Source organism: Dermacentor albipictus, chromosome 2 (genome assembly GCF_038994185.2).
Source record: "Dermacentor albipictus isolate Rhodes 1998 colony chromosome 2, USDA_Dalb.pri_finalv2, whole genome shotgun sequence".
Taxonomy (NCBI): Eukaryota; Metazoa; Arthropoda; class Arachnida; order Ixodida; family Ixodidae; genus Dermacentor; species Dermacentor albipictus.
In genome coordinates, this window is record NC_091822.1 from 121,864,087 (window position 1) to 121,936,175 (window position 72,089).

Below are 72,089 nucleotides of genomic sequence, written 5' to 3' on the forward strand. Positions count from 1 at the left end.
CAAAAGTGCTCATTGAAGGTCCTTTCGGAGCACTTGAGATGGAGGCGGCAGTGTCATCTATGCTGCCCCCCCCCCCCCAGTACCCGTACCTATTTTCGAACAGGTCCGATCACCTCCTGCGCGAGAAGGGGCTTTTGTTTGGTGAGGCTAGCGTTCAGGCCTTAACCAGATCGAAGGTTCGGGAGCTCTCTGCAAAGGCGGTAGTTGCGGGGCCGACGTTGTCGAACGATGAGAAAGGGTCAGAGGCGCAGCAAGCTGATATTCAGAGCACGCCCGAACTGAATAAAATTGAGCCTGTAGCGTTAAAGGCACCAGATACTGGAGAAGAAATTCCCGATGCGGGAAAGTTAGAAGAGCTATCTGCAGATTTGCTCGTTGCGCCTACGTCAGACGGACTTAATAGGTTGCTAAAAGTCAGCCGGTCGGCTTTGATAGCCGAGCAAAAGAAGGATGGCAGCCTGGAAAACATACGCTGCATTGTCAAGGAAGGTGTCGCCAAGAAAAATGCTCGCTTTGTGGAAAGAGGTGGGGTCCTGTACCGGAAGTGTATAGACCGCAGGGGAGTGGAGTTCGATCAGCTGATCGTGCCTCAGTGCTATCGTCAGGATCTGTTGCGCTTGTCGCATGGGGGTTCGTGGTCCGGACACCTAGGAGTTAAGAAAACTAAGGACCGTCTCTTGCAAGAGTACTATTGGCCAGGGTGTTTTCGGGACGCAGACCACTTTGTGAAGACATGCGACACCTGTCAGCGGGTGGGCAAACCAGGGGACAAATCGAGGGCGCCGTTGAAGTTGGTACCTATCATTACGGAGCCTTTTAGACGGCTCGTTATTGATACAGTGGGACCTCTGCCGGTAACAGCCACGGGGTACAGACACATTTTGACTGTGATCTGCCCAGCGACAAAGTTCCCTGAAGCAGTGCCGCTTAAAGAACTCAGCTCAGTTGAGATAGTCAATGCACTACTGTCCATATTTGCGCGAGTTGGTTTTTCTGCGGAAATCCAATCAGATCAGGGCACAGTGTTTACTAGCGCTTTGACGACAGCCTTTCTCGAAAGGTGCGGGGTAAAGCTGCTACACAGCTCAGTGCACCACCCCCAGTCGAATTCCGTTGAGAAGCTCCACTCTGTCATGAAGCGCGTGTTGAGAGCATTGTGTTTTGAACATCAAACTGACTGGGAGCTGTGTCTGCCTGGGGCGATGTTTTCATTACGGACCGCGCCGCATGCGGCTACGGGGTTTTCGCCAGCTGAGCTCGTGTACGGTCGCTCGCTGCGATCTCCGCTTCGCATGCTTCGAAACGGATCACTGCCCTCTCCAATGGCTGCAGACCATCTCTTTCACAAATGGCCGCCTCCTGCGCTGGAGCCTCGCTTTGCAACAATATTCCTTTGAGGTGCGTTACAAAAGGGAATCTCAACGGTAACGCCGATGGCTTAAGTCGAAGCCCCTAACGTGGGAATCAGCCTCAAAATTGTTTGTTATTGATGTTTTTCTTCCTGAGACAGGATTTTTAACATATTGCTTTTGTGTAGTGTTTCAAAGTGATGATGTGCTTTCTAGTGCAATTTTCCAATTTGTGGACGCGTTCTGAGTGCTGCTATAGACTACTGTAAGGAACTAGGCAGTAGTATAAAAGGGGAAAGAGCCTGGCATGGCTTAGTGAGGATTGTGCCGTGCTTGCTGACTGAGCGGCTGTGTTTCGGCGTAGTTCTAACGCTTGCTGGGAACGAGAGAAAAATGGCAACTCTCTCGAAGTCACTTTGTAGTGTCCTGTGTGAACCTGAACGTGAGAACGAGGCCTTCTCGGTGCGCTGCGCTCAAGAAACGCCGAGGGACGACCGACTTCGGTAATGAGCATCATCGAGCGACATCCCTCCGGACAGCGGATGCAGTCCCCTGACCATCGGGATCTCCTTCCCCCGGCGGGGCGGTCTGTTACGTTTCGCCTATGACGCGCGCTGTAGCCGGCGCGGATTCAACGGACGCCGGGGCTTCGTTCGGGGCGGCGGACATTTTGGCCCGTTCGGAGCGGCCGCGACGCATCCCCGCCGAGCGCGTCCCGGCATGTTCAGTGCCACGTGTCTTCGTGTGTGCGTGTGTGTGTGTGTGCCCACGCTTGTCAAAGCGCGGCAGCTGGGGAGAGGAGCTCCCCCAGTGTGAAGCGAGGAGGTCTGACCGGCGCCGGCCCGGCTGATGCGTCACCTCCTTGTCTCTACATGTCTCTCAGTCCGTCCGTGCCTTGCTGTCACGTGGTGTCATCTCGTGACCTTCCTTCTTGCCCGCGACGCCAAGAGTATAAGAGCAGCTGCCCCCGGACGCCAGGAGAGAGGCTCCGATTTCTTCTGTTGAGTAAAGTGCTCTCCCGTCTCTCTACTTCGGTCGACCTGACCGCCCGCTCTTTGCGATGCTAGAATAAACAAGTTGTTCTGTTAGCAGTCGCCTCATGCTTTGCTGGGACCTTCGGATGCTTCCAGTGTGCCCCAGGCCGCCAGGCCAACGCTACCCTTGGGGCTTGCGACCCATTTGCAACAACGGGTGTCAGCACTGAGGTTCCAACAGCCGGTGGCAGCGCTGAGATTTCAACAGCCGGTGCCATCGGTGCGGTTCAAACAGTAAGCTCTGTGTAATAAGATAGTGCACGCACTTCATTGCCTTTGCACTATGTGCACACAAATTTAATACGGATAAATTAGGCGTGAGAGAACGTCGCCGGCGCTTACCTCGAACTCGATGTCATACGACGCTCGCGTGCTGCGATTCGAATGGCAGTGCGCCGAAACACCCGAAACTTGCCTGAGAGCGTAGTGCGCCTCGCTAAGTCTCCGCCCATTTTTATAGTTCGGCAGCGGGAAAGAAGAGTTCCAGACGCATAACGCTGTCAGAACCGTGGCACAACACAAGCGAAAGTGACGGATGTTTGGCGGACGGGAGACGAATGTTTCATAAACTGCAGTTATTGTACCGCTTCCAAAGGACCTTTATTTAAAATAGAAAGTATGTCCTAAAATGTACCGCAGTGCGGGCAGCCTATTTGTACCAATCAAATATCGCTGCTGCTGCTCAAGTTCACGTAGAGAGATCATCCCATGAATAAATTTTATCTACCAGTATGACCAGAAGAATACACACGTCACAAATTGGCTGTCAACACACTAACATTTATTAAGCATTAGATTTTCCCCCTGCAATTCAAATTCAAAAGAACAGCATTAGAACTAACTGTGAATACATTAAAATGATTTGTCGCCCCTTGCAAAGCTTTAAAAATTGCTTCATTTGGTCCAATGGGCCGAGTGTTGTCTTTTCAGTCGAGAAAAGCAGGAACTAGATAACACTAGGTTTTAACCTTAAGGATGGCAGTAAGTGGTTCGTTCCTTTTGCCTGCTGTATTTGTGCACATTTTGCGTGATAATTGCTTTATCCGGAATAAAGAATAAAAAAAAGACAATGAATTTGGTACAGCACTTCCTTAGTGCTTCTTGTTCGATCTGCGTCCGTATCCCACAGCATCAAGCAGGCCACCGATGGGGCAGGTTCTGCGCTACACTCACTGCTTTTTTCCGTGGATATGAAAGTGTCCGTGTGGGATTCCATTCGGTAACGAGTAAGCATGCAGTTCGGACGCTCATCACCACGTTTGCTTATTCAGCTGTGCACCTTCCGAGGGAGCAAAAACGGAGGCCACGTGTTGGAATGCATGGCTGACAGAACTACCTTTATGAGCCTCTATCAACAGTCCGGCTTGTTACTTGGGAGCCTTTTCAAAGCTAGCACAGGCGATTGCCATACCAGTTTAAGCAAAAATATATTAGTGCTGCGTGTACGTCGCCGATATATTTACTGCCTGCTGGTAATGGTACATTTTCATCGCTCACAGGCAATAAATATGTGGTATAAAAGAATCCGCAAGTAGGCTTCCTGTGAAGTGTTGAACGCTGCCCGTAGTTCTTCCACTGTTTATGACTCACCGTATGGACAAAGGCGAAGTGTCCGAGCCGCTCTGCTTTGCCTTACTCATTCTTAGTGCACCAAGTACAGCGGCCTCCTTACGTTGAGCCCAAGCTCCACCATGCTAACGGCGCCGTTCCAACTGTACGCGGAAATCCACTTGCGAAGTGTTTCCGCCGAGTCCCGTGAAATCAGCGAACACCGTCGGCGAGTAGCCGTTGTCGTGGAGCACATCCACGGTCGCGCAGCAGCCGCTTGTGATTATACGCAGTGCGAAAACCGGGCGTTGAAAGTTGAGAGAGGCGCCATCTTGTCCGGCTTTGTAAGTTCACGCGCGCAAATGAGAATGCGCGCGCAATCTGTCGTTTTCTTGCACAGGGCTAATGGGTGCCCGTCTGCAGCGGTCATAAGCTTTACCAGTGTCGCACTATTCCTGCAGAATCCCTCCGGCTAATGAGTGCCAGAGAAGTACCGGATTGCGCCGCGGTGCCGACTGAAGCCGTCGCCGAGTCGTTTGGCGAGGGAGTCGCGGCTCCTCTTAAGCGGATTGCCACGTGCTGCAACGACGGCGGCGGAAGTCTGCTCTCTTCTGGTGTGTTTTCGTGTTGTTGTTGTTATATGGGTGAGCTTGCTCTGAAAGAGAAGCCTCGCTGCCTTCAGTGGCAGCTATTAAATCGAGTGAAGATTTTCTGTAATAATAAAGTAGGACGATACAAGTTTTTTTGGTGCTGATGCTTACACCGATAGCTGTAGCGAGACGACGCTGATGGCGGCAGTGTAGACTCCCTGCTTCATTTGTAGCCGTATGTCTTTCACCGCTGGTGGGCACAAAACTTGCTCAGTAATGTCACAAGGCTGACAAGAAAGTGACAGATATAAGGGCACACACAGTGCAAGTATCGTTTCAGTATAGGCAGGTAACATACCGTGGACGCAGGTACGCACACACATACACGCACAGCGAAATAAAGAGGGAACAAATTTATTGGAAGTAGGACTGCGTCCCGTTTACCGGAGAACAGAGAACAGCCAAGAAGTTTAATGTCGGACTTCACCTACCATAGCTATAATAATTGGCAAGTCTCTACATAAAATGTAAAGAGCGAGAAACATCAGTTAATTCTATATAGGCTATTTTATCGTCATTCACAACCATACGAAGCAGGGAGAATGAAGCCAGAAAAGGCACAGAGAAATTAATTGATTGGTTCACTTCCAAATAACCACAATAATTAATTTGCATTCTTTGCTTGGGTTCAGTGTTTGCTACACCGCATGGTTGTGACTAGAATGTTCACAGAATGTTCCCAAGTTGTCCGAGTGGTGGTTAGCACATATTTCACCCCCACACGAAATAGCAGGCGGCTGCGATTCCTCTATAGCGATAAACGTATTTGCTGAGCCAACAACAGGCTTTAAAAGTGGACAGCTTCATACTCTGAAGAACCATTTCTTTGCGTTGGCCACAGCCACGTTTTTGTCGTCTGCAGTGCTTTCTCGTGGCCACGAAATATACGTACAGACAGCCCCACTCTGGAGCGCCTTTTCTAAAGCAGACAATTTTTCACAACTCACCAATCGCGACTCTAACACGATTACAAAATGGTTATGCACCTTCGGTGCCCAGTTGGCACCTGCTTGAGTGTTGCGTGAAGTCGAATCCAAGTGGCGGTGAGGAGGTGGTCCCCTGATGTCGACACCATAATGACAAAAGTTGTCATTGCCAGGTGGACAGGTCAATCGACAAAGCCAACTCCATTTCGTGCTTTCTGTTGCTCTCGCAGAAATATTTCACGCGAAATATTTAGGGCTCATTCACATCGGTGACTAACAGCGGTCGCGTGACCAAGTTGGTATTCGAAGTAACCAGTTGCAAATGACGGCAACTGGTCGCTTTTCTCGAAAAGCGACTACTCTGGGCCAGTCGCACGCTGCTCGATTTTTCAGTCACAACACCGTGGCCGCAAAACAGCTAAAAAAATCAGCGGCGCGCCGAAAGTTTTGTTAACAAGCGTTTTCAACCGGCGTCCTGCTGCGATGCACCCATTAGAAGGTCCATGCCGCCATGGCAGACTGCAGGAATTTAATTTCAAAGTACACAACACCATGAAAGACTGCAGGAATCCAACTGTTTTCTTGCCTCGTGATGCTGGAGCGCAGCAGTGCCAGTGACGTGTCGATAGTACCCCGTAGCACTCGCAGGAAACTAAACAGCTGCAAAAGAAAGCACAAAGTTATGCCCCAATTCCTACGCAACAAGAACTAGAATTTATAACTTGCTCTCCATATTACTCCTCGTGATGCGTGCGGAGTTTAGGTAGGAGGCGGCTTGCATGGCAGCCGCTTATTACAAACAGCGGCACGTACGCACCCGATGATGATGATGAAGGCTTCATGTTATGGCTCATACCCACACTGGGGGACTGGCCAAGAATTGCGCTCCCACTAGCGTCCCTTCTTCTTCGGATTCTTCCGCGCTGCCACAGCTGACATCACGCACGGCACAGCACATCAACACAGTTACGACGTCTTCCTCTTAACTCAAATCAAAATCCATGGCTGTTGCTGGAAAGCGAAACCAGCGAAAACAGCTACAACCGACAGCAGCAGGTTCAACTGTGGCGATACCGCAGCCAGTGAGTGCGCCTTTAAGAAGGTCAACGCTCCAGGGAAGACTCCCTCAATGCCTTACTTATGGCGAGAACTTTACTCAGTGCTACTGATAAGTGGTTAAGTGTGTTAGTTGTGCATATACGTGATTTGTTAATGTTTACTGAGAGGGGTAGATGCATCGTGCGTTTGTGATAACAACAGCTAGCGTGTCAGTTATGCAACGTTCCTATCTTCGCAGGGTATGCCCGGTGTGCCTGTTCTCTTTTCGTTAGCACTGTACCCTCTCCTAATGTAGACCCTAAAGCTGGCCACAAATAAACCCCATAGTCCTTTTCGTCACAAGCCTGGCTTGACTATATGCATCGGTCGCGCCAACAAGAAACAGAAGGTGCCACGGCTACTACGATTCAGTATCAGCTGTATCCGCAAATCCTTTAGCGATATTATATTTTACACCAATGCAACGCCCTGGACATAGTTACTAGCCCTAACAAGACGAACAAAAAAAAACGGTGGGACAGGACAGAGCGTTAGACTTCAACTTACAAGCTTTATTCAGCAAAACATGTAAAGAGGCCGCCGTCTGCTCAAGACAACCTGAGAGCTACTCTTGTGAAATCTTGTGTGCACGAGGTTTCCTGCACCAATTTCAGCAACAAGCGAGCCGTTTACGCAGGGCCGGTACCCCGATGACACTTTGATGTCGCTCACTGAGATCCTTATTAAAGGGGTAAAAGCTGACCCGGAAACCACTCGGTGCAGTTACGCACGTCCCAGTGGGCGCCTTGTGGCTGGGCCATGCGTACACGTGGTGTCCCACCGCCTAAATATGATGGCGAACAAGCGCGCACCGCTAAAACACCCAAGCGCTAAAAAGCGCTAAAACTCTCAGTGCCACTAAAACTCACAGGCCTGTGCAGGTTGGTAAACACTACCGGCGCGCCAGATACATGCACTAAGGAGCATGTCACCCGCTTTGTTGCCTGCGATGTGAGGGTAGTATACAAGATTTCCCGTTCCTGTGGAAAGTGCTATATTGTACAAATAGGCAGGTGACTGAATGACCGGCTTAGGGAGCATCAGAACGCTGTAAACACCCTAGCAGGTGGCGGCTGCTTGGCTGACCGCTTGGTTGACCACTGCTGAAGATATACTCATAAATGTTCCCCATGTTTTCATAACACGCAAGTGCTCAGACGGTTCGTCAGGCAGTTAAATAGGGAAATATTACAGGCGTTTTGTATTTCAAACGCTGCTGATTAATGCGTAAGCGCTCCATCACTGGCAATCACTGATAAAGAAGGGTTGTAACTTGAGAAGCTTAGAGTTTTTTTTAGGATACACTAGAGGGAAGTCTGGCGCTGCAAACCTTGAGCCACCATAGGAATGATGCGAAGTACATGGATTCCTTTGATCTTCATGCTTGTGGATTCAGACGCTCTTGTGAATTTGGTTATTAGGCTTTGTATGCCTTGAGTGCCGTAAATTTCAGAGTAACCTATACTTTCGTCAGTGCAGAAGACGCTGCGAATACGAACAACCGCTATTGATTGCAACGCTTCAGCTCGTCGAGGTGGCCAAATCGGAACGCGCCAACCGTCTCACGGCACTGGCTTGCCCGCGATAAATTCATAAGGGCGTTATATGTAGCTTGTCGATGCATGCGTCCGTGTTATAATTGTTTTATTATCGGGCGTCTGTGCTAGAGGTCCTATGTTCGAATCCTGCCGTCGGATAATTGCAATGAGAGAGAGATGAAGAGAAAAGGCAGGGAGGTTAACCAGATATCAGTCTCCGGTTTGCTACCCTACACTGGAGATGGGAGATATGGGTTAGAAAGAGAACAGAGAAGAAAGCGTTAAAAAAACACGCACACACGGAGACACACGCTGAAAAGGCGTTCCAGTTAGCGACGGTCACAAAGGCCAGTAGATCGTAAAAAGCGCAATAGCGCTGGTACGGCCTTCTTCTGGGACGTTAGGTCTTTTCGATGGTGCAGAATTCCTTTTTTCCGATAGTGGTTGGTCGTCCAGCTGGTCATGTTCGTGGCGAAGGCATTTCCTCAGTGGACTGTACTCCGGGCAGGCGCACGAAATATGGCCAATCGATTCTTCAAAGCCGCAGTGGCCACAGGTTGCGGTGTCGGTAATCCCTATGCGGAACGCATAGACTTTGGTAAAGGCAACGTCCAACAACAGTCGATACAAAAGCGTGGCGTCTCCACGGCGAAACTTTGATGGGGCTCGAAGACGGAGTGTGGGATAAAGGGAGTACAGTTGAGGAGTTCTTAAATGCGGCTCATTCCATTGCGACGTGTTGCACTGCCGAGCAAGCAGCCTGAGCTTCCGTGCTGCGTCAGTTCTAGAAAGTGGGATTGGTACGTGGTGGTCCTAAGTATGGGCTGAACGGGCAGTTTGATCGGCCCGGTCATTGCCGGTAATACCGCAGTGACTTGAAAGCCATTGGAAAGTTACTTTATGGCCTGCATCACATTTATCGTTTAACGTCTCCATAATGTGAAATATTAGCTGTTCTTACGGTCCACGTCGTAATGATGACAGTAGAGACTGCAGTGCGGCTTTTGAATCGCAGAATATCGTCCACTTGTGTGGCAGTTCATCCCCATTGTAATGAAGCGTACTGAAGAGCGCAGCGGGCTCTGCAGACGTCGATGTTGTCACGTGAGTCGACTTAAATTTGATGGTTGTAACTTTCGCTGGCATCACGATTGCCGCCGCTGAGCTGTTCGGCAGGACAGATCTATCAGTGTAGACATAGGCAGAGTCACGGTAGCTCTCGTACAAAAGAAGTAACTGGAGCTGTTTAAGGGCTGATGATGATAGATAAGCTTTTTTCGTGATGCCAGGTATTGTGTGGTTGATCTTTAGCTGTGTGAAGCACCATGGAGGAATCGAAAATCTCGCAGCCAGAGCGAAACAAGCTGGCAATGATTCACCATGTGCGGTTATCGTTTGGCTTAAAGATGTGCGTGTTCTGTCCACTGGTAGAGAAGCTAAGTTGTGACGAGGTGTCCTGGCAAGATGCCTTATATGGATCCTGAGCACTTGAATTTCCATGTGGGTGTTGATAAGGTGGTCTCTAGGGATTGCTATCGTAGCCACGATGATTCACTCTGAGGCAGGCCTAGGCAGATCTGGAGCGCTTGAGCCTAAACACTTTGTATTGTGCGTAAGTGAGTGAAAAATTATTTGGTACACTATAGATTGTGCGTAATTTTTTTAGCTAGGCTGGTCATTAGCTAGGCTGGTCAGTCACAAAAAGCTTAGAAAAAGCACCCTGCGCAGTTATAACATGGCACTTGACATTCCCGAAGTCCTGCCAGTGAACAGGTGGCAGATGCCTGTCAACCGCTTTTTCACGTATGATACTTGAGGGCTCCATGACAAGTCCCTGTCGATTATGACACTTAGAAACTTGTACGATCTTACATGTGGTATTGTTGGGCCATTTATTATTATGCTGTAGTTTTTCATGGGTTTGCACATAAATGGCACTAGCGTGCACTTCTCGCGGAGGAAATTTCCAGGCCTCGATTACGGAGGTAGATAGCAGTTCGGGCGGCTCTCTGAATTCTCGCTCGCAACTGTAGGCGTGTTACTGCAGACGTCCACATACAGATGTCATCCGCGTGCATTGATAGCCTGACTGGGCTTGTCACGTGCTCGTAACGAGCAATTGGGGTTAGAGTAAATAACACTGAGCTAAGGACACCACCCTGTGGGACGCCGCGGTAGCTATAATGTAGTGAAGTACGGGCTTCCTTGGTGCTTACAAAAAAGAATCATATGGAGAGATATCTATTGAAACATCCTACCACCCACTCCTCCCTCGGCGAGAGCAGAGAGAATTGCTTCATGCGTAACATTGTCATACCCCCTATTGACGTGGAGGAACAAGGAAACGCAGAGACGCCAACGGCATTTCTCATGCTGAATGCAGGCGACCAGGTCGACGACGTTATCGATCGATGATCGACCAAGTCGAAAGCCCGCCATGGCATCCGGGTAAGTGTTGTGGTACTCCAAGTACCACTGCAGGTGTCCTAGTACCATCCTCTCCAGTACTTTGCCCACACATTTGCCAAAGTGATCGGGTGATATGATGAGAGTTCCAACGGTGACTTGCCAGGCTTCAGCAGTGGAACAAGGCGACTTGTCTTCCAGCTTGTTGGTAGCGTGACATCTCTCCTAGATTTATTGTACAGCTCAAGGAGGACACCTCTCGTTCGCTCACCCAGGTGACACAGAGCTCGGTAGTAAATACCATCAGGACCTGGCGCTGATGCACGGCCACAAAAGCTAATTATCGTGGACTGAGAATGGCAGATCCATGCGGTGATCACGTGGTGGCAGACAACTATTCGAAGGCGATGGAATGTTGGGAGCTATGAGGTGGCCGCTTAATCTGGCACAGAAAGCCTCTGTCACGTCAATCTCCGATCTCTTTCGAGAGAGGGCAAGAGCCTTGAATGGTAGCCGCTGTGCGGGGAGTATCCGGAGACTGCGCACCGTTCTCCATAGTTGCGATAAAGGCTTGCGCGCATCTAGCGACTCACAGAAGGCAGTCCAACGTTGCGATTCGAGCTTGTCTAACCAGCGCTGGCTCTTCTTTTGCGTGCGCCTGGCGGTCCGTAAACTGTCTATTGTTCTTGTTGATATCTTTGTTCAGCATTTCGTCGCATTGTTCGAAGTCGTTCTAGTTCCACATCAAATTCAGTCAGTATCGAAGAGCATGTGAGAGCACGCATAGTGTCTTGCACGCTACTCTTTATTGCCTCTTCCAAGTCCAAAGATGGATTGGCTTCGCAGTGCTATTCCATGATAGACTGAAATTTAGACCAGTCCACTGTTTGGATCGTATCCCGTATTTTGGAAGCGGACAATCCTCTGATCTTGACGTACGTGGGTGCGCGGTGACTTCCGTGCGTCCGTATGTCCGAAAACCACCCAGAACGTCTGACAAGGCTTCGTGAGGCAAAAGCCAAGTCAAGACAGCTGCTGTGTGTGGGGCCACGTAGAAACGTACGACTTCCATCATTGAGTAGCCAAAGTTAATTACTGGAGGCTAAAGATACTAGAGCTCTGCCTCTCGCGTTGATCTTCGAACTTCCCCAAAGTGCATGATGGGTGTTGAAATCTCCAATAATGTCCCAGGGATCGGGAGTCGAGGAAAGGATGTCTCGTAGTCTTTTGTGACCAAATCGACTTGACGGAGATAGGTAGATGCCCACAAACGTAAAGGTGGAATTCTTTTTCTGTACTGTTAGGCATACACATTGATTACCGTTATTAGGTGGCACAGGCTGATGAATGTGAGGTCACGGCGAATAAACACCAAAACCTTACAGTTTTCACCAACAGTTGACGAAATAAAGAATTCACATCCAGAAAGCCTGATCGTGTTCGATAAGTTCGGCTCGCAAATGACTATAATGGGAAACATATTGGCATATACGAAGCGACGGAAATTCGAAGCGCGCGCTCTGAGTCCACGAGCATTCCACTCAAAAATATCTGCTTGTCGGACCTCATCCCTGAAAGACAGTGGCTGGGGAGCCATGATATACTCAAGGGTTGGCAGCACCGGACTCCGTGCGCCCAGAACTTGAAGCACACTTCTGGCAGATGGTGTGTGCATGTTGTTTAGCAACATACGAATGGCATTCATTTAAGGGCCAATAACAGCTATCACTTGCTTATCCGTTTTCGGTGACTCCTCGGATACAGCACCCTGCTGTAATGGTGGCGACTTCTGCGGCTCTTCTGCCGGTAGTGTAGACCGAAGTGGGAGTCATACCTTTGTATAGAGAGATCTGGCAGTTTTCTGCCTTCCAACGTCGGTGTTTGGAGTGCTGGAAACTTCCTCTGATGGTGCTGCTTGGTGAGTTATCTTTTCTTGAAAAGTTTATATTTTCCGTCGTGGAATCCTTCGACGGTGACGTCGTCTTCGCCGCACTTTCACAGCGGCCGATTTGTGGGTAGAGTTGTCTCTCACCATTTGTTTAAGTATGATGATCTCTATCTTGATTTGGGGACAGTCTTTGGAAGAGGCACAGTAATTACCCTGACAGTTAGGAAACTTCAACGTGGTTGTGCTGCAGTTGTCTTCTGAGTGGGGTTGGGCGCATCGAGGGCACACGGCGGAATTTCTGCAAACCCCCTTCACATTGCCAATTGTCTGACAGTTGAAACAATGCATTAGTCTTGCAATAAATGGTCAAACCTAATGGCCAGATTAGCCAACCTTCACGTAGGATGGAAAGCACTCACATTTGAACGTTATCCTCACACAACGTGTGTTACCGAGGCGACCAACATGCACAATGGCGTTGTGTTCACTTGCTGGATTTATTAGAACTGGGAGGTCTACGTTAGGTATCTCATTCTCAATGTCACAGATGACTTCTGTTATTGTGGCACCATTTGCTGGTACGATGGAGCGGACTTTGATGTTACCCAGCTGCGTTACATGTTGTAGTATGTTCAGCGCGCTCGGGTTCATCACATGGATTGCCAGGATGTTTCGCCTAGTGTTTATCCTGACAACCATGGTCTCGTTGGGCACGGTGTTTTCTAGATATATGGATAGTGCTTGCCTGCTGAGGACGTGTAAGCTGTCATTAGCGTTCTGTGGCACACATCGTCGAGGCACAGTTTTCACGGTGTTCGAGCTCGACGCCAAAGATGCGTTGAGAATTTTTTGTTTGGCCTTGTGGTACTGGACAAGTAGAAAGCTGTCTTCCGAGGACTCGTCATCTGATGTGGAGTACAGCTCTTTGTCCTCGCTATCACTCGATGTATTTCCTCACTTCCTTGAAGCGATGTCCGCGGTTGAACGGGAACCGTGACGTTCTTCGGGGTGTTGTACATTCATCACCGCGATTTAGGGGGCGGTAGGCCCCACAAGTGCAGTTAGAAGTCCAGAAAAGCACAGACATGGGCGATATGTGCTCCACAAGAGAAGCATTTCGTCTTCTTCCTGCATAATTGTAGTCATGCTTCTTCAATAATATATTACGCAGGATGTTGCTAAAAATGACGATTACAAAGTCACGAAGCAGGTTGACGGTAGCAGGACAAAATTTAGGCAAATCCATGTACTTTCCCATAATTCCCATGTTGGCTCAGCCGCCTCCATGCATTGCAACTCCCGTAGACACCATTGCCAGAGTTCCCTCTAGTAATTATTGTTTGGGACCTTATGCTCAGAAGGACGTGGTGAATGCCTTGTAATGGCACGGACGCTGGACAAAACAAACAAAAAAAGATGGGCGGCCTGCCTCGTCCACGGGCTGCAATGGGAGCGCGAATGTCTGAGCCGTAGCTGCATTCTCGGCCGCTTAGCTAGTCCATACGGCGCTAGCGGTTGGCTACGAGGCGCGATGGTTTCCGCTCACGACAGCGTTCGGAGAGCGTTCCTCATACATCATCTCTGCCGATCCCAGATAACATTCCCCGACTTATGGCGCCGCGGCAGATGACAGCCCCTTCGATGCACGCGTCAGGCCACACTTTTTTTTTTTATCCAACGGCCGTGGTAATGACTTGTCGTTGGCGCTTATTGACTTCGTAGCGCTTTTGGTTGCCTCATATGTGGGAAATTCGACTATGCGTCTGTCTGCGCGTTTATTTCAGCATACGGTTGCCTCTGCTTGTTTTTTCTGAATAAAGATTGTCAGTTGAAGTACAGCGCTCTGTCCTGTCCCACCAATGCTTCCTCTAGCCTTGTTCGCGTTGGTAACTATGTCACAGCAACTGAATCAACACCAACTAGCCCAAGTTTCTTTGTTAATTACGGTGCAATACGATATCGCAGTAAGCTACGGCATCCAACCGCGCGAAGCGTGCGAGTGAAGCAAACCAATACAAAGACTAAGTAAATTCCGGAGCTATGAGGCGGAGATTCTTTAAGCTCGTGGAAAGCTTATGGATAAAATATGGCGGCACTGGAGGAATTCATGCGTTAGGCCGTAAGGCGTATCGTGCATCCTCTATTGCGGCTCATTTCATACCTTAACACGTCATCGTAATGTTAGTGGGCGTAATTAGGGCGCTTGATATGGTGTCACCATGTCCTAATTACGCAACCATTAGGGTGCTGAGCACTATATAAGATTGTCGTAAATTGACTCATCTGGCTGAGAACATTATTTATTTATTTATTTATTTATTCATTCATTTACTTATTTATTTACTTACTTATTTATTTTTTTATTTATTTATTTATCCATGCACTTTATGGGCCATACTCCATTACAGAAGGGAATTGTAGTACAAAAATTCACCAAACATATAAACAGAACACAGGGAGTCTCGTTATTACACAATCAGATTGCTCTTATTTATCCAACGTCAACTAAGGCTGCGCGAAAATGTTTATTGTTAGAGACAGTTATAATTTCTGCAGTAAAGTGGTTCCAATCCGGGGTGTGCGCGGAATAAGAAACTGAAAGAAAATTGCGACTGCATGGCTTAATTCTGACTTTGTGCTGGCGATAGATGAGGTGTGACACGTCTTGTGCACGATTAATTAGGGCATCATGCCGGGTGGTACGATGGTAAAGCATATGAAATAAGCATAATCATGCAACGTTGAGGCGATATGCTAGTGAAGAAAGGGCGAGTTTATGTTCCATGGAAGTGATACTAGCGGATCGGTTATACTTAACGAAAATAAAAGAAAATGAATTGTCTTGCACTAATTCCAGTGACGTCCTCGGGTTTTCGTTGAGAGGGTTCCAAATGGCTGACGCAAATTCCAGTTAGGAACGAACTAGTGTATTGTAGAGCAATAATATGATAGATGATTGGGCATAGCCAAAGTTGCGTAGTAAGTAGCCGAGCATGTGGTTAGCATTTTTATTAATATGTTCTGTATGCCTAGATCAAATGAGGTCGGAGGTGATGTGAATGTCTAGATACCAATACGAAGTAACAGCGTCCAAAGGTGTGCTACTGAAGTAGTATATACAGGAGTTGGCATTGGTTCGAGATACGGGCATTTCTTTACATTTTTTTAATATTCAACTCTATTATATAGTCAGCTGTTACACCATTCAGATACTGCATTGAAATAAGTCTAAAAGGCCAGTAATGTCAGTCTAATGTTGAATTTCGCAAAATGTAACACTATCTTCAGCGAACAAGTAGATGTTAGAAGACAACGAGGAGGAAATGTCATTATTATAAATCAAGTATAAAAGCGGTCCGGGAACGGATCCTTGCGGTACCTCCGATTCTACACTGATCAGCGGCGACTTACAGCCATCACCAATGACAAATTTTACAAGGTTAGTAAGAAAAAAGTTCACCGACGATTACGACACTCCCTAATGCGAAACTTGAGCGTAGCCCTATTGGTGTTTTCATTTCGAGATATATTGGCTAGGGTGGACAATCTTTATCGTGATTGAACTAGTAGAGGCAAGGCGCAGAAGACCAGGACTCAAGAAGAACAACGCAAATGACAGGACCGGCGCCGGTCCTGTCATTCTTCTTCTTGGGTCCTGGTCCTCTGCGCCTTGCCTTTACTACTTCAAGCATGAACCAACTAGCCCAAGCAAGAGCTTTACTTGAACCTGAGGAACGTTCCAAACGGAATGAAATGTGGTGCGACTGCCTCGCTAATCGGGAGATGGCGAGAGATAGCGCGTGGGGAAGCATGAATGCGATTCACAGCAGCCACCGCAAACAGACCTCCGCCAATGTAGCGCTTTGTTTTCACATATAGTACCGTTGGACGCGCTCGCCGCATGACTACGGTGAACAGACGACGCTCGCTACGCTGGCGCCATCTTGCAGCCATCGTCATCGTAGAGCGGCACTAAGCTTTTCTTCTCACACTTTCGCCATACCCTCCTCCTCTACTTTCCGCCTCATGTTTTCACGCCGGCACTGAGGCACGCCGATGCTCAATGCAGGAACGGGCGCTTAAGAACGGTGTTCTAAAAAGTGAATCCGTTTTTGAACGTTGCAGTCGAGTTTTAGTGGACAGCTTTGCAGAAGTTGCAAAACAACGTCTGCTGGTTGTACAAGCCCCGTTCTGTGAAACCTTTGCTGCCTTACAATTCGGGACACAGAAAATTGGTAAAAAATGGTATCGCCCTGTCCGGCTTCCGTTCCGCCATAACAAAGTCTTGCCAGCACCGCTTGCTGGAAGGGGCTATGGATCAAATCAACAGGCTAATCATCGCTGGTTACCCTGAACACGCAATCAGGACGATAGCCCAATAAACTGGCGATATGGTTTAAAAGCAGAGAAAGAGCTAGCGATGGAAATGACATCGGTAATCGCAAAAGGCCAGCAGTTATTCCTTATGTACAAGGCTGGCACATGGCCTCAAAAACACCGCGAACCATTATGATGTTAGAGCTGCTTTTTCTTGTCCAAAAAATTATCCAGACTGTTGCAAGCCCATTTTTGAACGCACACGCATAAGCTGTACAAACAAAAATGAAAAAGCCCGCCTCATTTAAGAGGCCTACCTAATCAATAAATGGGGATGACAGGTGCGTAAGCCAGGCACCACTCGCACTACACAACAAAGAAAAAGCTTTTTCAGACACATCTAATCGGTAAAAGTATCAGAATTACTGCTTTATCGCTGCATTTCATGCTTTGCTTTTGGTTTGGGGAACGTTGGTGCGGGGGTGTACGCATGTGTGAGTTTCCCTAAATATAGCTGTTGAAACACAATAAACTTTTAGTCGTGAGTCAGCGCTCGTGTTTGTCTCTTCTTCGTCGGTGTTTTTTAGTGTGCGCTGTGTGTAATAGTTATGAAGATGTACCGACTCGCCCAGCTAGCTACCGTATTACAGAAGTAGTGTAAAGCCTAGCTCTTGCTAAAAGCTAAGAATATTCGGTTAGAACGAGATAACCAGTAAAGAAAAAAATGCAAGTGGTGATTAAAAATAACTCGTTGCGTATCGCATGAGAACGTTTTCCTAAGACCATGTTCGGCTGTTGTGAAAAATGGAGCTTGCTTCTAGGAAAGAGATCGGGCTTGAAAAAATTCCGTGTTCCAGTAATTTGGAACATGAACTCCTTAGCGAAATGAGGCGGTTATTTTAGAGGTGAACGTCTGTTACTTTATTTGTAGATTGGAACCACCTTCCCATTTTTTCATTCCATTCGGAGATCAGATGTGCTTAATGACTGCTGAAATATATTCGTTGTTATCATTAAAGAAACATGCTTAGTACTTTTGGGAAACTTGCTGTTGACATTGTCAGAGCCAGGAAAGGAACTATATGGTAAAAAGTCCATTAGGTTAATGATGGAAGGAACTTATACAGATGCTGGTGCAACTGGAATGCAGTCTTTATGTTTTGCCGTTGGTAAGTGCATAATGGAGGAAGAGCAAAAGTAGTTAGCGAATGTGTCTTAACCCTTTCCATCCCAGGTGCCAGGTTTGTGGTACTCTTGTTTAAGTTTTTCTTATCTGTAAAATTCAATCGCATAACCCCTAATTCTTAGCTGCCACAAACGAGGAAGTCGCTGCTTCCACTTAAAGTTTCTAGATGTCGATACGGGCGTCACAGAACGGCGTTCCTTGTCTTCCAAACAATAATTCCACGTGTGGCTGACCAAGATGGTGTGTGTGGCTTTTTCTTCCACTACGTACTTATTTCTTGAACTATAAAGTTGAAAACACCGACACCTTCTTCTAAGAAGCCTGCAGAGCGCACCTGGGTAGTTATATTATTGTATCACTAGTTGTTGCTAACGTTCCAACGTAAGCTTCCATAGACATTTGTGGCACTCAAGGACCATGACATCCCGTTTTGCGGATAAACAGTGCAACATGTAACGCTGCTTCTATTGCTGTGTGGTTATGTCGTTTTCATTCATTTGCCGTAAAATAACTTTCACGCTCATTGCTAACTGGAATTTTAGTTTCCACTGATGTCGGAAAAGATTACTTTTTAATAAAAAGTTATTTCGGGCAACGCCTTACGCTGGAGCAAATCCAAGCGAATCTCTTTAAGTCTTAATATTCAAGTGGAAACGAGGACAAAAACTTGGGGCGAGCTGATAGCGACAAATTCACAAATTCACTGCTAAAGCTGTACACACAGTAAGCAATAAATGCAGGGACCATCAACTCAGAAAAACAAGCAGAAAAAAATATGGCTTTGAGTAAAAAAAAGTACGTCAACATCAACAGCGCTGAAAAACGGATCGTTCTAAGGCCAGCACACGGCCTGGAGAAAATGAGAAGCCCTTTGAAGCTGTTTCTGAAGCTTGTAAATCATAAACTGATTGAGTTTCTCACCTTTTAGTCTAACATAGTTAGGATAGAAGAAAATCTCAATTGCATCCTTTCAGTGTCAGTACTCGGGATGCGTAGATTTAGAGGCATTGTGCCGTACGTGTCTGTCGTCGACCTGCTCTTCAGAAGAATGTATTGGTTGACAAGCACTCGTCAAGCGGATGTTGCGAACTAGATGACAAGGAACGGCTTCGACGAAACTATGTCCATATTTCATGCAAGGAGTAATGTTGAGGCATATAAAAAGGGAGAAAATTGCTATGGCTGCCTCAAGAAAGTGCGACACGTACTGATGGACCTAGAAAAAACAATACGTGACTGTAGAAGAAATGATCGTCTCACTTAAAGGAGGAAATTCCGAGACAGTGTGCTTGCGAATCAAATTTTAAAAAAGTAGGAATACACTGCTTGGGCCCTGGCAGGAAACTCTAGTTATGTATACCACCTTTGCATGTCTTTCGACAATTTGATTGACGAGCCGCCGAACACGGCAGAGGGCTTTGCAGAAAGCAACAAAATTGTACTGCGATTGACGAGAGCAATAGCTACCAGCACGGAATATTTCTTTGACAACTTTTTTGTCTCTATTGAGCTTCTGGGTGAAATAAAGAAAAAAGCACTGGGAGTGACAGCAACCCTCAGGGAAATAAGGTAAGAAAGCTGCCTTTTGAGAACAGAAAAATAAACAATTGAAAAAGGAAGCGAGAGGATCAGCAGACATCCGAACAGAAAACATGGAAATTGTCATCTGCACCTAGAACGACAATTGTGCTGCTACTGCTGTGCCGAACCCCTTGACTTGTGCAAAAGCTATGACATAAAAACAAGGAAATGTCTGTGGACTTAAAAACACCCAACATCATTATGGTTTCAAGAAGAGCATGGATGGAGTGTATAAAAGAGACATCCTCATTTCATTCCACCCAAACGACTTGAAAACAAGGAAGGGGTATAATAGGCTTTTCTTCCATCTAATCGATCTTGAGATCTTAACGAAAGGCATTTCTTAACCGCGAAGCTCAATCTGCTTACGTAAAGCTTGCGGATTTTAAACTTCAGGTTGCACTTGATTTGATGTGCTCGCAAGATGGTATGCCCGAATCGAACAATGAATGTACTGACCTTAGAGTCGTCATGGCACCTTCAGTGGCAACTTTAACAGAAGCGTCCGCTCAGGTAAATCCGTGGTGTCAAAAAAAGAGCTTACCACGTAGTCTCTGAGGCATGAGAGTGTTGTCTTCTGGTGGTGAAAGTGGTGAAAGTGGTTAAAAAGAAACAGTGGCCCCGCCATGTGTTAGTTGAGCTCATGAACAAGACGCACTCGATTTTTTGCTCCGCGGTCATCTTAGCATCGATGTTACGTTGTCGCATCTCCGTTGTCATATTGCGTATGGGCGATGCTGATGTCGTTTTCCATCCGATGCTGCGGTCATAATTCCTACCGCCGGCACATCGTATTCGTCGTGCAGCCGTCGTCTTTCTTATCGCACTATCCTGCCGTTTTTAAAAGCATGACGATAATTTTTGCTGCCAGGCTGCCCATCCCAACGTGGGAGCGGCCAGTTGCGCGATAATCGCGCATCTCAGGGTTCTCAATAAAGTTTTTCCATCCATTCGTCCATCCGTCCATCACCGCACACCGTTATCGACGTCAGCTGGGTAAATTGTAAAAATTGATAGTCTGCACATTTGATTTCCGAGGTCTGAATAAGCTATTTGCAGCCTTTGGCACTTATTTTCGATGGTTTCTGAAGAAATTGCTATGGTCAGCTGGGTTGGACATGTGCGGCCACATGGGCAGCCGCATTCCCAGTGCTGTTTCGCTTCGCCTCCTGTCCCTGTTCGCTGGCTATACTCGCGGACAGCTTTCAGTCGCAATGAGGGGAAAGCTAGAGAGGCGGTATTTCTGCACGCGGGTTACAGCACTAATCAGCCCTAAAAGACGCAATGTGCCGTTTTGATTTTTGGGAGCAAATGTCGCATAAGCATAGCTTGATGCAGGCCACGCTCTCACATTTGCGAGTAGAACAAACAGCAAAGCAAGCTGTAGGAACATTGTTGTAGGAATGATTCTTGAGGTAAATCTTGATGGAAGGTGGTTGCCTTGTCGCCAAGGAACTGTTGAAAATGACGCAGGAGTTGCGAAGGTTTGTGATCCCCGAAAGGCGGGCGTGCGCTGCCCAGCGGCTACTGCGCGTAATGCCAGTGGGCAGTGGCCAGGAGTCCAGGATAGAGGTAAGTTACAAGGTGAGGAAAGTAATGAAGAACAAAAAGATACGAAGAGAAAGAAGAACTCCGTCAATGAGCATTAACATTGGGGGACAGCAACACCAGTAAAGTTACTTTACAGAACGATGGGGGCTGCAATAAAAAATATTGTTTACGGTTGGTGAAAGTGACTGCAGCGAAACGAAAATGCGGAGATCACAGGTGTAGAATAATGAACACTTGGCACCCAGCAGCTGAGAAATGTTTAAACACAACATAGGCAGAAACATAGGCAGCCGCCGAATCTGGGATAAAATAGGCCCTATGAGAAAGAGAAAAAGAGGAAAAAAATAAAATGAAAGAAGTGGTTTTCGTTCATTGACTTTCGCGGAGGGTTTATTTGATTATGGAGAACGGTAAAGCCAGCTGGTGCGTTTTGTTTTTCCTCCTAGTTCTCAAATCTTGTTTTTGTTTTTGTGTCTCTCCTCTAAGAAGGTGGAGCGACTGATCTAATCAGGTCTTTTATGTTTGACTGAACAAGAACATGCCTTCAAAGCGCACGGGAGCCAGCAACGCGACGAAAGAAGAAGGGGCACATACCTAAAGGGCAGACATGCATTAGGTGAGGTCAAACACGCAAAGGACTCGGGCAGGCTAAAGGGATATTGCCAGTGAGATATAACAAAGGCTAAGTAAAAAGGCGGCTTCTCTGCTGAAGACCGAGTTGCTAGCGTAACGAAGACGCCACGGTGAAGCAAGCCACACCGTTTAATAGCAAAGTTGTTTTCAGGGGGCCTGGGCTTTGGCGCATGGTTTTGCGTAATGCGTAGTTTATTTTGATCTTGTCTGTGCATGCGTGCGTGTGTGTGTGTGCGCGTGCGTGCGTGCGTGCGTGCGTGCCTGCGTGCGTGCCTGCAGTGGTCAGTGACTATTTAAGATGCAACGTCTTTCAGGCAACAGTTGCGCGAGCTGCAGCATGAATCCCCTGGCTACGTGCCACTCTTCAGTGGACGTCTCGCCAACTTGGTTCCCGTAGTACGTGCCATTGGGCGTTCGGTAAGTGGGGGAACAATCTTCAGCTTTCGCACGCACCGGCGCTCCATGCACCAAGACAGGTGAGGACTTCTTGGCTGCTCCACTGCATGGCGCAAGTCGAGAAGGAAGCGTGAGAGGAGCCCGGGTAGCCACATTGCGTGTTTCTCTGCGTTTGTGAGCACTGGCGCGCCGTACATTTCTCAGGCAAGAGCGAAGGAAGAGTCCCTCGGCTGTACAGGCCTCATACATAACTCGTTTGGACGGTGGCAATGCGTTGTGTCGCTAAATTGATTGAATGCTAAACGCAGTACCGCCCACAGTAATCGTGGAATTGGCTCCGCCGAATTTCTTCCGCCGAGCAGAACGGTGGCGCAGTGGCGCCGGCAACCAAAATGGGTATAGTAATCCAAGCTACGCCTGAGAATTGCAGGAAGAAAATAAAAATCAAGGTTTTACAAGCAAAAAAAAAACACACACACACAATCGATAAACCAAGTTTAATGTTTTGTCTAGAGAAGTTAGCTATCGAATTCAAGCGTTTAATAATGGAACAAAATTTCTACCATTCGGGTGAACTGTCGACGCCGCATTTCGCGCGCAAGTACTCAGTGGCAATGGTAGAGGACAAGCGCGCAAGCCGAACGTGTTACTCGCTCTCGGAAGAGGAAATGGCTGGTGCATAGCCACGGAATTACGTCTATGTCTATGTTCCGTCTATCCAAAGCTCCCGGCGCTGTCTGAAAAACCGGCGGACGCGCCGGTGGGATGAGCATTCGTGGAGACGACTGCATGCAGTGGCCTAGGTTATGATGGACCGTCGCCAACAATGGCGACGTTGTCCCGTTATCACATTGTTATGACGCTTGAATCTCGACGATATCTCCGACGACAAAGCTCGGAGCGCCTCAGAGTGCTCGAAGATGGAGAAAAGAGACCTTTCTAAGAGAACCTGCCAAATGCAAGGCACGCACCCCCTTTTCAACCAACAACGCCACTCGCGAGAGCGATCTAGAGCGATCCAAAACGGCCAGCCGAAGACGCCATAAGTCATCTGAGATAGAAACATAAGGAAATCTAAAGCTAATGCATAAAACAAAGAACAATGTATCTACTAATTCGTATACACTCTTCCCGCAATCACTGATGAGAACACTAGAGAGAATTGATAAACCTAAGATAGTCTTTAGAAAACAAACCTTTCTGCAGTATTATTGCGACCTCAACTTCCCTATCTGCTGCGGCGGCTGGGTTTCGTTGAACACCTTGTGAGTGCCGAATGACAGAGCAGAAGAGAACATTATCACCTTTTCTCCAACGCGGCACCTGGTGGATAAAAGTAGAGAGTTGTGTATGATAAAAGCATCGGCATTTTGACTCTTGGCTGTCTGTCAATTCGAGAGTATCCATCAGGTGTCACACGACGGCGAGGAACTCCAGCCCTGTTTGACGAAAAAAAAAAAGGATGTAGAACTTCTTACCTGCAATAACTCAAGCCAAATATGACACAAAAGAAAGCTGCCGAACAAAGTGAGTGCAGCCGTTTATCTACATTCGTAGCGTGGCACTCACTGACACATCCATTACTTTCCGTCAATGCTACTTTACACGTGGCCTCGAAGCACTTGTCGGCAGCGCATAGAAAGGCTAAGCCGTCTATATTGCGTGGTCAAGCGCTAACAGCGTAGCGGCCCTAGGACAAACTGTCCCGAGTTTCGTAGCGCGCTCCTTCGAATTGGAATTATGGTTCAGCAATCACTGCAAGAGCGCCATCAACGTAGCAGGTCGTTATTTACTTGTATAAGGCTACTGGTAATGACTGGGCTCCCCTTCCGGCTTAGGAACAAGTCTGCACAGCTAATCTTGAGAAAAACAACAGGTAGCTCAGAAATAAGTGGCGTCTAAAACATGGCAACCACGACGTATTTTCGGTTTCGCCATCAGTTCCATAGCGTAAAATCCGCAAAAGCATAGCCTTTGATATTTGTGTCAGTTCCACAGTGGGCACCACCTCTGGGGCGTGAATTTGGACACGATTATTGGCACGTACGTTTTCATCAATGTAATTTGTACGTTAGATATATTTCTCGTTCCTTCTGACGTAAGCATGATTTGTAATCCCACTGACGCCCAAATCGCCCCCCCCCCCCTCCTCGGTCTTCACCTTCCCCTTGACCTTCTCCTCAGGAGCAGTCGCTTGTAGTCAAGCTTTTCGCGGCCCCCATCCTGTAAAAAAAGGTACTACCGAATTAGTCCACATTCATCGGTACACGTGTAGGAATTTTGGACCTTGTTGCGAAACCTGCTGGCGTTGGTGCACTGCAGGGTCGGGCCATAGCGCCAATACATTGCTTGCTTGCGCCGAATCACAGGCGCCGCAGTTCAAAGCCGCCGTATAGTACTGTCACATTGACCAAATATCTGAGGTACCTCTTTAGTCAATTCCTTTCCTCTGCCAAAAGTGCGTGTAATAAAGTGCGTGAAATTAAGAGATTTTCATTTCCGCCTGCGTGCCAAGCAAAGAGCCCGTAACTAACTCGTGGCAGAACTCCCTTTCAGAACTGTCGAGGAAATTACATTGTTATTTTGTAACCGTGGAATGAGCCTATATATAAGAAATATGCACTTAGTTCTCTTTCTTCCTAAGTGTTTACTGACGGCTGATTTCCATGAGAAACTGTAGTTTATTTACGAGTATCTGCGTGGTTTCGTACTATAGGCTGCAGCTATAAGCAACTGAGAAAACGCAATAGACTATATGCATTGTAGTAGTGAGAAAATAATTTCTTAATAGATTAAAAAGTCTATGCATTAACCGGTTGCCTTCAATTACTTCCAGACAAACACGGAGAAATGCTAACTTCTGTTTCCTGATTAGTCCAGCGACATTTAATGTTGTCTTGTGTCAGATAACGATAGAATTCAGCAGTAATGTTCAAACACGTTTCTTTTTTTCGGTTGCCTGAAAACCGTCTTTAAGATGGTGCCTTCAGCAACTTTGACAATGAAGTCCAATGAAAGTCAAACATTGACTTGCAATCAAAACAGTCTTCCGCAATCAAATATGTGATATTAAAATATAAAATCACAGTTACATTCATGCAAGTATCTTATCACACAGATTTAGGTACCTTACTTCTTTGCGAGTTTCGGAGATTCCTATTTGGCATAGTTGTTTGTAATGACATGGTCTTTACATGAACTGATGTAGTTCTTTTCGCAGATGCACAGATAAGACTGGCGTAGGTGGTTGTACTCGCGGTGTGATTCACAGCGGGGCAAAGTGCGGTTGAGTAAGGGCGTCAAATTCAGGTATATTGACAAGCTTTACTCGTGAAAATATGAATGGCCCTGTCTCTCTTCAAGTGGAGGCCTTGTAAGCCAGAAGTACGAAAAGAGAAGCTGGTGTGACGTTAGCAGCCTAAATAGCCTGCACAAGTGATCCGTATCGATATAGCTTTTGGCAGTTGGTGATCGCGAATGGCTAGCTGGTTATTCATCTATAAAAAGCGAGTTCCGTTGTATACCAGCGCAACCAAATATGCAGCCTAACTACTTTTGAACGCTTTTCTTGCAGAACAAAACCTGGAATTTTGTGAAACAGCATTAAAAGACTCCCACATTTTCGTTATGGCATCTGCGGTAAGTTTGTTTAAGGTGACGTTTTACGTTCATATTTCAACAAACGGTCGCATATCTCCCAAACGTCGAAGCAATGATAGGGTTTCAAAGTGTGAGACCCTTATACAAAAAGTAGGTTAGGTTAGTAGTTTTAGCAACCGTATAAATTGCAGTAAACATGCACTTACAAACTAAACAAAATATATACTTGAACAGTCCTCACTTGATCACCGTGAGACCCCGTTGTTAAAATGCTGGTGTGACAAACCTTTACTGCTAGTGCTCGCTTCGCCACAACTTCAAAACTTAAGGTACATTCGGGTGGTCATTTCAGAGTGCCCTGGCGGCGTGATAAAGGCAATGTAAACGAGCAACTAAACGTTACTGCTCGCATAGCCGGGCTCCACTGGTGATAGAAGAGCGCGATCGTCTGTTCGATACTTGGTTACTCTCCTAATTAAAGCAGATTTCATACTTTTTCCATCTTTCCTGCACGGCCAAAGCACTTTGCAACGAACACTTGAATGTGCCAGCAGATTACGCGACCTCCAGCACGAGGTGCGCTCAAAGACGGCGTCCAAGAAACTACAAGTCATCTTGACTCGCCTTAGTCATGACATCGGCCTCAGATGACCTGTCACAAGCATCGCGTGAGCTCCGTATGCGCTCAATGGCTCAGCCGTGCGGCGCAGACAGTCATGTGCTCAAGAACTTAGGGGCAGCCACGGCCGATCTACGAAGATAATTCCCGCGCTCTCCTCTACTAGCGCTCTCTCGGTGACGTTACTTCTAGCATTGCGTGCGCGGGAAGATGACGCGTATCGTTACCATCCTTCTCGACTCGCCTTCGCCTGCCTGTACTTGCATCCTCAGCCCACGGAGCGCGGGCGTCTCATTCTCATCGCACTTTCACTTTATAAGAAACAATACGGTGCCGGCGACTGCAAAAATTTGGCTTGAGTAATCATATAATTTCGGTTGCAAGCAAATAATCATGATTTAATAGCTATGGTCCCATAATTTCGGTGATAATTTCTCAACAATAAGAGTGTTTCACACCTGTATTCCTTTTAACGTGGCAGGTTGTAGAAATAAATACATGCAGTCTGCACGAATAAAGGCATTGGGAAATGCCACTTTAATTCTGCATCGACTCATTTACAGCATACTTGTGCACTGAACATTGTCGCGTCCAGCAACAGTGCGGGCCAATTACAACAAATGATTCAGGACCTTAACCAAGAAAGTGTTGGAGGGGGGTTGAATATTTGTATACGGAAGACAAAGGCAATGTGCAGTGGCCTGCCAAAGGAACAAGAATTCTTGATCGCCAGTCAGCCTGTACAGTCAGTCCAGCGGTATGTTATTGTAGATCAATTACTCACAAGGGTCACTGAACATGAGAAGGAAATCTACAGAAGAACGAAAATGGGTTAGAATGCATACATCAGACATCACAAAATCCTAACTGGGAGCCCACCATCATCTCGGAAAAGAGAAGTGTGCAATCATTGCATTCCACCGGTGCTAACATATCGATAGAAACTTGGGGGTTAAGAAAGAAGGTAGACAAGTTAAGAAACGTGCGAAGAGGGATGGAATGAAAAATATTACAAAATGTTACGCGTAACGTAAAGAGAAAGAAAAAGAGTGATGTGCATAAAAGAAGGAATGGGGATAGCTGATATTTCAGTTGAAAGTGACAGATAAGAAAAAAATTGAGCTAGGCTTGCCGTGTAAACGCGCAGGGTAAATAAACACTGTACCATCAGAGTTAGAAAATGGGTGCCAACGGAAGGGAGGAAACTTGGAATGAAATAAGGAAATTTGCAGTTGCAAGGTGGAATCAACTATCGCAAGACAGGGCTTATTGGAGATCGCAGATCTCGGCCTTTGTCCTCCATTGCACAAAAAAAGCTGATAATGATGACTGCACAATAAACATTTTAACACCCTTAAGGGTGTAAATCAGTTTGTCGCCAGACGAACACCCTAAGGGCGCTGTTGTCTACACCCTACAGTTGGGGTGCCACTATAGCACCCTAAAGGAAGGGTGTCCAGCAAAATAAATTTAGGGTGTAAGGGTGCTCGTCCAAATTAACACCCATCTGTGTGGGTGTTGGAAGGGTGTACACCCTTTTATTTCTAGCGTGTATGGAAGGCAGATTCGGCAGTACACGCCTTCAATTACTACTATGTACAGCGATCCTCGCGCAACTATTGCGTGTGCCAGAAGGTTCAAGTTCGGCTACCAAGCGCACTGTCGAACAGCCGGCCTTGAAGCTTCGATGGGCATACACAACACCTATACGTGTGGATCACATTACATATTAGTAATTCATGGTGTATATTGGAAAACCTGTCTTCGCTGCACAAATACAGCCTAGCAAACTTGACACTTTTGAGCATGTATATCAACACCAAGGTTATCACGATTTCCATATCCAAATAACATGCAACACAGACTGGTAAGATATATGCTGCATTTTCAAGAAAACGCAAATATATTTATTGCATGCTGCAATACAGAGTACAACATATACATAAATCACACGAAATATAAACATGCACAATCACCAAACACATCGGTAAGTACAAGAACATGTACATTCCCCACAAAGGTACCTAAAATATATGTATTGATCAAATCTGTTATTAGAGAAGAAACTATGTATAGCGGCACTGAAAGAGCCTGGGTTGATTCGCAGTGTTTTGGGCCACAAAAAGGAATAAATTTTTAGTATTAGGCTCCAGTGAACGAAAGTTCAAGTTTTGATGCCTTAAAAAAAGGCATATTGCAAAGGTGAATTAGGGAAGCAATTGAAATGCAGAGCAAACGCACAAGAAAAGCACGTGTTATTTTGTACACTAATGTAATCGCAAAGCATTATGAAAAGTTTGGAAAGTCGATGTAAAGCATAACTGGCCAACATTTTTCAGACTGAAACAATACTTTCCAAGCATAGACATGCTTTAAGCGAGGTTTATGCCAGAAGCCTTATTGCTAATTTCTATTTCCAACAAGATTACTTGAGCACAAAAAATACGTAGAATTTTTTAGTGCCTACATAGTTTGTCCTCTTTTGTGAAACAAGAGTTCTCTGGGCTAAAGGTGCTGTGTAGCGGTTTTTCTAACTACAATACCAGTTTCTATAAATTTTTGTTTTGTAACTCTGAGGCACTGGTACATATACAATATGTAGTTTGAAAATAGGTTATTTTCTTACTATAAATCAAAAGAGTGCATATTCCACATCTACTAGTGCCTGGGTGCAAAGTGCAGTAGGAGGCCTGATAAAAACAAACCACTGTTGATTAAATGATTTTGCTGAGCACAAAATGTGGACAGTGTTCTAAAATACATAGCAAATTTCTAAATTATTTGCACTTAGATGCAGTAATTCAAGATTAAGGCATGCTATAGCATGTGAGCATGCAAATTAGCAAATATGGTTTAATAAATTAGCCATACTCTGGTTACTAAAAGAACACAGGCATAGGCAGTCATGCAAAAGTTCAAGTTAAATATCACACTGTTAACATTTGCCAGCAAATGGTCGTATCAAACATTATAATTATACTGAACAAGGGTAGTTTCTTGGGATAGTTTGCAATTAATGAGATAAAATTACGTACAGCTTGAATGACAAGAACTGCGAGAGATGACAGACTGCGCTGACTTCCAACAATATTTAATTATGTTGCCACATCATGTGTATTTGTACAAAAGCGGGCATGCGCAGAATATGAGTCACAAGGGGTGTCTAACAGCAAGTGACTGTACTAAGAACATCGCCCTTTGAAAAAAATAAACATTAGAATTTCTATCTGTTGAGATACAAGACTTCACTAGGAGTCAGCACGATAGAGGGGTCACTAACGCACACACTAACCAGTTTTCTAGTGAAATCTGCTTCTATAGTTTCCCGGATGACCTGTGTCTCGCTAAAGCTTCCGTACCTTCAAAGAGGGGCACGCAGCCACAGTCCCAGCAATGGATGCCGAAGTGGCATTGAATAGTGTTATGGACGTTGTTATCGTGCTCTCCTAAATGATTGTTTAGGCGCCTGCCTGTCTGTCCAACAAAGTCAAATGAGATTGTAAAGCTTTGCCTCCTTAACAGCCTCAATAAATCTTGCTCACACGAGATGCAACATAGCGTTGCTGCACAGGCTGATTGCCTTTCCTGGGTTGGCTACCCTTTGGCCTTAATTTCAGGCATAGCAGAACAGCTTCTGAAGTGCACAAAACATGATGAGCGTGCTCGGTCAAGGAACCAGCCGGTTGAAAGACACAGGTTTTCAGTGCTACCGTATGTTCATGATGTCTCCCATAGGCTAAAAAAGATTAGGGAACCTACAGAAATCGCAGTCCTTTTCTCAGCCCTGGAAAACCTGGCAAGGCTCTGTAAGTGTGTAAACGCGCCTGAATCACGTCAGAGTTGTTGCTCTGCCGGGCACAGAAAACGTTTTGCGATGTGTGCAACGAATGTGGTTTCCCAAATTCCCATTTTGAGGCAGTAAATATATTGGACAGATAGGCAGGCGCCTAAATGATCGTTTAAGAGAGCACTATAACAACGTCAATAACACTGTTCAAGGCCACTTGGGCATTCATTGCCGGGACTGCGGCTGCATGCCCCTCTTTAAGATACGGAAGTTTCAGCGAGGCACAGCTCACCCGGTAAATTATTGAAGCTGATTTCACCAGAAAACTGGGTAGTGTGTGCGTTAGTGGCCCCTCTATCACGCTGACCCCTAGTGAAATTTTGTATCTAAACAGATAGAAATTGTGATGTTTTTTTTTTCAAGTGACCATGTTCTTTTTACAATGACTTGCTGTTAGAACACCCCTTGCGACTGGCTTTCATTTTCTGCGCATGACCCCTCTGTGTATACACACACGATGTGGCAACGCAATAAAATATTGTTGAAAGTCAGTGGAGTGTGTCTCTCGCAGTCCTTGTCCTTCACGCTGTACGTCATTTTTTTATACTGAACAGCCAATATTGATTCCAAATTAGAAAAATATAGTACACATCTGAGCTGCAAAAATGCAAGTGATGCAGCAAATGGCCTTTAGCTTTCCAAAAGAAAAAGAAATGTTCACGGTTAACCACGAGGTGCAGGGACTCCATTCTCTGAGCATCTTGACCAATAAATGCAGCGCATGGCATTGCTGGAATCTTGCATCCTGCATTAGCAAAATAAGAAGAGAATCATGAGAATTCAGCCCGTGCAAATACACACGTACTTTGCGGAAAAATGATAATTAATGTGACTGGGCAGAATGCACCGCTCAGGCAACTGGGCAAGACAAGTGAAAGGTAGGAGAAGTTTCTATTTTGCAAATTAAGGAATTGCATGTTACTGTGAATGCTAAACCACTATGTCATTGTGAGCACAAGGTACATACAGCAGCAAAAACATAAATTTACAGTAGCCTTTTCACCATAGAAAATAAGAGTGAATAAGAGAGAGAGAGAGAGAAGAATACAGGAAGGCAGGGATGTTAACCAGTCAATAGTCTGGTTGGCTACCCTACACTGGGGGAAGGGAGAAGGGGAAGAGAAAGAAGGGAGAGAGAAGGTGTAGGTACGCGTACGGACAGCACTTCAGTTAAAGTCGCTCGAGCAAACCAGAAGTTCTGAGAAAACACAAAAGTGCCTTCACTGCCTTCTGAGCCGATGATCGGTCGGGACGGTGCTCTAATATTGTCTGTTCACTCAGAGGACGATCGTCTAGTTTCCTCAATGTGTCGGACAAATACTGTCTTTGGGCTTGAAATTGAGGACAATGGCACAATATGTGGTTAATGTTCTCCTCGCATGCGCAAACATCACATGCAGGACTATCAGCCATTCCAATTAGTGCTGAGTAGGCATTCGTGAAGGCCACTCCAAGCCATAACCGACACAGAAGAGACGCTTCACGCCGGTGCACACCGGCTGGAGGTCCGAGTTGAAGTGATGGGTTTAGTCGGTGCAGTCTTGTGCGTCTTGTATGTACATTATTCCACTCTGCTAAGGAGATCGTGCGTGCCAGAATGCCAAGTTGTCTCGCGGCGTCGGTCCTTGAGAGCGGAATGGGGACGCAGCGGTCTTCTTGGTTTGACGTCCGAGCTGCTTTATCGGCGTCTTCATTACCAATGATACCGCAATGACCTGGTATCCACTGAAAAGAGATATCATGGCCTTTTTCTCCTAAGTGATGGACAAGTTCCGCGATTTCGCACGTGAGCTGATCGTGAGTTCCATGTCGGAGAAATGAATGCACACATTGCAAGGCCGGCCTGGAATCGCAGAAGACTGCCCATTTTCTAGGACTTTCAGTATTTATCACTTCAAGCGCGTCGCGGAGAGCCGCGAGCTCTGCAGCTGTAGACGTAGTGACATGGGAAGTGTTGAACCGCTTGGTTATTCTCATTGCTGGTATAACTACAGCGCCGCCGGAACTGGTTGATGTAGTTGATCCATCAGTGTAGACGTGTGTGCAGTCGCTGTATTTCTCGTACAAGAGAAATAAAGTTAGTTGCTTGAGCGCTGATGATGGCAAGTCCGACTTTTTCTGAAGTCCTGGGACTGTAAGGTTCACTTGAGTACGGCGCATACACCATGGAGGAATAGAAGGCCTTGCCGCAGGTGTGTAACCTGACCTGAAAGAGTCACGGTGCGCGAAGACAGTCGCACTGAATGTCGTGTGGGGCCTATCTACTGGGAGACTTGCTAGGTGGTGGGTAGGGTTCCGGGCGAAGTGTCTTAGGTGCACACGCATTGTTTCAATGCTAATGTGCGTTCTAATAGTGAAATCTTGAGCCACTGCAATAACTTCAGTCGTTGACGCACTCCGCGGTAGACCGAGACATATCTTGAGTGCTTGGGCTTGGATGCTTTGGATTATGTTCAGGTTAGTTCTGCAGGTGTTGGACATGACAGGTAGGCTGTATCGCAGGAATCCAATAAAGAGGACCCTGTACAGTTGCAGCATAGAGTGTATTGGCACTCCCCAGGTCTTTCCTGCAAGGAACTTAAACATATGGCAAATTCCTGTCAGGCGTTTTTTCACATAATTCACATGAGGGGTCCAGGAGAGATTTTTGTCAAGGACCACCCCTAAAAATCTGTGACTCGTGCTGTACGAGATCATGTGTCTGTCGACGGATATCACGTATGGCGACATTGATTTCCTGGTAAATGCCACCGCTGCGCACTTCTCGTATGATATATGAAGTCCTTGTTCTCGAAGGTAGGATGATGTCAAAGTAGCTGACTTTTGAAGCCGCGCGCGAAGCTGCAGTCGCGTCACAGCCGACGTCCAAATGCAAATGTCGTCGGCATAGATGGAGAGCCTAACAATGCCTGGCAGGATGTCGGTGAGTCCAATGAGTGTTAGACTGAAGAGCGTTGGGCTGAGTACTCCGCCCTGAGGCACCCCACGGTTACTGTAATGCTGGGAGGTCGGGCCATCCTCGGTAAGTACGAAAAAGGATCTCGTATGTAGATAGCTACGTATCCAAATATATACTTTGCCGCCAAGTCCTACTGCCTCTAACGCGTTCAAAATCGCTTCGTGCGTTACGTTATCGTACGCTCCTTTAACATCCAGAAACAGGGCAGCAGATAATCTTTTGCAGGACTTCTGGTGCTCGACGTACGTCACCAAGTCGATAACGTTGTCTATGGAAGAACGGCCCCGCCTGAAACCGGCCACTGCATCTGGGTATACCTGGTAATGTTCGAGGTACCATTCTAGCCGTGCTAGAACCATCCTCTCCATTAGTTTTCCGATGCAACTGGCAAGCGCAATTGGTCGGTATGATGCAATGTCTACAGGCGACTTGCCAGGCTTGAGCAGTGGAATTATGCGACTGGTCTTCCATTCTTGGGGAACCGTACCTGTCCGCCAGGAGCTGTTGAATAGGAGCAGGAGCACTTTTCGAGCCTCATCACCCAGATTACACAGGGCACGGTAGGTTATACCGTCGGGGCCTGGTGAAGATGAACGCTTGCACAAGGCCAGTGCAGCTTCGAGCTCGTCCATGGAGAAAGGACTATCCATGCGGGAGTCGCGTGAAATCGGTGAGTGGCGGAGCGTCGATGTTCCAGCGCAACTAGTTTCGCCAGCAATCCTCCTGCAGAAAGCTTCCGCTACGTCAATCTCGCTGCATTGTTGGTGAAGGGCCAAAGACTTAAAAGGGTGGCGCTGCTGAGGGGTTCCACGGAGACCACGAACAGTTCTCCATATGTGAGACAATGGTTTTCGTGGATCCAAAGATTCGCAGAATGATTTCCATCTTTGTGATGCAAGTTTGTCCATGCGACGCTGAATTTTCTTTTGAGTTCTTCTGGCCAACCTCAAGTCATTTACAGACTTCGTGCGCCTGTATCTTCGCTCTGCACGACGACGAATTGCACGAAGCTTCTCTAGCTCAATGTCGTATTCGGTGCGTGTGGACGTTCTCGGAAGTGAATGTTTCGCAGCCTCTCGGGCACCTTTTATGATGTCCTCTAGGCTAGTGGCCAAGTCATCACGACAGCCGTCTTCGACAATTGACTTGAACATTGGCCAGTCGATGCATTGTGTGACGGCGGCTAACCTGGAGTCCGTCAACCCTTCAACCCTAAGATAAGTGGGTAGGTGGTCACTTCCCCGCGTTTCAATATCCGGAAACCACCTGACCTTTCTAGTGAAGGAGCGTGAAACAAAGGTCAGGTCCAGGCAGCTACAGTAGGCAGTTCCACGTAGAAAGGTGGGGCTTCCATCATTTAACAAGCATAGTTCTTGTTCGGAGGCAAATGACACTAATCTTCTGCCTCTCGAGTTTATCTTAGAACTTCCCCAGAGATGGTGGTGGGCATTAAAATCTCCAGTAATCACCAAAGGCTGCGGAGTCGCTGTGGTGATTCGCCGTAATCTCTCGCAGTCCAACCGACTTGAGGGCGATATGTAGGCTCCAATTAATGTGAAAGTGAGCTTGTCTTTCCTCACTGTCAGACAGACGTATTGGTTTTCTTGGTCAGGCGACACTGGGTGATGGACATACGTAAGATCACGTCGCATGAATACGATGATCTTGCTGCATTCTCCGTGGGTGGCGGACATGAAACATTCATACCCGGACAGTCTGATGTTATCTGATAGGGGCTCGCAGATGACGATGACTGGGAACTTATTCGTGAACACAAACTGTCGAAAGTCCGACATGCGTGACTTCAGTCCTCTGGCGTTCCACTGAAATATCGACGCGTTTCGGACTTCGTCACGAAACGACGGCTTCTGGAGAGCCATGATTTTAACCAAGAGCTGCAAGTACTGGACTCAAAGTGTCCAGCACCTGTAGTGCGCTTTGCGCAGACGAAGACTTCATGTTGGTAAGTATACCGCGAATGGCACTCATGAGCGACCGCAGAATGTTGATGACCTGGAGATCATCAGCCAGCGTCGCTTCAACAGTGGCAGAAGCCGTTGAAGCCGGTGCGTTTTGAGGTATCTTAGCAGGGAGGTGTGCCCTCGGTAGCTCAGGCCATTCTTCAGGACGGGCGAGGCTCTCCTCTTTGTTCGCTTTCCTTGTATCTGTCTTGGTGGCGTAGTGCGGAGATGCGGCAGCCCTTCTGACTGTAGCTGGCGTGTACCTATCTTCAGTTGCGGAATTTCTTGAACGTTTTCGGTGTCGATGCCGACGTCGCCGAACAGCGGTAGCAGCCTCTCGATGCGTCGAATTGTCGCGCACCATGCGTTTTAGAATCGTGAATTCCTTCCGCATCCGCGGGCAATCCTTTGATGAGGCCTTGTGAGGACCACTGCAGTTCGGGCACTTTAGAACATGTGTGCTGCAGGCGTCTTCTGAATGGGACTCAGAGCACCGCGGGCACACTACACTGTTCACGCAGACACCCTTCACGTGGCCAATCTTGCAACATTTGAAACACTGGAGGGGCTTCGGTACGAATGGTCGTACTGGATGGCGGACATGTCCTACTTTGACGTGGGAAGGAAGGCTGTCTCCTTCAAACATAATCTTCACACAGCGTGTGTTTCCCAATCTGGAAATTCTTGTAATGGAATTGCCTTCTGTCGTTGGCTTTATCAGCGTTGGCAAGTCGTCATTAGGAATGGCAACGTCGACGTCATAAATGACGCCCGCAGTACCATCGCCGCCTGTAGGGATCATTGATCGCACCTTTACGTTGTCGATATCAGTTATATTTCGTAGGTGTTGTAGGGCACTACGATGTAGCACATCAACTGCCAGGACATTTTTCCGCGGGTTTATTCGCACGTCTTTAATCTCATTTGGTGCGATTCTCTCGAGTAAGGAAGAGAGGACCTGCCTGTTGAGGAGCCGCAAATTGGTCGCCGGGTCCACGGGCATAAAGAGCACAGTGTGCGGCCAGCGCAGCGGTGCACTCTTCACGGTAGAAGCACTTGGCGACGAAGATGCCTGCAGTAGTCTTCTTTTCGCTGATCTACTCATCACGACCTGGAAGTCATCGTCCGACGAGTCGTAGCTGTCCGAACATATCTCAGTGTCCTCGCTGTCGGTATCGCTTGACGCACTTCCACGTTTCCTGGACGCTAGCCGATCTGACGGCTGCACACCAGGAAAGACCGCGGAGATTTCTTCATCCATTACCGCAAGGAGGGAGCGGCAGCTCCCAGAAATGCAGGGAAACAAAGCGAAAAAGCGGAGACAAAAGCACAAGCGTTCTATCAAAGAATCACTTCCAAGAGTGAATTCCAAGAGTGAATAAAGTTTAAAGACTACCAATGACATCTCTCAACAACAGACATTTGTCCAAGAGTGTGTATGTGACCTTAATACAAAATTGACATTATGAAATCTGCAATATATCTGCATTACACTTTATAAGTACTGCAGGTGAGAAGCTTACGGGATATGGCACATTAAGAGTTAAATGCACAAGGCATCAAAAAATGACTGTTTTTACACAACATTATTACACTAGGAGACAAAGAGAACTGTTTTACAGAGTGTGCACACAAAATGAAAATGAGGGAATCCCCACTGGCATTCTCATTTGCCCTGAAATACATGCATCCAGCCCAACAATATCCAACTCTACAATGCAGTTTATTAGACACTTTCTGCATCCTAAAATTTATCGTGTATTTCTTATTTACTAATTTAGTAAGAATGGGCATTTTGGCATAATTTCCTCGAAAATTTAGCATGTGTGATCAACTATTTTTCTTAGAGCACGCCCCCTTCTTTCAATGGGTTAGCTTGGCAATGCACTGACAAGTAGTATTCCCTTATTTAAACTTATGATCCTTCCTCATGCTCCCACTTCATGCTCTAAACTGTGATGCCACTCCGATGCAGTTTATGTTAATCTGTGACTATTTACATGGTCCTTCTTTCTGTAGCCTCTCAACTAGAGCCTGAAATTTCTTGTCTCCTAGAACAATCGTTTTTCTTGCCCAAAACATATTGCACGGTTACCCCTCATAGGGGGTGGGGGGGTGTACTGTATATGAGTTTTCACATATTCAATGAACCTCAGAGACAACCATTTCTCATACTGTGTTGCTACTACCCACATGAGTCAGAATGGTTGCAAATTGGCTACATGCCCTCTCTCGCTTAAAAGTACATTTTGCATGTGGAAAATAACCACAAGCATCACATTTCATTGAATTAGTGCTCCTGTGCATGTTTTTTTTTCCGTCCTGTAATGGCTAAGTTCAACATGGTCAAGTTGTTTGAAAACTGTCTAGCCTCAACCAATACTTTGTGTAGTTTCAAAATTATGATACATTCATTTTTCAAAACTTGTCCCAAATTCAGCACGAGACATTTTCATGATGCGAATGAGGTAAGGTTGTGCTCAGAGACTATGATAGGCCTGCTATATCCTGCAAAACTATGTGAAATGAAATATGCTTGCAATTTTCGTGAGCAGCTAGCTCAGAACAATTAGGCACATTACCTGCGGAAACGTTTTTTTAACGCTCTCGAGAGGTCCTGGTTTCTTGTAATTTCTTCAAATCCCTTGCAGTATAGATTGCAATCCGGTGCATTTTGATTTTGATATTGTATTCACAATAAAAACAGCTGAAATTTTAAGGTTTTGATAATTATATGGGAATAAATTAAAGGTAGAAGAGTGTAATGCAATGAGCAAATAACAAGCTCATTGCAGAGAGTAAACAAATATTCATTTCCTGCAAATAAATTGGTAGCAGGAAGGTCATACGAAATTAGCAGTGAATGCACAATAAAGAATATGATGCTACAATGCCCCGGCATTCTGTGAATATTCTTGCACAAAGAAAATCCTCATTATGAAAGACCATCAAGAAAATGCAAATGTATACTTTGGATCAGCAGTCATACCTGCAGTATGCACTGTACCATCGGCAATATTTACAACCACACACAACTGCACATCATATCAAGCTTAGGCGGCCAAGGAGCCCGAGTTTTAAATTATAACTTGACTTATATTACACTACACAACTATATCTACTTACAATGTTGTCTTCTCAACCGCTTTCAAGAAGACATTAACCATCTGTCTGAAGGCGAACGCAAGTGGCTTGCTCTTGATGGGGGGGCGCCAAGGCTGGGCATTGTGAAATTGCTGCTACCATCTGCATGACCTGCGAGAAACGACGCTCTAAGTACAAGATAAACAAATGCTATTAGAGCAAAAGACAAGATCATTGGCAATGAACCTCGTTTTGGTTTGAACGAGAAAAGCCAAGAATATGGACTTTGTGCTGCTTACTGAAGAAGCAAGCCTCCTTCCGGATGTTGCAGTCATGCATTAAGATTGTCACACAGCTGCATGCTTGTATGCTGCTGTCGCCAGTATGCCAGTATGCTTTGAAGTTTATTATTTCAAGTTAAATTGATTATTGTGTTTTCTTGCCAATTCTTGGCAAACAGACCAGCAATGAAATAGCTCACTTACACACATACTCCCTTTTGAGGAGAGAATTCACACACACGCACGCATGCATGGGCGCACGCACACACACACGCACACACATGCTTCTACACTATGAGCAGCTTCCTGTGCTTGACACACATACATTTTTTTTATCCTGTGTCACTCCTACTGCTAAGGGATAAAAAATCCTTTGTGTTACCAACCCCAAACTCCTCAACCTACACCACCAGCTTAAACACTTTCTCGAGAGCCAGGACAAGCCTTTTAGCTTCCCCAGTGCTCCAAACTGTAGTTACGAATTTCAATAGGGCTATAGGCGACAGCTCTCGAAGGGCATGCAAATTACTCGGAGACCTAAAGCTTGTATATGATACCTCTAAAGCACAACACTTCAAATTTTCAAAATTCATTAAAGCTCCTGAAGACAATTGCTATACAGTGAAAGCTCGTTAATTCGAACTTCAATAATTCGAATTTATGGATAATTCGAACTGTACGATTTGGTCCGGCCAAGCTCCACAGCAGTCTATGTATAAAAAAGTCCGTTAATTCGAACGCGAGAAGGTTCCCTCACGGATAATTCGAACTACGCTCGCCTGGCACACGGCCAGAGAAACGCGCCTACTGCCTACACACAAGGCTGTATTGCCTTGTGTGTAGGCAGAGAAGGCAAAATCGGAAAAAAATCTAACCGACGCGGGGTCAGCCAGAAGGCAGCGGCGGCTGCCGCTTCTCCGTTCTAGGTAACCTCCGAGACTTCTTGCCCGTTGCGAATCTCGGAGTCTTTGTAAATCTTCTACAGCTGCTAATGTGCGGAGATGGCACGGCAAGCTCCAAAACACAGCGAATCAAGTACGTCGCAGCTGCGCTTGCAATCAAGAGCCAACGAATCAGGGCCTTCGCCACCTTCACATGTTCAGCGTCTTTGTCTCGGCAGTCTTCATCGGTTGTGCACCTCTGTTTTCAGCTTAGGAGGTATCGGCCGTCGCGATTCATTGTGATGGTGTTAAGCCTCGGCTAACGTTCGTTTCGGTGGACATCGGTGGTGTGGCACAGTCGGACCCAGAGCTTCAACTTGAAGATGGCGTGTGCCACTTTCTGACACGCCAAATTTCTCACATGCCCTACTGCTTCCGAATCGCAGTGTACTGTTGCCCTCCTTCACTTTCGTTAGTTCGAACTTTCGTTAATTCGAACTGAAGCGGCTTCCCCTTGAGGTTCGAATTAACGAGCTTTTACTGTATACGTAGAACGTCTCGAATAACCTGCCGCTAACAATTTCAGCGGTTGTCTGCATCAAAAGAAATGTGGGCTAATGGGAAATCCACGTCTTTAAAACACACTACCAGATTTCTTAATCATTTATTTATGCTCTGGATGTACCGTTCCTTTCACAATAAAAAACAAGGCTATTGATTTATCAGTGCATGGGAGAAAAAAGGACGAAGCGTATACTTGGCCCGTTCCCACTGGTCCTCCCGAGAAACGGCGCCTCATACAGCAGTTGTCCAGGGTGGCTTGAAACCAAACTCGGCTTTCAGGCGGGAACATTCGCTGCACCAAATCGGAAGAGTTTTATTGCGAGTAAAACTCTACCGGCCTCATGCAATACACACGCACGCACACAAAACGCACCCACACGCACACACAAGTATACGCACTCTCAAAGCGCAGACACAAAAGCGCGCACGCGCACATTGATGAACACAAACAAGCACACATACATGCATGCAGGCAGGCAGACACGCTAACACGTGCACGCACACACAGCGAGCCACAGACAACACACTCACAAAATACGTACGCACTAGACACGCGCAAACACGCCGGCCCATACAAACCGGCATGTACTGAACGCACGCACGCACGCACGCGCACACACACACACACACACACACACACACACACACACACACACACACACAGCGAGCCGAGCGCACACACGCACATACACACGCACGCACACACAAATCAAGCCGAGCGCGAGCACACGCACAGACAAAGCGAGCCGAAAAAATGCTGAAGGCGTCCGGCAAGCAGCAACAGCAGCACGCGACCGCATCAGGGAGAACCAATACCGCGCCGGTTCCTTCGAAAGGTGGCTAGGCCAGTCCTTTTTCTACGCGACGCAAAAGTGGTCGACCACATTTAACTGAAGTGCAAACGACCGTATTACAAGCAGCCGCGCTGAACGCACAAGAGAATCACATCAATGAACGTTCAAGCGCTGAGAAACAAAGCGTAACTATGCAGGCGCACCACGCCCGATGTAGATTTGACAAACATTAGTCACACGGGACGCGATCGAGGTAGTTAACTTGCCTTAGTAGCAGTGCAGCTGCTCTTGCTCTTACATTAGCGAATTATGAATTATGCTACGAGATCACAGTGAGATATTTCTAAAGCGAACAAAACAAATACCAAATAAACGGGCACTTGCCTGAAAGTTTCCATCATGCCAGTACTACCGACCGGGCACGTTGAAACTTCTCGTTTCAGCCTCCGTGGATCCATCTTCCAGTGCGTACGAACGCTTTGCTTTGAAGTGGGGCACGAGTAATACACAAAGCATGGGCCACATCTTTTTCTACCCCGCGCGCAAAACTAATCACACATTTAAAATTACTTCGCACAGCGCGCGGCGCGAACGCACGCGAAAACGAGCATGATGGCGCAGCTTCCGCCTTCCCGTCCTGCCGCGCGCCGAAGTGATGGTACAGCGTCGGCCGTCACTTCCGGTCGCTTTTCATTGGGCATGGGTGGCCGCGCAAATTGAACGTTTATTCTGACAGGTTTGCTTGCTCGCATGGCCGCCTGTTTGCTGCTGCTTCGTTGTGGTCTCTAACTAGAGCGGTGAGGCGGGTAGTTACTACTACGTTTCGTGCGGGGCATTTTATTTTGGGGTGGGGGGCGCAGTCTGTGCTGCATCACTGAGGGTACAGTACACAAATCGGGACCGTGAGCGAGACGATCGGCGCTCTTCTGCTGGTGCGATTAGATTATTCGCTGCGTCCGAACGAAGCAACTTTGCGAGGTCACAGCGTAGTTTCAGCGATATCATGGCTCGATAAAGACGCTCACATCTTGGTCGTGTGACAGCGACGCGTAAACATTCATGAGGAGACTGAAGACTGCGTTTGCAAGTGCGTATGCTCTGGATAAGAAATTACAGCTTTGACGACACCAGCCCTTAATATATAGGCTCAGCCTTACAAGCTGTATTTGAGGATGCACTTAGAAAGCAGATCAGTAGCTTAGTAAGCCTCTGAATGAATTAGGCAAAGTACGTGGAAATTCGGGTTTGAGAACTTCCAACGTGATCTCGCCTCTATAAGTCTTCTTTATGGATTCACCATGCAAATTGTAAGTTGATGCCATTGTACAGCAGAGGCTCGTCCAACAGCACGTCCCTGTTTGTTCAGCAATGTATCCAAACAGCTTCTTCCATTGCACCACTTTTTGTTTGGCTATTAAGGGCACCGAAATATTAGTGCAGAATTGCGCAAGTTGCTCTCGTGTTTTCGCTCTGCTACTGCAGTTTTTCTAGAAGTGTTTAATTGCATGTTAATATTCCTGTGAGCACCAAAAATAATGATAATGGAATTGTAAGTGAAAGGGCGTTCTTTTTCTGGATGATACATTTTTGGAGTGGCCGTCATGCCAGTAACATCAGAATCCTTGAAGAAATATCGACAGTCACTTAGGAATGGGAAAACTTAATCGCTTCACGCATCTACACTTGCAATTGTCACGTGACCATGATACGTTAGTTCATACATTGTCACGTGTTCTTCACAATACTACCTTAATCTCCCGTAATCCACCGTGCTATAGTTTGTACGAACCTCAATGCAATTTATTCCACCCTTATTCACATTATTTCACATTATTTACCCATAATTGCTCATACTTAACGTTGTTGTATTTACTACCTTCTGTAACACTACTGACGTCATACAAGACGGTGATGGCTTCACATTTTATTTATTTATTATATACATTCAAGGCCTAATAGGCACAACAGAAAGAAGTGGTGAAAATATGCAATAATTGCAATGCAGCGCAAAAATAGAAAATCAAACCATAAGATAATTTGAACGGCGACCTTGAATTAGTGGTGCCACAAATTGAGACTGTTGAGGCGGGAAGGCGGTTGCATTCAGTGGCTGTTCTCGGCAAAAAGGAAGAATGGCACATCAATTTTGTGTTGATGGTCGATGCGAGACGATAACTTGGTGTGGTGAAAAGATTTTTTTTACGGGAAGGGTTAAATTAGCATATTCTATGAAAAAGACAGAGACGAAAGTATCTGCGACGTAACCAAAGGTCAGGTTCACCTAGTGTTCTTTTCATGGACGTGACGCTAGAATGAAGTGAATAATTTGAGAGAATAAAACGGGCGGCGCGGTTCTGAATGCTTTCTGAATGCTTTCAAGGGAAATGACAAGATTGGCATGAGCAGGGTCCCGTATGGATTGTTGTTGCGGAGAACGCCACCTTTCCTACCTGAAAGGCCATGAAACGCTTTCGCATTAAAAATGCAATACATACACATTGCTCAATGCGTGGACGTGTACACGTTTCTCAGATTTATGCATCAATACGTTCAACACCCTTCAGGCGTCGATTTAACACACTTCTTTGAGCAAAGTCACACCTTATGTGTGGTATCCACCCTTGTGATAGAGTGCTTTGGCCGAAAAGGGTGCTAAAAGGGTGTGGGCATGGGTGTAAATGCCGAAAGCACTCCTATTAACACCCATAAGGGTATAAAAATGTTTAGTGTGCACATTAAACATTTTAACACCCTTAAGGGTGTAAATCAGTTTGTCGCCAGACGAACACCCTAAGGGTGCTGTTGTCTACACCCTACAGTTGGGGTGCCACTATAGCACCCTAAAGGAAGGGTGTCCAGCAAAATAAATTTAGGGTGTAAGGGTGCTCGTCCAAATTTACACCCATCTGTGTGGGTGTTGGAAGGGTGTACACCCTTTTATTTCTAGCGTGTATGGAAGGCAGATTCGGCAGTACACGCCTTCAATTACTACTATGTACAGCGATCCACGCACAACTATTGCGTGTGCCAGAAGGTTCAAGTTCGGCTACCAAACGCACCGTCGAACAGCCGGCCTTGAAGCTTCGATGGGCATACACAACACCTATACGTGTGGATCACATTACATATTAGTAATTCATGGTGTATATTGGAAAACCTGTCTTCGCTGCACAAATACAACCTAGCAAACTTGACACTTTTGAGCACGTATATCAACACCAAGGTTATCACGATTTCCATATCCAAATAACATGCAACACAGACTGGTAAGATATAGGCTGCATTTTCAAGAAAACTCAAATATATTTATTGCATGCTGCAATACAGAGTACAACATATACATAAATCACATGAAATATAAACATGCACAATCACCAAACACATCGGTAAGTACAAGAACATGTACATTCCCCACAAAGGTACCTAAAATATATGTATTGATCAAATCTGTTATTAGAGAAGAAACTATGTATAGCGGCTCTGAAAGAGCCTGGGTTGATTCGCAGTGTTTTGGGCCACATAAAGGACTAAATTTTTAGTATTAGGCTCCAGTGAACGAAAATTCAAGTTTTGATGCCTTAAAAAAAGGCATATTGCAAAGGTGAATTAGGGAAGCAATTGAAATGCAGAGCAAACGCACAAGAAAGACACCTGTTATTTTGTACACTAATGTAATCACAAAGCATTATGAAAAGTTTGAAAAGTCGATGTAAAGCATAACTGGCCAACATTTTTCAGGCTGAAACAATACTTTCCAAGCATAGACATGCTTTAAGTGAGGTTTATGCCAGGAGCCTTATTGCTAATTTTCTATTTCCAAGAAGATTACTTGAGCACAAAAAATGCGTAGAATTTTTTAGTGCCTACATAGTTTGTCCTCTTTTGTGAAACGAGAGTTCTCTAGGCTAAGGGTGCTGTGTAGCGGTTTTTTTAACTACAATACCAGTTTCTATAAATTTTTGTTTTGTAACTCTAAGGCACTGGTACATATACAATATGTAGTTTGAAAATAGGTTCTTTTCTTACTATAAATCAAAAGAGTGCATATTCCACATCTACTAGTGCCTGGGTGCAAAGTGCAGTAGGAGGCCTGATAAAAACAAACCACTGTTTTAACGATTTTGCTGAGCACAAAATGTGGACAGTGTTTTAAAATACATAGTAAATTTCTAAATTATTTGCACTTAGATGCAGTAATTCAAGACTAAGGCATGCTATAGCATGTGAGCATGCAAATTAGCAAATATGGTTTAATAAGTTAGCCATACTCTGGTTACTAAAAGAACACAGGCATAGGCAGTCATGCAAAAGTTCAAGGTAAATATCACACTGTTAACATTTGCCAGCAAATGGTCGTATCAAACATTATAACTATACTGAACAAGGGTAGTTTCTTGGGATAGTTTGCAATTAATGAGATAAAATTACGTACAGCTTGAATGACAAGAACTGCGAGAGATGACAGACTGCGCTGACTTCCAACAATATTTAATTACGTTGCCACATCATGTGTATTTTCACAAAAGCGGGCATGCGCAGAACATGAGTCACAAGGGGTGTCTAACAGCAAGTGACTGTACTAAGAACATCGTCCTTTGAAAAAAATAAACATTAGAATTTCTATCTGTTGAGATACAAGACTTCACTAGGGGGTCAGCAGGATAGAGGGGTCACTAACGCACACACTAACCAGTTTTTAGTGAAATCTGCTTCTATAGTTTCCCGGATGACCTGTGTCTCGCTAAAGCTTCCGTACCTTCAAAGAGGGGCACGCAGCCGCGGTCCCAGCAATGGATGCCGAAATGGCCTTGAATAGTGTTATGGACGTTGTTATCGTGCTCTCCTAAATGATTGTTTAGGCGCCTGCCTGTCTGTCCAACAAAGTCAAATGAGATATTGTAAAGCTTTGCCTCTTTAACAGCCTCAATAAATCTTGCTCACACGAGATGCAACATAGCATTGCTGCACAGGCTGATTGCCTTTCTTGGGTTGGCTACCCTTTGGCCTTAATTTCAGCCATAGCGGAACAGCTTCTGAAGTGCACAAAACATGATGAGCGCGCTCGGTCAAGGAACCAGCCGGTTGAAAGACAGAGGTTTGCAGTGCTACCGTATGTTCATGATGTCTCCCATAGGCTAAAAAAGATTAGGGAACCTGCAGAAATCAGTCCTTTTCTCAGCCCCGGAAAAGCTGGCAAGGCTCTATAAGTGTGTAAACGCGCCTAAATCACGTCAGAGTTGTTGCTCTGCCGGGCACAGAAAACGTTTTGCGATGTGTGCAACGAATGTGGTTTTCCAAATTCCCATTTTGAGGCAGTAAATATATTGGACAGATAGGCAGGCGCCTAAATGATCGTTTAAGAGAGCACTATAACAACGTCAATAACACTGTTCAAGGCCACTTGGGCATTCATTGCCGGGACAGCGGCTGCATGCCCCTCTTTAACATACGGAAGTTTTAGCGAGACACAGCTCACCCGGTAAATTATTGAAGCTGATTTCACCAGAAAAGTGGGTAGTGTGTGTGTTAGTGCCCCCTCTATCACGCTGACCCCTAGTGAAATTTTGTATCTAAACAGATAGAAATTGTGATGTTTTTTTTTTCAAGTGACCATGTTCTTTGTACAATGACTTGCTGTTAGAACACCCCTTGTGACTGGCTTTCATTTTCTGCGCATGACCCCTCTGTGTATACACACACGATGTGGCAACGCAATAAAATATGGTTGAAAGTCAGTGGAGTGTGTCTCTCGCAGTCCTTGTCCTTCACGCTGTACGTCATTTTAACGCGATAGCGTTAAGGAGCTCGTGTCGCAGAAAAGCCGGTGTCGTCGGCGTCGGGTGTCGGCGTCGGCGGCGTTGACCGTGAGCGATAAATCACGGCAGGCGCTTCATAAATAAAAAGCAACTTCCAAGATTGGCCCGGTGGGAATCGAACCCGGGTCTCCGGAGTGTGAGACAGAGACGCTACCACTCAGCCACGAGTTCGATGCTTCCAAGCGGTGCAAACGCGCCTCTAGTGAATGCGGTGTTGCCGTCGAAACCAGCCGTGGAAAGTTATACTGCGGTGTATATCGGTAATTATGAACATGTAACGTACAGAAGTCACAATTACACGAGTTGCGAAGTGCGTTTCCGCTGCATTTCTTTTGCGCTTTGCGCACACGCAGAGCCATCTTGCGGCAAACACAGAAGACCCCCTCCTCTCAATGTACGGCGCTGCGCCGACAGGAGGCGCGCCGCGCGCGCATTGGGACCGCTGCCAGGCGCGTCGCGGGACTCCCTCTCCCCTGACGACGCTTCGCCGTGCTTCCGGTTTAGATTACTATCTATCTCTCTGCCCGTGCCGATCACGACGTTTGGCTGGCGTAGATCGTTTCCCCTCCGAGACACCGAGTTCTTTGGTTCGTTTCGTTCGCTCAGGCGCACGTTTCGTTGTCGCGCCGAACGCTGCGTTGCTCGACGTTCACCGCGTGATAGGTGGGCGCTAAGTCCGATGCGGGGCGCATCGTAAGTGATTGCTGTGCCGTAGCGCATTGTCTTATACCCCTTGGCGGGTCGACGGGAACGCTGTCGCGTCCCACTCTTGAAGGCGAAGCTTAAGCGTCCTCCAATTTTTTTATACTGAACAGCCAGTATTGATTCAAAATTAGAAAAATATAGTACACATCTGAGCTGCAAAAATGCAAGTGATGCAGCAAATGGCCTTTAGCTTTCCAAAAGAAAAAGAAATGTTCACGGTTAACCACGAGGTGCAGGGACTCCATTCTCTGAGCATCTTGACCAATAAATGCAGCGCACGGCATTGCTGGAATCTTGCATCCTGCATTAGCAAAATAAGAAGAGAATCATGAGAATTCAGTCCGTGCAATTACACATGTACTTTGCGGGAAATTTGATAAAGCAACAAGCTCCTCAAAGTAACACACTTAATTAATGTGACTGGGAAGAATGCACCACTCAGGCAACTGGGCAAGACAGTGAAAGGTAGGAGAAGTTTCTATTTTGCAAATTAAGGAATTGCATGTTACTGTGAATGCTAAACCACTATGTCATTGTGAACACAAGGCACATACAGCAGCAAAAACATAAATTTACAGTAGCCTTTTCACCATAGAAAATAAGAGTGAATAAAGTTTAAAGACTACCAATGACATCTCTCAACAAGAGACATTTGTCCAAGAGTGTGTATGTGACCTTAATACAAAATTGACATTATGAAATCTGCAATATATCTGCATTACACTTTATAAGTACTGCAGGTGAGAAGCTTACGGGATATGGCACATTAAGAGTGAAATGCACAAGGCATTAAAAATGACTGTTTTTACACAACATTATTACACTAGGAGACAAAGAGAACTGTGTTACAGAGAGTGCACACAAAATGAAAATGAGGGAATCCCCACTGGCATTCTCATTTGCCCTGCAATACATGCATCCAGCCCGACAATATCCAACTCGCCAATGCAGTTTATTAGACACTTTCTGCATCCTAAAATTTATCGTGTATTTCTTATTTACTAATTTAGTAAGAATGGGCATTTCGGCATACTTTCCTCGAAGATTTAGCATGTGTTGTCAACTATTTTTCTTAGAGCACGCCCCCTTCTTTCAATGGGTTAGCTTGGCAATGCACTGACAAGTAGTATTCCCTTATTTAAACTTATGATCCTTCCTCATGCTCCCACTTCATGCTCTAAACTGTGATGCCACTCCGATCCAGTTTATGTTAATCTGTGACTATTTACATGGTCCTTCTTTCTGTAGCCTCTCAACTAGAGCCTGAAATTTCTTGTCTCCTAGAACAATCGTCTTTCTTGCCCAAAACATATTGCACGGTTACCCCTCATAGGGGGGGGGGGGGTACTGTATATGAGTTTTGCACATATTCAATAAACCTCAGAGACACAACCATTTCTCATCCTGTGTTGCTACTACCCGCATGAGTCACAATGGTTGTATATTGGCTACCTGCCCTCTCTCGCTTGAAAGTACATTTTGCATGTGGAAAATAACCACAAGCATCACATTTCATTGAATGAGTGCTCCTGTGCATGTTTTTTTTCCGTCCTGTAATGGCTAAGTTCAACATGGTCAAGTTCTTTGAAAACTGTCTAGCCTCAACAAATACTTTGTGTAGTTTCTAAATTATGATACATTCATTTTTCAAAACTTGTCCCAAATTAAGCATGAGACATTTTCATGATGCAAATGAGGTAAGGTTGTGCTCAGAGACTATGATAGGCCTGCTATATTCTGCAAAACTATGTGAAATAATATATGCTTGCAATTTTCCTGAGCAGCTAGCTCAGTACAATTAGGCACATTACCTGCGGAAACGTTTGTTTAACGCTCCCGAGAGGTCCTGGTTTCTTGTAATTTCTTCAAATCCCTTGCAGTCTAGATTGCAATCCGGTGCATTTTGATTTTGATACTGTATTCAAAATAAAAACAGCTGCAATTTTAAGGTTTTGATAATTATATGGGAATAAATTAAAGGTAGAATAGTGTAATGCAATGAGCAAATAACAAGCTCATTGCAGAGAGTAAACAAATATTTCTTTCCTGCAAATAAATTGGTAGCAGGAAGGTCATACGAAATTAGCAGTGAATGCGCAATAAAGAATATGATGCTACGATGCCCCGGCATTCTGTGAATATTCTTGCACAAAGAAAATCCTCATTATGAAAGACCAAGAAAATGCAAATGTATACTTTGGATCAGCAGTCATACCTGCAGTATGCACTGTACCATCGGCAATATTTACAACCACAGACAACTGCACATCATATCAAGCTTAGGCGGCCAAGGAGCCTGAGTTTTAAATTATAACTTGACTTATTATATTACCTACACAACTATATCTACTTACAATGTTGTCTTCTCAACCGCTTTCAAGAAGACATTAACCATCTGTGTGAAGGCGAACGCAAATGGCTTGCTATTGATGGGGGGCGCCAAGGCTGGGCATTGTGAAATTGCTGCTACCATCTGCATGACCTGCGAGAAACGACGCTCTAAGTACAAGATAAACAAATGCTATTAGAGCAAAAGACAAGATCATTGGCAATGAGCCTCGTTTTGGTTTGCACGAGAAAAGCCAAGAATATGGACTTTGTGCTGCTTACTGAAGAAGAAGCAAGCCTCCTTCCAGATGTTGCAGTCATGCATTAAGATTGTCACACAGCTGCATGCTTGTATGCTGCTGTCGCCAGTACGCCAGTATGCTTTGAAGTTTATTATTTCACGTTAAATTGATTATTGTGTTTTCTTGCCAATTCTCGGCAAACAGACCAGCAATTAAATAGCTCACTTACACATATACTCCCTTTTGAGGAGAGAATTCATCACACGCACGCATGCATGGGCGCACACACACACACGCACACACATGCTTCTACCACATGAGCAGCTTCCTGTGCTTGACACACACATTTTTTTATCCTGTGTCACTCCTACTGCTAAGGCATAAAAATACTTTGTGTTACCAACCCCAAACTCCTCAACCTACACCTCCAGCCACTTTCTCGAGAGCCAAGACAAGCCTTCTAGCTTCCCCAGTGCTCCAAACTATAGTTACGAATTTCAATAGGGCTATAGGCGACAGCTCTCGAAGGGCATGCAAATTACCCGGAGACCTAAAGCTTGTATATACCTCTAAAGCACAACACTTCAAATTTTCAAAATTCATTAAAGCTCCTGAAGACAATTGCTATATACGTAGAACGTCTCGAATAACCTGCCGCTAACAATTTCAACGGTTGTCTGCATCAAAAGAAATGTGGGCTAATGGGAAATCCACGTCTTTAAGATCGGAATTATTGTAATGGCGAAACACACTACCAGATTTCTTAATCATTTATTTATGCTCTGGATGTAACGTTCCTTTCACAATAAAAAACAAGGATATCGATTCATCAGGGCATGGGAGTAAAAAGGACGAAGCGAATACCTGGCGCCTTCCCACTGGTCCTCCCGAGAAACGGCGCCTCATACAGCAGTTGTCCAGGGTGGCTTGAAACCAAACTCGGCTTTCAGGAGGGAACACTCGCTGCACCAAATCGGAAGAGTTTTATTGCGAGTAAAATTCTACCGGCCTCATGCAATACATACGCACGCACACAAAACGCACCCACACGCACACACAAGTATACGCACTCTCAAAGCGCAGACACAAAAGCGCGCACGCGCACATTGATGAACACAAACAAGCACACATACATGCATGCAGGCAGACACGCTAACACGTGCACGCACACACAGCGACCCACAGACAACACACTCACAATACACGTACGCACTAGACACGCGCAAACACGCCGGCCCATACAAACCGGCATGTACTGAACGCACGCACACACGCACACACACACAGCGAGCCGAGCGCACGCACGCACGCACACACACACACACACACACACACACACAAAGCGAGCTGAGCTGAGCGCACACACAAATCAAGCCGAGCGCGAGCACGCGCACACGCACAGAGAAAGCGAGCCGAAAAAATGCTGAAGGCGTCCGGCAAGCAGCAACAGCAGCACGCGACCGCATCAGGGAGAACCAATACCGCGCCGGTTCCTTCGAAAGGTGGCTAAGCCAGTCCTTTTTCTACGCGACGCAAAAGTGGTCGACCACATTTAACTGAAGTGCGAACGACCGTATTACCAGCAGCCGCGCTGAACGCACAAGAGAATCACATCAATGAACGTTCAAGCGCTGCGAAACAAAGCGTAACTATGCAGGCGCACCTCGCCCGATGTAGATTTGACAAACATTAGTCACACGGGACGCGATCGAGGTAGTTAACTTGTTCTAGTAGGAGTGCAGCTGCTCTTGCTCTTACATTAGCGAATTATGAATTATGCTACGAGATCACAGTGAGATATTTCTAAAGCGAACAAAACAAATACCAAATACACGGGCACTTGCCTGAAAGTTTCCATCATGCCAGTAGTACCGACCGGGCACGTTGCAACTTCTCGTTTCAGCCTTCGTGGATCCATCCTCCAGTGCGTACGAACGCTTGGCTTTGAAGTGGGGCACGAGTAATGCACAAAGTATGGGCCACATCTTTTTCTACCCCGCGCGCAAAACTAATCACACGTTTAAAATTACTTCGCACAGCGCGCGACGCGAACGCACGCGAAAACGAGCATGATGGCGCAGCTTCCGCCTTCCCGTCCTGCCGCGCGCCGAAGTGATGGTACAGCGTCGGCCGTCACTTCCGGTCGCTTTTCATTGGGCATGGGGCGGCCGCGCAAATTGAACGTTTATTCTGACAGGTTTGCTCGCACGCATGGCCGCCTGTTTGCTGCTGCTTCGTTGTGGTCTCTAACTAGAGTGGTGAGGCGGGTAGTTGCTACTACGTTTCGTGCCTGGCATTTTATTTTGGGGTGGGGGGCGCAGTCTGTGCTGCATCACTGAGGGTACAGTTCACAAATCGGGACCGTGAGCGAGACGATCGGCGCTCTCCTGCTGGTGCGATTAGATTATTCGCTGCGTCCGAACGAAGCAACTTTGCGAGGTCACAGCGTAGTTTCAGCGATATCATGGCTCGATAAAGACGCTCACATCTTGGTCGTGCGACAGCGACGCGTAAACTTTCATGAGGAGACTGAAGACTGCGTTTGCAAGTGCGTATGCTCTGGATAAGAAATTACAGCTTTGACGACACCAGCCCTTAATATATAGGCTCTGCCTTACAAGCTGTATTTGAGGACTTAGAAAGCAGATCAGTAGCTTAGTAAACCTCTGAATGAATTAGGCAAGGTACGTGGAAATTCGGGTTTGAGAACTTCCAACGTGATCTCGCCTCTATAAGTCTTCTTTATGGATTCACCATGCAAATTGTACGTTGATGCCATTGTACAGCAGAGGCTCGTCCAACAGCACGTCCCTGTTTGTTCAGCAATGTATCCAAACAGCTTCTTCCATTTCACCACTTTTTGTTGGGCTATTAAGGGCACCGAAATATTAGTGCAGAATTGCGCAAGTTGCTCTCGTGTTTTCGCTCTGCTACTGCAGTTTTTCTAGAAGTGTTTAATTGCTTGTTAATATTCCTGTGAGCACGAAAAATAATGATAATGTAATTGTAAGTGAAAGGGCGTTCGTTTTCTGGATGATACATTTTTGGAGTGGCCGTCATGCCAGTAACATCAGAATCCTTGAAGAAATATCGACAGTCACTTAGGAATGGGAAAACTTAATCGCTTCACGCATCTACACTTGCAATTGTCACGTGACCATGATACGTTAGTTCATACATTGTCACGTGTTCTTCACAATTCTACCTTAATCTCCCGTAATCCACCGTGCTATAGTTTGTACGAACCTTAATGCAATTTTTCCACCCTTATTCACATTATTTCACATTATTTACCCATAATTGCTCATACTTAACGTTGTTGTATTTACTACCTTCTGTATCACTACTGACGTCATACAAGACGGTGATGACTTCACATTTTATTTATTTATTATATACATTCAAGGCCTAGTAGGCACAACAGAAAGAAGTGGTGAAAATATGCAATAATTGCAATGCAGCGCAAAAATAGAAAATCAAACCATAGGATAATTTGAACGGTGACCTTGAATTAGTCGTGTCACAAATTGAGACTGTGGAGGCGGGAAGGCGGTTGCATTCAGTGGCTGTTCTTGGCAAAAAGGAAGAATGGCACATCAATTTTGTGTTGATGATCGATGCGAGACGAGAACTTCGCGTGGTAAAAAGATTTTCTTTACGAGAAGGGTTAAATTAGCATATTCTGTGAAAAAGACAGAGACGAAAGTATTTGCGACGTAACTAAAGGTCAGGTTCACCTAGTGTTCTTTTCATGGACGTGACGCTAGAATGAAGTGAATAATTTGAGAGAATAAAACGGGTGGCGCGGTTCTGAATGCTTTCAAGGAAAATGGCAAGATTGGCATGAGCAGGGTCCCGTATGGATTGTTGTTGCGGAGAACGCCACCTTTCCTACCTGAAAGGCCATGAAACGCTTTCGCATTAAAAATGCAATACATACACACATTGCTCAATGCGTGGACGTGTACACGTTACTCAGATTTATGCATCAATACGTTCAACACCCTTCAGGCGCCGATTTAACACCCTTCTTTGAGCAAAGTCACACCTTATGTGTGGTATCCACCCTTGTGATAGGGTGCTTTGGCCGAAAAGGGTGCTAGAAGGGTGTGAGCATGGGTGTAAATGCCGAAAGCACCCCTATTAACACCCATAAGGGTGTAAAAATGTTTAGTGTGTGTGCACCGAAACTCTGATATCTTTATCTAAAGGAGCTTGACGAAAACACTCAAAGCCTAGCAGACCGGCAAAAGCATAGATTGATGGAACGCAAGCTCCACATCTACCTTTAGAGCAAGGCAAAATTCAAGTTTTTGATTCACTATATCTATGGGTCAGACAACGTCCAAGAACGCCGCTCCTAGTTGCGGCGTGCTGCACTAACCTTGCCAGCGACGACTGATGCACTCTATGCCACAAACCTATAAGCGCGGCCTTGAGACTTCTGAGGATTTGGTACCTTTGCTTTTTGCATGTGTGTGTTACTATTCTGTGTGTTGTTAATCCTCCCAAAAGCTCAAACGAATGAGCTTTGTTCCCACAGAATGGATGTCTACGCTGGCAGTCTGGATTCCTTTTCTGTCTCACGGCACGCATTCACTTCACTTAAGGGGCTGAGCGGATACACACCGGAAGTACTTCATTGAATATTGTCCCTCCCTTTTTTGCCCTTTCTTTAGACCTAGCTTGTACGATTGACTTCAAGCTCTCTGCGAAAACACAAGAAACATGAACCAGAGATGAGCTGACGTTTCTTTCTCTTTTTTTTTGGCGCAAAACACTACTGCGGATTTTTCTTTGATTTGTCTGACCACGGCGAACATTTTGTTTGTTATATTTTTACGCTAATGGACAAGTTCCTACCCTCCGTCTTTCTTGATACCCAAGGCTATGACGCGTCTCTATCGCCGCGGATCTCTCGGGATTTGACAAGGCACGCCTGACGGTTTCTTTTCCGGGAGATTGCTGACGTGACATTCATGTCGACGCGTACAGAAACAGAAAAATAGAAGAAAGAGTGGAGGACTGGACATTACAAAAAAAATGCTTGGAAACGGCGGAATATTCAATGCGGACTAATCTTGAATACATTTGATACTGTAATGGATTTTGGGGTAACTCAAAAATCCGTCTGCATTGCGGTGTAACAGCTTCTAGCGCGTCATAGTAGCAAAAGCCCGCCTCATGCACTTCTTATCCAGCGTTGTCTCTTTGAAGCATAGAGACACAATGCCCTGAAGCGTCACTGATATCACGAAATAGTTATAACTCTACAAGAGCTGGAAACCGGTAATATTGTAGGGCCAATGTGAGGCAAATATGGTCCTTTGGTTAGGCCGACGTAGAGTGACACTTGTGAAGCATCAAGCAAGCTCCATGACATTTGACAGGTAAGAGAGAAATCGGGCCAGGGCTTAGCTGGTGCGTTCAAGTGGTCTGATTTCTCAATTAAGCACAATTTTTCGGTGGTCACTTTTACGCTTTTCTGCCTGTCCCTTTACTTCTCGATTCTGTACGTTCGTGTTCTCGAACCGCCAAACTCTCGGCACATTCACCACGTTTAGCTCGTGCCTTATTTAATACTCGAAATTATTTCCATGATCTTCGTCATCGTTATAATCATGATCACGTTTATCACCACGACTTCTGATGTCAGGGGACCCATTGTTTTATGTCATGCGATTCACCATTATCCTTTACCACGTCGCCTGTTCAGGGCAGTAGACTGAAGCAGGCCAGTACAAGGCAACCTCTGTTACGAAATTGTGCCAGAGTGTCTTGTGTCCCACTGCAGCATCTTGCTGCATATGGAGGACCGGTCTGGCTTAGAGCCCTACACCCCCTAACAGCGTATGCTCGCTTACGAATGTTTTGAACAAAGCCCGATTTGGAGCTCTGTAGAATATATCTCCATGGTAACAATATCTTCAGTATATGCCAAAAATGTCAACAATAATCAGTTTTTCTATATTGTAGGCACCCATGTAAAGGACAATCGTGAAGCAAAGAATAAAAGGGCTAAAAGATGACAGGTTAGGCTTTTATGCTTTAGCATAAATTTCATTGGCGCGGTGAGGGGTAGGGTTGTAGTTACAGCCTACGCTGTTTGATCAACATAACTAAGCAAAGAGATTCACCTGCTTTCTTTTCGCGGCCCCTCTAAGAGTAGACCTCGTAGAGCCTACCAGGTAGGCATACTTCACCACTTACGCTTCTCGCAGTTGACTTTGACATTTCATGACGGTCATGGGCGCATTTCAATCCGGTCAGATGCGAGCAATAACATGTGAGTTCCTCTCCTCACGACATGGAACCTGCAGGGTAAGCGCATGCGTAAACCCGCACACAGTATTACGCATACGCGTACCGCAGGCTTTCCTCACGTATAATACCAAGTAGAAGTTATACACATAATGTTTTCTCAATTTTTGTGCATTTTATTGGACTCCTGCACTTGCACTCACTTGCATTTGAGTGGGCCTCAGGTCAGTGTCTCGATTTACCCTCGTCCTTTTCTTTAAGTCAGCTGCATACGACGCCATGCCAAATTAGGGCTTCGGGTCGATGCCGGCGCTGCTTTCACGACCACCGAGGAAGAACATTCTTTGACCCCGGAGACGTCCTTTGTTCTCGGCTCTCGGACCATTGTTTCTGCGACGGACTTGAGACTCCTATCCTCTTGGCTGCCGCTCTATTCCTGCATTAGTGTTTTTTTTATTATGACTTACCCTTTTAAGTTCCAATAACTAGATGTTCTCTTTTATTACACTGAGTTTTCCCGAGAAGAGAGACTGAGCATCGATTTGCTGTAGAAAATAAAGAAAAAGTAAATCGCACCCATGAAGAAAGAGAACAAAAGAATGAAGGGACCCTCTCACAAAGCACTTAAGAAACACTAGCGCAACTTCAGAATTCCTTCGCGGGTGGCGACGGCCTTACTTATTTTCAGGAACTGTTTGCTTACTGTTTTCATTTTTAGTTTTTATGAAGGGTACTGCAAAAGAACGATTAAGATGCGACCGTCTTTCTTGCAGCGTTCAACTTGGTTCTCTGAGTTGCCGTCATCAAGTTTTTTATGCTGCACCTATCTTACACATCATTCTTTTGACGGGGTGAGGCAGCCACTCACTTTCTTCATTCATTTCGTTTCTTCGGACTACGCTTTTGTGAAACTAAAGGTCCTCGCTGTATGCTTCAACTTCAACGAGGGTCGTTGTCGAGAATAAAGGCTTTCTGCACAAACACGAACTATCCCTGATTTAGGAATTTCTAGAAAATAATTTGACACAATAGTTTACTTCTTAGTTACCTAGACTTTAGCATTCAACAGGCTATGACATTGTTCTTACGATCGTCACTACGATTATTCTTTGAAAAAAACAATGCACGTTGAGCTTCAAATCTATTATCGTTTTTGCATCTCGTTCTTTAACTAGCACAATTTTTTCAAGAAGCATGACGTCCTTCCACAAGCGAACGAAAGCGCGATGCACGAATTTATTTTAAATACATGACCACTCGAGCACACACCAAAGAATTTTGGACATTGCACTTTCTGCATACTGTGGAACTATACAGCGATGCATCGGCGTAGCTGACGGGGTAAAACGTATAGGAAAATGAAGTTTGAAATACGGGCCGAGTTTCAAAGAGTTTCAACTAAGGACACCAAGAGGGGACTGCCGCCTAATAACATATGTATTTACGGCCCTTAGTCGTAACATTCATGCTGCGGTAAAACGGTATGTTACTCAGTGTTGAGTGATCAAATCACACTACAGGAGCAAATCGTTTTGCGACCTCCCGCCACAGGGCTATTGAATTGACAAAGACGCGCTAGATTTAAACTGTGAAGAGATTTAGTTCAGCTAACACAGATAGTTTTACAGAAGAGCGAGTGTCGTTCAGTCTGTTGAGAGTACAAACATGTATCTTTAGTTTTTTTAATTTTTTTTATTAGTAGGAGGTACATAGACGTACACGTCTTGGTTTGTATTTACTTGAGTAGGTTAGTTTGCGTGAATAGTGTGGATGTGCAAAGTTTTCGTGCTTGCACACATTCAATGAAATCTGCGTACCAGCCGCAAATTGATGTTTAGATGTACCTGCTGTTATGTTGATGTACCTGTTGATGTTTACCTGTTGTTTACAGGCCCTTGCATTTAAGGGCCTCATTGAGACAGTAGTGCTACTGGCATTTATATATTTTATTCCCCAATTCCATCAGAGCATATGTTTTAAATTCATAGCACATCCCGAAGTCATGGCAACAATTTTAATAGATACGTGTTTATTTTACCACTGTTTTTCGGGCCCCTATACAGCTAGGTTGCATTGTTATAGCCAACAACGACGCCATTGGTCATTATTTGCATTACTAATTGCATTAAAACATTGCTTGGCGCTCTTTGGCCATGACTGGCCCTTGCGCCACAAAACAGCACATATCATCATCATCATTACCTGTTGTTTATGTAGAGGACAGATTTTATGTAGTCCTTGTTCTTTAGTTTTGTCCGTTCATAAATACGACTTAAGTCTTTTTGTAAAGTGAAGTACTCGTTCGCTATCTCTGTCATGACTGTTGAAGTCATAAATGTTGCTAGTCCTATGCGACACATCAACAACACAAATAAAAAAAATAATTATGACGCTTCAGTTCATGAACGCGCGTTATGCTCAAGCATATGGATGCTGTGCCTGGAATTTCTAAGCTATGCTATTTTGCCTTGTACACCCGCATTGACGATTACCACGTTCTTTGTGGGTCTCCTGGGACCGCCTAGCCTGCCCATTAGCCGGTCTTGTTCACCTCGCGCCAGCCGCTTGCCGACAACTCCGGAGTCGATCCAGTCGCGCTCGGCCTAAAGCTGCTTGCGCCTCTGCTTTGTCCTCGATGGGCGCTCGTCCTCTCGATAGCCAGACGAACCTGGTATATCAGTAGCGAACACTGAACCCATAGCAACTGCCCGTGGAGAGGAACCCAGCGCGCCTTCTCATACCCCTCTCGTACGCAGTGCTCAACCTCCTTCCTCTGCCTCTCCACCGCACGCTTCTCCATACCTGCCCTGGCGCGCGCTCCCCTCCTACACCTCTAAACGCCCTACAACTCCACCGTTTGCTCCCCTCTCCTAGCTCGGCGGCCTCCTACTGAGTGATCGCCGTTTTGACAGACGGGGCACATACTACGCTTGCGAGTAAAAATGAAAAATGCGTACAGCTTCTCCTCTACCGTCAATACACACCCTCTCCCCCTTAAAAAGTAAGAAACGCCTAACACCCCTCTCCCGATTTTAATTCCTAAAGAAATACCTGGTGAATCACGATTCCCATAAACTCGAAATGACACCTTGTCTACACAGGGATACTATTATACGGAGGCAAATTATTGGGACAAGGCATGTGAATGTTCCGGAGAAGATGACCGAGCCTGCAGGGAGAAGGTAAAATTACAGACTGATAAAAAAACTAACACCACAAGAGAAAAAAACATTAATTTTTTTAGTTCCAACCCTACATTGACTAATACTTCTTCCTTCATCTTACAGTTATTTCTTTTTTTTTTGCCGCAACGCACTTGAAGCTTCAGCTCTTCAAGCTTGCCTCGAAGAGTGGAGCTAGCGTTTACCCCAGCTCAAGCGTTCAACTTTCATGTTTTGCTGAATGCGCGAGTGAGCACACATCCTTAGAACCATCTCGCAGTGTGCGTGCGACAACGGAATGAAGGTTACTCAGCCAGGAAACCAAGGAGGTTGAAAACGCTTCTTGCGACACCTTATCGGTCGGTTCATTCAGCAATGACATCGATGTATTGTTTCTGAGCAAATATTATATCGTAATCTTTACGAAAGAGGGCCCAATCTTATTCACCGTTGCGTCAACTGGTCGCTAAACTGTAACGGGAGCGTAAAAAAAAAGGTGTCATGTGTCGAGCACTGACTTATCATTACAATGATTCATAGAACCGATTGGATTATAAACAATTACGTTGGTCACGGTTTGACATATACTATACAGTCAAGCAGTATAGACATTTGGCATTTTAATTTTTGCTGTGGTGGACGTCGCGGGCAGAGAGAAAGGGAGAATAAGAGTGAAATGAAAGGAAGGTAAGCTAACCCATACTGAGCCTGGTTGGCAACACTGCACTGCGGGTGTGGGAGAAGGGGAAGGAAACGATAAAAGAAGAAGAGAAAGTGGGCTGTAGATATCGCGAGATCTAGTAATAGTTCCCTGCTCTATACCCTAGACGGTGATTCATTCCTGCAGCCTTCAGATTTTTTCTTTATATGAGATGAAAAACACTGAAATGGAAAATAAGCATGGCGTCTCAAACTTCAAAACTTAGGCTTCGTTCACTGGCTTTATCTCCAGTCTACCTTTCTCTTCATCCACAAAACTTCTCATATACACAAAATGACTTCAGAAGAAAAAAGAGACCGAATCCTACAATAAAAAAAAGAAACCTCTAAATTTTGCAGCACATTCTGTTATCTAAAGCGAACCATTTAGAGCCATGCACTCGCGGGTGCTCTTATGTGGTGCGCTGCACTCTGTACGCGATTCATCTCGAACTTTCACATCCACCATTCCGTAAATCCACCAAAGTAGTCAGTGTCAAGTGCCTCTCAGTGAGCAGAGCAAACACGGGCAAGGTGAACAAGGGAAAATCAAGACGACGTTTTGCTCATCGTCTCTGTATTACTGTATTACACCCGGAAGTGTTTTCGTCTTCGTGCGACTCGTCACTGGGAACTTCTCACATGCCTTGAACCTTCCATGTTATTTTGCTTGCTTCATTTCTGGCCAAGTATGCACTAAAACGTTGACGTCTAGAAGCGTACGGTGAGGGGCTAGTTGGTATGACATTATGAGAACAAAGAAAAACTGCGCAAAAAAGGACAAGACAGAGAGTCGTGTGGTTCTTTCTCGGTCTTGTCCTTTTTTGCGCAGTTTTCTTTGTTCTAAAACGTGAGTTCACAACATGCTGGCTTTGCGTCTACGGCGGAGCGAAAGTTTTGGCTGAGTTTATATTATATATACATATATATATATATATATATATATATATATATATATATATATATATATATATATATATATATATATATATATATATATATATACTACAAGGCAGAACAAAGACAGCACCCGTTGGATGGGCTGGCTGTTCTATTCTGCCTCACCGTCTTCCCTCTGTCGCCGCCCACAGTCCGAGCACGCTAGCCGAAGCGTGTCTTTCTCTTCATTACACTTGGCCACGCTGGCGAAGACAGCTCAGATGGTCTAGATAACCTTTGCATCCCCTCGCACCAAGTTCAATAGGGCGCAAGCCGTTTCTCTGTCCAGTCTACGCGAAGTTTACTCCGACATATATAGCGACCACGCCTGACCGTCCTGAGGAGAGGATTCCACTGTAGCACACATGCTTTGAGAGTGTGTGTCGGCATGCTGGAAGTTCAACAAAACGGAGTGGGATTCGCTTCTGCGTAGCCCTGCTCTAGACAAGCAAATCCTTTCTGTCTGGCGTGACTACGACCGGGCCAGTGCGCTAGACCTGCCGGTCCCGACGTGGAACTAGCCGGATGCGCGATGAGTTCGCGTCCTCGCCTCCCCACCACTAAAGTTACTTCACTCACTCATAGCTCAGGTGGTTGTGGTAGTGGAAAACCATTAGTAGGGGGAAAAACCATCAACCCGAAGTCGCTAAGGCCGTCCTGTGTGCAACCAGCTCCTCTTGGGATCGACACTGAGTGTTGCGCTCGGAACGCATGTCTCGCCGACAGTTACCTGGTCGCGCTTGGCGAAGCAAGGCAGGATATTGTATTTCGCGGGAGCCGCAGAGGAACCAAGAAGATAATCACGGCCGAAAAGGAACTGGCTCCTTTCTATTCAGAGGCGTGTATATACCCAGACTCCACTGGCGGCATGTAAGGGCAAACAGAAACTGAAACTGATATACTACATATTCCCCTCCTTAGAAGAACAACAAGATAACTAATAATTAGTAGATTACTATTGTTATACAGAACAGTATTTACAAAAAAATACAAATATCTTCAACCATATATGGCATTTGCTCATCACTACAATAATGTATAGGATAACTATACAGCATGGCCTAGGACAAGTGATCCAACACAAAACAACAACAAATAACGCTCGCAGAGACACGCAACTGTCTGCACACAGCTCATGCAGCACTCAAGGTCTCCGGCAATGCACCCCTCTGCACCCAGCACACAAGCTACATGTGGTCCCGGTATCGATCTGGAGGCCTTCTGTTCTTCGGTGGTTGGACCCGACGTACCCTGCAGATGCAGGTACCCTGGATAGCTTCGACGTGTTCTAGGTTCGTCTGTCATCAAGCCGAAACGTTGATGGACCTTGCTGATGGATCACCTTCCTAGGGTTGCTAAACACGAGGACTCCCTTAACCGATATTCCAGGTTTTTAATTCTAACGTAATCACCAACACACACTGTTGTCTTCTTCACGGGCCTGGGATGGTGTGTGTACTTTTTGCTGTAGTCTTGCTTGCTCTTAACTCGTTGGCGCAGACGATGAAGTTTGGAAACAGGGTCGCTGAAGAAAGCTGGTGACGGGTGACCTACAACTTCGAGGGTGTTCTCGGTCACCGTCCGCGTAGGAGAACAGACGGCGCAACTCCTGTAGTGGCATGTGGCGTTGCAGCGATATATTCACAAATACTTGGTTACTGCATGGCGAAGCGGACGCTGTTCCAGCATGGCGACTTGCACAAAATTCTTGAAGACCCGGTTAACCCGCTCGACAAGTCCGTTCGCTCGGGGGTAGTAGATGGAAGAGTGCACAAGGCGGATGGCGCGATCTTTGAAGAACTCAATGAACTCCATACATGAGAACGGGGGCGCATTGTCGCAGATCACCACGTCCGGATAGCCTTCACGGGAGAACACGTGAAGCAAAAAGGTTATGACGGTGCGGGATGATACTTCACTGCAGAATTGAACATCTGGCCATTTGAAAAAAACGTCGGTGAGCGTAATGACGTATCTGCAGTCATGTGGGACTCTCTCTATAGGGCGGACGATGTCAACAAGCCTCTGCCATGGACGCTCTGGCAAGGTTACTGGCTGCAAGGGGGTAGCAGCAGTCTTGGTACTTTCGCCAGCCATCTGCCAAATGCTGCAGTTCTGGATTGACAGCTCCACTTGCCTGTACATGCCTGGCCACCAGAACCATTCTCGTAGCCGAGCTTTTGTTGGAACTATACCAGGGTGAGCTTCATGGGCAGCAGCTACTACCTGCGGTGTGATAAACACGGGAACGACGATTCGTTCATCGCGCAGAAGAAGGTTGTCAACGACGGACCATTCTTCACGCACCAAAAAGAATGGCTGAAGTTCGTCCGAGAGTGTCTTATGTGTAGGTCAAGATTTGGAGACATATATCTTTACTTGTTCTAGCACGTAGCCTTCACGAAGGGCCTGTTGAAACTGCTGTTTGCTGGTAAGGCACGGTAACTCAACAAAGGACACAACCTCATCAAATGAGACATTTTCCTGCGGAGACGCAACTGAAAGGCGAGAAAGGGTATCCGCCATCTCGTTTTCAGACCCCTTCCGATGCTCTACTGTATAATTGTTGCGAAGCAAGCTCTCCTGACCAGGGTGCAATGCGAAGGGGGCGCGCCCAGTGCTTTGAGAGGGGAGCAGCGAGACCAAAGCTTGGTGGTCCATGCACAACGTGAAATGCCGTCCCCACAAGTGCGTACGCCAATGCTCGCAAACCCTAACATACGCCGGCACTTCACGCTCTCCAACTCCGTATTTCTTCTCTGCAGGTGAAAGTGTGCGTGAAGCAAAGGCAAGAGTTCGCAGCCTGTGACCATCAACCTGCTGGAGAACAGCACCCTGTCCGCAATCGGGTGCGTCAGTGGACACTACAACCGGAAGGGACGCATCAAACATGTCCAGAACTTTGCTGGAAGAGAGCAGAAACTTCACCTAGTCGAAACTGATGTCTACAGCATCGTTCCATAGAAATGGCTGGTTCTGCCGGAGAACATCTGCATTGGTCCTACCACGTCAGTAAGCATGGCAACGAACTTGGCATATTGCTCGGTCAGTCCGAGGAAAGAGCGCAGACTCGTACTATCAGTGCGCGCTGAATTATTCATAATGGAAGCAATTTTCTCTGTCAAGGGAGAGATGCCTTGCGGTGTGATCCTGTATCCCAAGAAGGAAAGTTCCTGTACGCCAAATACGCACTTGTCATTTAACTTGAGCCCTGCTTCCTTAATTTACCGCAGTACAGGTTGGCCAAATGTTCCTGTTCGCTCTTCCCGAAAACAATGATGTCGCCGATGTAGAACAAAACACCAGAGCATCCTTGAAGGATTTTCGACATCGTTTGTTGAAATGGAACAGGGGCGGATGCCAGCCCGAAGCACACGCGTTTCAAGCGGAATAGGCCATCGTCAGGTATGAAAGCAGTCAAGTCAGGGTTTTCAAGATCGAGCAAAACCTGACAGTAGGTCGATGCGAGATCTAACTTCGAAAGATGCGTTGCCCCAACAAGACCGTGGAGTAGTTATTCGGTGTGAGGAAGAGGGAAGCTATCCGTCACGACAGCTTTATTGAGCTCTCGTAAATCGACACAAACACGAATGCCTTCATCCTTCTTCTGAACAACAACAATCGGAGAGCCCCATTCTGAAGCGTTAACGCGCTCCACCATGCCCGACTGCTCTAGCCCACGAAGTCCCTGAGATACCCGAGCTCGGAGCGAAAAAGGAAGGCGGCGAAGTTTTGCTACAACGGGCGGAATCGAGAGCCGTACTTTGACACGATGCACAAACCCATTGGCTAGGCCGAGGGTGGAGTCGAAAAGACATGCAAATCGATTGCACAACTGTGCTGGAAAACATGCTGATAAAACTGGTTCCTGAACTGGAACTTGTACGCTGCTAGCACCATTAGTTTACGTAGTTGTCTCAAGGCAGCGCAGGGAATAGGCGTTTTTGAATAATCTAACAGCTTCACCTGTGAATTAGGTGCAAAGCATGAGTCAAGGATTACTGCTCTACACAAGTTCATTGAGGTGCCAGGGAGGATTCGCTGCTGGGGTACCGACTATGGGATGCTTTACATCATTTTTTTTAAATCCTAAATTTCTGCATGGACCCTCAGGAAATTTCTATTAGCATGTAGTTGCCTAATGCTCCCTTTTGGATGTATGCCTCTACTCCCACTTGATATTTTATTCAATGCATTTTTTCAATCAACCTAGTGTGGCCAGTCACTCTTGCATGTGTACGAGCCCTGTTCTGATGCGACAAGAGCCAGTGAGCGCAAGGAGAAGACAACGAGGCAGAGAATAGAACAGCCGGCCCAGTGAATGAGTGCTTATACCATGTTTCCACTGAGCACCGAAATTTTAAGGAAGAAAAAGAAAAATGGCGGTTGTCCCAGTTCTCCCCTTTACAATAACGCAGCATACAATGAACCTGCATTAAAAGAAGGCTTTAGCTCGGGTGCTCCTATCCGAATACATGTAGAAGGAGAATTCCTTTCTCTAGGTAGCAACTGCACCAAATTTGACGAGGTTTGTTGCATTTAAAAGGAGAACAAAAATCTAGTGCCTGTTGGTTTCGAATTTTTTATTTATATTGTCAAGTATTTATTTAAAGTTGACTAAAATCTAAAACATTTAGAAAATGAAATTACCAAGTTTACAGCTCTCTGACTTAACAAGAAAAAATGACGTCACAATTCTGTGAACTGCACCTGATAGTATATCTAAAGCGGACAAAAATGACATGTTGCGCATGAATATCAAAAATTTCAGTAACGTGTAAATACAGCTTTAGCAGAACCTTTGTACACAACGTAACAAATTTACATATCAAATTAGTCCACTTTGAATACTGTAATGCATGCTGTTTACAGAACCGCAATATCTGTTCTTGATGCAAGAGTTATTAATTTATAAACTTCGTGCGTCTATATTTTTCGACCTTACGAATTCTTTAAATGTTTTAAACGAAATTCCGGGCCTAAATCGAAATTCCGCTACGAAGAGTCGCTAGAATGTTTTTCTCAAATGTCACAAATTTCATTAAAACCAGTGCAGGGGTTACCTCAGGAAAGCGTTTTTATTTCTCCATGTATGTGACTGGGGCGCATCGGAATTGGGTCCGAGCTAAAGCTTCTTAAGGCGTTCCAGCTTTAAGCATGTGCTCAAGGTTCTTCGGCGTGCCGAGCCGCCTATGTGCAATTGCTATAGTAAGTACAGTGGGGCTTGCGTTTTTCTTGGCGCTTGACGTTTCTGCGCAGGTGCGAGCAAGAGCGGGTGCGAGATAGAAAATCTGGGGGCCTTTGCTCCTTGAATATATGACTCTGCCTAGGCACTACAGAGAAGCTATCTTAGTGCGTAATGTGTGCGTTTGTCCCCTAGACATGCCGGCATTTCGGAGTGCGGTCGAGTTTGTTTACGCTCCGCCGCTGGCTGTCCGCGCGGTGAGGCAGTGGACACGGACGCCGCATTTGGTGATCGCTGTGTTTGAAGGGGCAATGTTCCGACTGGTGTTGTAAAATTCGCGTGTCACTTTTTTTCGTCGCGACGACAGATTTTCTTTTTTTTTTGCAAGGACTGCTCCACGAAGGCACATGTAAGCGGCAAACGGGGGCCTCAGGCGACCACCTGAGGTTATAACAAAGCAGGTGGTGCAGGATGTCCAGGGCACCCAAGGGGTAGCGGAGGGTTCAAAGCTGGAAGCAGGGCGGCCCATGGGTTGCGGCTGCGGAGGCCGATTTTTACGCGAACACCCCTGGCACGCGCAGGCCTCGGCGAGCCCCAACCGACGGACCAGTCCGGGTTCTAGCTTTGGTGTTCCCTAGGCCGCTTTGGTGTCCTGGAGGCGCCGCCAATAATGCGAAATAATGGCACATTGTTTCAGTTAGCAAAAAAAGACGAGTGAATAAGTATAATTACGTCAAGCCGCCAACTGGCAAAGCTAAGTTCAGAACTACCGCGCCCCGTGCCTTCTGCCGGCACACCTAGGGACAAACGCATACAACAAACGCTAAGAAACCCCTCGTAGTGCCTAGGCAGAGTCATATATTTAAGGAGCAAATATCCTCAAATTTCTTCTCTCGCACCCACTCTTACTCGCGCATGCGTCAACGTCTGGCGTCGCCGCCAGTGCCACCCATGCGCCACTGTACCTACTAGCCATTGTAAATACGCTGCCGGGTCTCTTCTGCCCAGGAACGCCGTCCACGCTTCCTCAGTTGTGGTGACGACCACCATACAACCGTCGCAAGCACCCACGAGGACACTTGGACGGCGTCCAAGCCTCCTCGGCGGCTTTTGTGCATGAATCTGCGGTAATCTCGTCCAAGCCATCGCCAAGCTGACACAACAGCTCGAGGTCATGACGAATGCCTTCGCATGTCAGCGGTTGAACCGTTGCTCCTCGTACTGAGACAGCGCTTCGCTCTCTCGGTCTCGGGCCCGTCTTGCTTGCGAACACCGCCCACGCTTTCACTGGCGAGAATATTAACCCAGGCGTTCCTTCAACCACCAGGCCACCAAAGTATGCTGTCGATGCTTCCTTGGTTGTAGAACCGGCTTCCACTACTACCACAGCCACCAGGCTGTCGGTGGACAGCGGTCCTAGTTTCTCGGACAGGCAACCTGGCGGAGTTGAGGAGCTGCGACTTCAAGCAGCCGGCTTTCGTAAAATTACCGCTGTTCCGCCGCTTTCAAGGTGAAGCCATCCTTTGGGCTCACGCCATCAAGGCCTTGGGTGATCGTCATGCTTGGCCAGGCAAAGAAAGATGGCTGGCTGCAGCACGACTTTGAGGTGCCGCCAAGGCATCCGCAAGGCTACTGACGGTTGACGGTGCTCCACCGTTCTCATTTCGACGAGCATTGATGTGCGCGCCTGCATTGCTGCTTCCGTGGTTCCTCAATTATGCCGACGCTAAGGTTTCAGGTGTCTGGCATGTCCCATAACGTCGATTGTGTTGCGCAACACTGCTAGCCTCGCTGTTGCCCCACCCCGACATATGCTACCTCGGCACTTTCTCTACCTAGCATGAGAGTGCTATCAAGTAGAGTGTTGCCATATTTATTCATTTCGATGATGTCGCTAAACTGAAGCAAAGAAAAGGCTGCATTTCCGCCAAGTTTTCCTCCAATGTCGGTAATGTTATTCCTAGAACTGTCCAGTTATTTTTATATGATATAAGAGTTCTTTGTGCGATCGGGGAACATGGTGTAACGCATGTATTAAAGCATTTCATGTTTGTATAGTGTACGTCAAGGCGATTAATACACAGTGAATTTCATAGCAAGTTCTTTAGAACATACATATTTCTATTTATTAGATTTAGAAAACTGTACGTGAAGGCAGCTGGTGCACTGCGTTTAGCTTCAGATATTAAGCTAAATATTTAGCCCGCTACAAAATATAACCCTTCATATGATTCCGGCCCCACTCCTCCTTGACCAGTAAGGAGAACTTGGCTCAAACTATGCTTCCAAACTTTGTAACTTAAGGCACTCCACAAAAGAGAGATAATTGGGACTCGATCTTGCTCATGAGGTATACATGTCAATGAAAAGTTACCGCATCGTATGGGCCCTATGAGCGCATACCGTAGTTTTTTTCATTTAGGGTGATCATATGGTCCATGTTCTGTACCGGCAATTTTGGTGTCATTTTTAGCTTTTTAATAAGAACGCGTGTCTTAAGATGTCCCATCCACGACCTACTGTATAAAGGGCTTATACAGTAGGTCGTGGTCCCATCTTGAAGCAACTTTGCTTGTTGGGATGTCATTATATTATCGCCAATTGTTCTGCTACATGGTACTGGAAAAAGTTTCTGGTCGCTAAATACAACATAGCCGCTAAACAGAGCAAAGAGCTGCTCAATCTTTCGAGAATATCGAATGCAACAATTATCTGGACTGCTAGAGTACAACGGTAAAGCTTTATGTCGTTTTCAATGTGTTGCCCGTCGGGTGACATGTTGGAGACTGCAATGCCCATTGTAAAGCATCTTCTTGTGAGTGAGCGAAGAGAGAGAGAGAGGGAGAATTTATTTATTAATTTTTTTTTCGAAATCAGTGAGGCCGGCTTGAGCCAACTTGATACTTTACACAAGGGGAGGCGGAATCGGGGACGTAAAGGCTCCCACCCAAAAATAATATTTTAAGCTTCCTTGGTGCCACCTCGTTAACTTTGATGTCTTTACAAACTACTGTATCTGTTGAAATTCGGGATAGTGAATGTTTACCTGGTAGAATATGCCACCTTAAATTAAAAGCAATCTGCAGAATGAGAAAAACCATAATTTTTCTGCTTGCCTTAACTTCAGGGTAATGAGGAAGTAGAATGTTGACAAAAAATCCTCAACATCACCCAGTGTCAGCTTGCAGGTTAAGTGGAATACGAAACATGTGGAATTGCGTTAAGGAATTCGGCTCCAGCAGCAGTGCCGAGTTGACGTTAAAGCTGAAAGGTTTTCCAGAAAAAATGAGTGAACATGTGTAGATAATGGTTTTTGACCCTCCGAATTCGAATATGGTATCGGAATTGAGCGAAAGAAAGCGCAAATATGTTTTTTTTCTACGAAAAGTGCAGCAGCGGACACGCCCAGCTCGCGTGTCTCGTTTCCGCCTGTGATTGGTCGGGCGCCACGTGACGTCAACTCTAGTGACCGACCGCTGCCGCTACACATGAAGCGCGGAGCCAGGTAGTTTGGTGCTGTAATGGAAAATTAAGAGGTAATGGAAAATTTAGAGAGACTGCGTTTTTCTGAGGAGTTAGGCGTTACTCCCTACATGTACGAGTCGATTGCGAAGAGCCGGCCTCTCGAAGAAGCAAACGATGCTGGTGCGAGCAGTGCTTTCGACGCGAACGAAAGCGAAGTCTTGGGATCTCCTCCTGTTGGAAATGCTCTTTGGTGAGTATGTTTTTTTTACAAAGCGATCTAGTGATCTCGCCGATCTTTCGCCGATCTAGTGAGCTCGTTTCCGGTCAAACAACTGTAGTGTTGTGTTCCTCCATGCCTCCTCGTGGAACGTAAGCGGGGATGCGATCGTCGGCATTTGTGCGCTGTCCAAAGCTGTCGGCAATCTACAAAGACGGTTTAAACGCGTGAAAAGCTTCCCGGTTCATGCAGTGCGTGTAGTGACCATCATCTGTGCGCCATCCGCACACTACTTGTAACCGAAGTCGTAAAGTAGGCGAATTCCGTTGGCTTCGTGAGATGGTCGGTTTCTCGCTGTGCGCGAGAGTAAGGGGGAGCGTAGCGTCCTGGCGTGCGCCGGCTTTCCAGCACATGCAAACTCTACATTTGCACTGCGTTATGGTAGCCGCATGCAGGCTGTTTTACAACAGACGTGCAAATAGAAAATTCGCGGCACTTTGCGAAGAAACCTGCGTCAAGGGCGGGAGATAAACAAGCACCTTCCGTTCAACGTGCTAACACGAAGGAGCTCGCAGTAAATCAAAATCCAGGTTTGGGCGAGTTCGTGTATTCATAAGGCCTTCCAACACCAGTTATCATCAGTCAGTCCACACTCGTGCCATCTTTGTTTTCGTTGCTCCGATCTTTTCGCGCTGCGTTTAGAAAGCCTGCTAGTGGCAAGTAGTCCTCTCTCATTCTGTGGCCATATACAACAACTGTGCGTTGACTACCGCTCTACATACACGCGGATGCACCAACAAATGAATGCAGGGTCGATCGAAGCAGATTACGATAACACGCACGCAGAAACAAGCGTGGTCAGGCACGATCGCGGACGCTGCGAAGGAACAAAACACTAGAGTTGACGTCACAACACCGCGGTTTCCGGTCTCCGCTCGTATCGTCAGCGTCAGCAGCAGCGCGCGGCATTCGACGGGGGAGGGGGGGGGGCGGAGCTACAGCGCAATTTCAACAGACGATTACGTTGCTCCTAATTGAAAAAAAAAAAACCAAATGTTACCTACATGCTTTATAAGGTTCCCGCATCCGTATATGCGCGTCTTATTGAATTCGACAGACTCTTCAGCTTCCCTTTAATCATTGACCCACTTGCGGTATTTGCATTGCCTGTTCCACGTTTGGTCTAGCTAGAGTATTTCCGAACTGGTGTTGTACTGCCGCTGGTATGGAGAATTATTTGTAACCAACTGACGTCTTGAAATCTGGCGTGCTGATGCTTCCGATGAACGGACAATCAAATGCCTTAAAGTTGCCCTTTCCACTGCTCCGTCATTGGAGTAAAGGAACCTGGCCCGCGAGTACAAGCTTTCGCGCACCCGTGCTACGAAAATGTGACGTACACGGCGTCCAAGTGTCAGCTTGCTGGTTTAGTGGAACACGAAACATGTGGCATTGCGCTAAAGAATTTGGCTCCAGCAGCAGTTGCACGACGACGATAATCATTGACCCACTTGCGGTATTTGCATTGCCTGTTCCACGTTTGGTCTAGCTAGAGCATTTTCGAACTGGTGTTGTACTGCCGCTGGTATGGAGAAAGATTTGTTACCAACAGACGTCATGAAATCTGGCGTGCTGATGTTTCCGATGAGCGGACAATCAAATGCCTTAAAGTTGCCCTTTTTCACTGCTCCGTCATTGGTGTAAATGAACCTGGCCCGCGCGTACAAGCTTTCGCGCAACCATGCTACGAAAATGTGACGCACACGGCGTCCAAGTGTCAGCTTGCAGGTTTAGTGGAACACGAAACATGTGGCATTGCGCTAAAGAATTTGGCTCCAGCAGCAGTTGCACGACGACGATAATCATTGACCCACTTACGGTATTTGCATTGCCTGTTCCACGTTTGGTCCAGCTAGAGCATTTTCGAACTGGTGTTGTAATGCCGCTGGTATGGAGAATTATTTGTTACCAACAGACGTCATGAAATCTGGCGTGCTGATGTTTCCGATGAGCGGACAATCAAATGCCTTAAAGTTGCCCTTTTTCACTGCTCCGTCATGGGAGTAAAGCAACCTGGCCCGCGCGTACCAGCTTTCGCGCACCCGTGCTACGAAAATGTGACGTACACGGCGTCCAAGTGTCAGCTTGCAGGTTTAGTGGAACACGAAACATCTGGCATTGCGCTAAAGAATTTGGCTCCAGCAGCAGTTGCACGACGACGATAATCATTGACTCACTTGCGATATTTGCATTGCCTATTCCACGTTTGGTCTAGCTAGAGTATTTCCGAACTGGTGTTGTACTGCCGCTGGTATGGAGAATTATTTGTAACCAACTGATGTCTTGAAATCTGGCATGCTGATGTTTACGATGAACGGAC